General features: G+C 37.8%; 3 protein-coding genes across 4 annotated transcripts in view; 1 reads left to right on the top strand and 2 right to left on the bottom strand.

Moving 5' to 3' along the window:
- tdrd6b (tudor domain containing 6b) overlaps nt 1-4,004 on the bottom strand; it is a gene marked incomplete at both ends in the record, with an annotated part of 6,283 nt that extends 2,279 nt beyond the window's left edge. Inside the window, one exon of the mRNA XM_079832771.1 lies at nt 1-4,004. This exon is cut by the window's left edge and continues 1,445 nt beyond it. Within this exon, the coding sequence (XP_079688897.1) occupies nt 1-4,004 (4,004 nt within the window).
- A 13,895-nt stretch (nt 4,005-17,899) lies between these two features.
- smc6 (structural maintenance of chromosomes 6) lies at nt 17,900-39,243 on the top strand. The gene is made up of 27 exons (XM_079832342.1): nt 17,900-17,996; nt 18,399-18,557; nt 19,582-19,699; nt 21,634-21,739; nt 21,827-21,963; nt 22,051-22,112; nt 22,268-22,348; nt 22,443-22,544; nt 22,658-22,777; nt 22,867-22,962; nt 23,623-23,769; nt 24,953-25,041; nt 26,585-26,752; nt 27,482-27,660; nt 27,760-27,961; nt 28,060-28,174; nt 29,220-29,383; nt 29,687-29,822; nt 29,945-30,025; nt 30,497-30,667; nt 30,815-30,952; nt 31,085-31,230; nt 31,983-32,108; nt 32,231-32,336; nt 34,092-34,244; nt 34,341-34,438; nt 38,109-39,243. The coding sequence occupies exons 1-27, from the start codon at nt 17,982-17,984 to the stop codon at nt 38,179-38,181; spliced, it is 3,288 nt and encodes a 1,095-aa protein (XP_079688468.1). The 5' UTR covers nt 17,900-17,981; the 3' UTR covers nt 38,182-39,243.
- Nucleotides 38,569-54,452, bottom strand: vsnl1b (visinin-like 1b). Of its 2 annotated transcripts, none has more exons than XM_079832384.1 (4): nt 54,016-54,428; nt 50,913-51,079; nt 44,083-44,298; nt 38,569-40,323 (listed from the first exon to the last, which is right to left on the bottom strand). In XM_079832384.1, exons 2-4 carry the CDS (start codon nt 51,072-51,074, stop codon nt 40,126-40,128), a joined length of 576 nt encoding a protein of 191 aa, XP_079688510.1. In that variant the 5' UTR covers nt 51,075-51,079; nt 54,016-54,428; the 3' UTR covers nt 38,569-40,125. The 2 variants fall into 2 exon arrangements, with proteins under 2 accessions (XP_079688510.1, XP_079688511.1); XM_079832385.1 differs by having other exon boundaries at nt 38,861-40,323; nt 54,370-54,452.
- Nucleotides 54,453-72,089: the final 17,637 nt, after the last annotated feature.

Here is a 72,089-nt window from a genome sequence, read left to right as displayed (position 1 = left end):
GGGGAATTCAATAGCTCGCTGATGGAGAATAATGTATTCTCATCCATTGCCAATTGCACAAAAAAACTTGTCAGGCTTTTGATGTGCGAAACATACACTTCAGACACTGTACCTGGTTCTATCCCACGAGGAGGAAGATCTCCAACTTGAGGTAAACACTGCGCTGATAGTACAGGAACCACAGTGTGTCCATCTTCAGTAGACATTGGGTTTGTGATGCTTTGATCTTGGGTCATGGCTGCAACACATTCTAACTGACATCCACCATTGTGCTGTAATCTTTCTTCTTGATTGGATTCATTTTTAGAAAGCTGTGACACAAAGCTGTTATGGTCAGGGTTAACATTATCACTTGATGGTCTGGTACTAGAATTAAGCTTGGGAGTTTTGTCTTTCTGAACAGTTTCAGAGCTTGTTAATCCAAAATTGTCCTTACCGGCAGAGGGTTTTGTTTTAGTGGCCTCTCTCACTTTGCTACAGACTTGAGGTTTGGGGTCACACCAGTAATCTTTCAGAAGATCATTAACAACAAGCCCCTTGCATTCAACAAGGACGCTATACCGAGGACACTTTGGAAGGCCAGAGGACATTACAGTGTTCTGAATAGTCACTTTTAAAGGTTCATCCGCCAGAAGCTCAAAAAATTTATCAGTTGCAGCATCACTCCAAGTGCCATCTACGGACCCCAAAGCTTCTAATTGACAAAGAAATGCTTGTGGTGGGCTTTCCAGGAGCGTGGTGGGCATGGACTTAATGAAGTTCAGATCAATTTCAGACTCATTTCCATAATCTATAAAAAGAACAGAGATAGTTTTATCATGTGTATTGATAACCTGTGCACGGTACCACAGCTGGTCAGAAAAGCGTGCAATGCACGGTCCTCCTTTGCGCAACTGATCTGGCTGAATTGGTTTTGTTAGACTACAGTTTCCAACTTCTTGTGCAAGCAGGGATACTTTGTCAAGTTCCTCTGAGTTTTTGAACTGGCACCAGAAGTAATTTGGTCCGTCAATAGATGAAGCATATGCTTCTACAATTTGTCCTCGAGTTAAAGCTGGTTCCTTGAATGTTAACAGCTGGATTTCTTCATTGCAGCGCATTTGTGATTCAGTTTGAGCACCTGATTTGAGAGCAGCATTAAACAAAGGCCCTTCCATTACAAGACCCTGGTGTTCTAAACTGACAAGCCAAGCAGATACATCGTCTCGGATAAACTTGCATTGAATTCTTCTCTCACCATTTTCACCAGCTGCCTTTTTGAAATTCAAAATCTCTTCCTGGGTCCAATCTTTTTTTCTTCTCCTACCATCAAGCGTGCAATGAATACTGAGCCTGGGGGTGCAAAGGAACTGCTTGGCAAGTTGCCTTATTTTAAGGGGCAGAAGTGTTGCCTCATTCCCAAAATCAATAAACTGCACTTGAACCATGCCATCTCTCTTCTTTTGAACAACAGCACGATACCAGGCTCCATCAGCAGGATATTCAGCTCTCACCAGGTCACCTGAATGCAACAAGTTTAGTTCAACTTGTGCATCACTTAACTGAGCAGAATTAAGTTTGTCAAGAACAGAAAATATTTCATCTTCATCACTTGTCAATTGCACAAAGAAACTTGACGGACTATTACAGTGTGAAACATAGATGTCAGAAACATATCCTGCGTCGAAGGCTCTCGAGGGAAGATCAGTAAGCTTTGGATAAGTCACTTGTTGCTGTAAACCATTAGGCCTAGCTCTACTGTGTCCAGTTGTTTGACTAGTAACAGACTGGAAATTTTGTTCCAATGTACCTTGAAAAAGTGGTTTCATGACTTTCTTAGAAGTTTTCTCATGTGCTTGTGATGCAGTGCTTAAATGAGGTTTCACCCCTCTAGACTCCACTCCTTCTGAAGACTCCTTGAAAGTACGAGTCTTATCAGTTCCTTTGCAGATGTTTCTTTTGGTCTTGTTCCACAGCTCTTTAATTTTTAAGTTGAGGTTTGTTTTCTCATCATGCATCTCCACTGATAGCTTGCCTGTGGGATTTTGTTTCACGATTACAGTGAACATGCAGTCTGTAGCGTAGTTTTTAAACCACTCATTAATCTCACATGGCTCAGGTAATGTTACATTAAAAAGTTCAAACTGAACAGCCTGAATGGGAGTGGATGCAATCACACTTGCCTTTGGAGGAAATGGTAGAATATCAGATTTATCCAAAGCCACCAAGTCACCATAGTCTACAAACTGGACAAGTATTTTTGGATGCGTTGATTCAATTTGTCCTCTGTGCCACTGCCCATCTTCATACTTGGCAAGACACATCATCTTAGGGGAAATTGAAAACTTTGCTTGTGGTCGCTTGAGGCACAGTTGTTGAATATCTTTGGTCATTTTCCTAACCGTTTCAGTATTTTGTGCAAAATGGCCATAGAACTGGTTTACACTTTGGACACAGGTTATTTGTACCTTCTCCTTTGCGCCGACTTCAATTTTAGGTGGTGAATCAACATATGCGTCACTCTGAATGGGTGGAGCTGCAGCAATATTCGGGAAGTGCCCTCCCTCTACAAGGTGTAGGTTTTCTTCAGTTTTGGAAGGTCTCACTACTGTGACATCTTCAAGAGAATTGAAGCATCTGGTTAAATTGGGCGGATGGAAAGAATGTACAGACACATTTCTGTCAAGCATGTATTTGCATGTCACTTTGTTTATGATCTCAAGAGTTGGGTCACCACAAATCCTCTCCGTCACTGACAAACAACCCTCTCTGCGGCCAAATGTGTTGTTCACATTTACATTGTCATTTCCATAAAGAATTATATCATAGACACCCTCATCCTCACTGTGATGCTCAAATCTTCCAACAAGGATTTGATTGAGTACAACAGACTTCAGATAATCTATTTGCTCAGTCCTCCATCCAACGCCTTTGTCAATGACACCATGTAGAGAGCATGCATAGGTGACAACTGGCAATTGGAAGAACCTCGCAGATAAGGGTCTGATATTGCAGAGTTTAACAAAATCTCCAATTCCATAATCGACATGAAAGACCTTGACAACATCGGAGATGTTGTTCTGCTGAAGTACAGATCGATACCAATTGCCATCACTTCCTTTGGTTGCACATGGAGACCCATCAGACAGCGGCATGGGCATCTGAGCAGAGAATGAATCTTCATAGTATTCGTGGAGCTGCTCACTTAATTTCTCGAGCTCATGTGAAAAGACATGCAGTTTGCAAAAGATTTTCAATGGATGGACAACTTGTGTTACAGTTATAATCTCAATTGTTCCAGGCAACAACTCTGGACACAAGTATTGATGCAACTTGTCAGGATCATTGGCATGCTCCTGCTGACCATTTGTAGGTGCAACGTTTGTCTGTATGGAAGGATTTCTTGGCAAATACAGTGAATGCATTACAAGGCTTTTAAAGTCTTCATTAGGCATCTTTCTAGCAAATCCAAGTTCATACATTTGTTTGGATATCCTTGGAATGTCAAGGAGAACAATTCTGGAAGGCATTATCACATCCTGAACACACCCAGAGATGCTTTTCCCACACAAAGATCTGATGAACTCTGAAGCGGCCCGAGACCATGCACTCTCAAGACATAGAGGTGATACACTGGCCAGTATACAAAGCTCTACTTTGGGAGGTAGACTGCAAAGGTTGCGTGGACATTTTGTCAAAGCGTTGCTTGAGGCCCAAAGTAATTTACCATCATCAATAAGGAACACCTTGTATTCATGTTTAGATTTTGAAAGTATCCTTGCTCTGTGCCAAGCTCTGTCTTCATTTACTAAGCATACTTCTCCAAGTTTGCCTTCAAAAGTTTGCTGCGGTTTCCTAAGGGCTTCAATTTCTTTTTTTAGTTGTTGATATACATCAATGGCCTCTTGTCCATGATTTAAATTCCCTCCAAATTCCACTAAGATAGTGTGTGGGTTTAAAGTGACTCTTGAGATATGAACAGTTGCATTGGATCCAACTTCTGGCAAACCAGGAATTGAACACATCTTGGTTGAGAATCTTGTCTTTCCAAATGGTTAAAGAGTATAAATGGGGAGAATCTAAAGAAAAAAACAACAACTCATTATTAAAAGAATAGTTCACCCACAATAGCTTTTTTTTTTTTTAAACACAAAACTCCATTTGCAGTTTTTAGTTTTTAAATGGAACAACACTTTAAAAGGGTAACTCAACCCCAGCTCAAAGCCTAACTCCACTAACTGGCAATATTTGAAAAGTGCTGGAAAAGGAACCGAGGGCGGGGCTGAGTGGGGGGCGTGCACCTGAGACATGCAGTGACGGATTGATAGCTGTCTGACTTGCAAAGAAGGCGAATGACTGGAGTCATTAGCTTTGCAACAGAGCAGTCATTCGAAGTAGAGGACTTTCTCCCCCACCTTCACCTGAAGTGGAGGAGGGTGAATTGTCTGCAGTCACAGGGCCAGAACCTTATCAATTCGAGCCGCTGGCTCAAACTGCGTTAACTCCCGATACTATCGAAGCCGCAGCGCAAGAGAGAATGAACAGTCAAATCCTTATTCTGAATGCCACTAAAAATAGATCAGATACATGCAATTAGGGCTGGGCGAGATGGCTGAAAACTGTATCACGATATAAGGGTTTCATATCGGTCGATATCGATAATTATTTATGTTTTATGACCTATTTAAAATAAGGACCAGGAGAAAAATATTTTAATTTAAACATTTTTATTTTAAACTTAACCTTCCTCTGATTATAATCCCCTCAGTGATAAAGGCAGAAATGTCAACACAACCATGGAAAACATTCAAATAATTAAAACATAAACAAGTCTAAAATTTCAAATTTCAATTATCTCTTAACATTAAGGTGCAGTGCCTCCATTATTTATTTGTAACTGTTACCGTTTAGATGCTTTGTCATAAGGCACTGATTCAGAGTACCTCTCCATGTAGTTTCAAAGGCTGAATCCGAAATCACCCCTTCACCCTACATAGGGCACTATTTGAGGGGACAGCCATTTGTAGTGGTGTCCTAAACCATAGTGGACGTTATTGAGTGCACTCATTCTATCCCACTTTGCACCGCAATAACGAGTGTACAGCCGATGTACACACAGCAGCTGTCGGAATTCGCTCACTCGTTTTCATTCACTCCTTCAAGTGAACTGTATCAGTGGACTAAAGTAAGGAATAGTGACTGAGGGTTTAGGGGGCGATTTCGGATTCAACCAAAGTCGAATCCGATAGCACAACGGCGAAGAATAGCACAACGGCGAACGTGTCGGGTATAAACACGTCCCCAAACGAGGCGCGCGCGCGCGGTGTCAGCAGAGGCTCGCGCTGTGGAGCCAGACGAAAGATTAACAAGGCTGGTAAAACAAGTTTGTGGTATTATCAGTCTTGATGGGGACAACAGTCTTGCAGACGACATTGGTCTGACTACAGTCAGACTTATACAACCCAAAAAACTGCCATACTGGTGAGCTGACTTGTTTTCCTGTTTTAGTAACAATTTCCTTGCTTGCGGCGGCACTCATTTTCCACTTATAACTCCACGCCAGTTTTGTTTACTAAAGAATGAATCTAACACGAGACAACGATATGGCGCAACCAGACTTGATACAGTTACATGATTGGCTGCTAGCCTGTCACTCCCTACGTTGCTTGGTTACCAGAGAGTGAGTGCCTTTGTTCATGCAACCAAACTTGCTTCGCAGCCTCTGGTTTCTTCCGACAAAGAAAAAAAAAAAATGAACAAACGTTTTATCGAACGCATTTTTTATTGATATCGATTACGTGTCTATCGCGATACATATCGTTATCGTTTTATCGCCCAGCCCTACATGCAATGTATTTTTATTCAAATTAACTGAACCAATAAGCAGCGCAGGACCAATAAGTTCAAACCTAATAGCTTATTATAAACAGATTTCCTCAAAAAATGGTTAAGACTATAGGCGTTTCTCAATGTCAAGGAAGGATCCTCGGAAGCCAGAATTTCGAGGATGCTACGTCATCGACATCCGTCGAAGGACTGTTCCAATGTCGAGGATCCTCGGAATTTCAACCAAAGTCTGAGTCCTTCGTTCGAAAAATATGCCATATACAGGAAAGGATGCATACGTGTAGACTTCGCGCTCTCAAAATCACCCACAATCCTATGTGCGCAGCTTTAACGGGGCAATATGCTTTCAAGTGTAAGTATATTTACTAGGGTCGGGACTCGATTAAAAAAATTAATCTAATTAATTAGAGGCTTTGTAATTAATTAATCGGAATTAATCGCATTTTAATTGCATATAAATATTTGACCTGAGAACAGTGAGAAGTAATTTTTTTCACATGGATTTTTAGTATACCATTGAATAATGACTTTACATAAGCTTAATCAACAAAATATTGTTTATTTATTTCAGTCCAGCAGACCAGTGCAATGTTTGCCATTAAGTGTAGCAATAGCATATTTAGAAATACAGTACATTTCAGAAATTCAGGTAGCCTATAGATAGGTAGACCTTCTGTAAGCTATGTTTTTTTTAAGTAAAACACAATACTTTCAAGTACATTCAGAACATTGGACCTTGTAACTTTACTCGGAGTCGGGCTAACGTCCACGATAACTCCTATGTGTTTTGCGTTGAGGTGATATTTGAGGCTCGATGTGCTACGGTGATACGCAAATTCCTTGTTGCATAGCTTGCACACAACCATGCTCTTGTCAACGTTTCCATCATTTAGTTTTTTTAAACAAAATTTCCCATCCACGGGGCCAAGCAAAGCGGTCTCGTCAGCTTCTTCGTTCATGTTCACTGTGGTTTGTTGTTGTCGGAAGTCAAGAACGCTAGTAGGTGCTCCAGTATAATCGGTCCGTCGAAACTCATTCATTGAAAAACGTTCCGCGGTGCAAAAATAAGTGTGGTTTAAAATGATGTTATTTATTTTTTGCGTAATTAATCTTAATTAACGCGTTAAAGTCCCGTGATTAATTAATCTTAATTAACGCGTTAAAGTCCCGGCCCTAATATTTACGTTACCAAACATTTGTTATAACCGTAGTAAATATAAGTAAAGTTTAACGTTTAAATGCCAGTACAAATTATTACCGTATTGATATAAATTATACCAATATCTACAAATTACATTATTGATGGCTAACGGACCTTTTCACTGACGTAATGACGCAATGACGTGCACTTGCTAGCCTGTTCCATTTACCTGTTCTCCGAATGCTAAAGAGGAGCCTCACCTAGCCTCTGAAGGAAGTGACTTGGAAGGACCAGTCCTGCCAAGGAAGTATCCTTGACATTGAGAAACACCTATTATATGCCAGCACGTTACGGTATTGTTGTTCGCTACCATGGCAACCACTTGCGTGCCAGCGTTTGAAAGCGCGTCTCATGTATGAAAATTATATGTTCACAATACGGGCAGCAAAAATATTGCAAGAAAAGCCTGACGTGTACTGACAACTGCATTATTTAACCACATTTTCTTCATTAGAATGTTGATAGCAAGTATCAAGTAAGTTTCATTCATAATGTTTCTACTTCATGTAACATGAGAGTTAATTCTGGAGTGAAGCCGTTCTCATGTGATCAATGCGGGAAAACATTTCTTAGGGCGTGGTGAGCTCATGCCAGGGCCGTGGGTAGTGAGCCGTTGGAAGAATGTCATCATACATCACGATGACTAAAAACATCCAATAGGAAAATTTAACTACTGTTCAACCTTAAGGCTGTGTTCACACTTGACGAAAAGTTGACAAGAGTGCTCTTTTAAAAAAAAAAAAAAGCTGGCAGCGCTTGGTTCCAAATAGCAGCCGAGGGCATTTTTGTTGCTATATCAACAGCCGCAACAAGAGTGCTGTGCGGTGCAGAGATACAAAATGTCTTGATGAGAAACCCTGTGAATGTGTCACGAAATGTAGTTAAGACTTTTTCAGGCGATAATGTACTTGTTTAAAGCTCAAATCTGTGGTTTATTTATAAAGAGAGCACCTATTTGAATATTTTATCTGCCGTTTTCAGAGTTGAGAGATCCAGTCGATCAGCGTGCGCTCAGCGCTCGTTAACCCCGGCGAGAGCAGCCTTTCCTTGGCTAGTCGTTCTGACGTTTGCCGCTGGCTCTCATGTCTCTGTAGTGGTTAAACATGATACAATTTGTCTTGTGTAGATCTAACGGGCGACTAACTAGGTTTAGGCTGAGGGCAAAGTGAAGTTTCATTACTATATTTTTTAGGCTATTTAACTTTACCGTTGTAGCCTACTAGCGCTGACTTTGTATGTTTGACTGAATTGTTTCTTCTTATACCTTTTACTTATACCTTTTATAATGGCTATTATTGATCATGCATAAACTTACATTTAACAAAAAGAGACTGGGTTGTGTTGTCATATTTAATTTTATTACAGTGATAATCATATATGCACACTTGTCTGAACCACATATTAATATGTTTAATATTGTTTTAAATGTAAACAAAAAGAGGCAGGGTTGTGTTGTATAATAAATACACAGAGATAACCGGCACCTTCTCCACTTTCAGGTCTTGCTACCCGCTTGTCATTGGTCAGCTGTCCAAAAGGCGCTTGACGTAGGGCGTCCTTTTTATCAGAAAAGTTTAACTTTTTTTAACTTTAAAAGCTGAACTGCAGAAAAAGATGTTGGCATTTAAAAAAGCGCTCATGACTTTTTTGAAAACACGGTTTACTCCATAGGATTATAATGTAAAACAGACGCTGGCAGCTTCAAAAAACACGTCAAGTGAACCGGACGTGAATGACGCGAATAATTTGCGCTATTCGCTCGAAGTTGGACGCTTGAACATTTGAGTTTACTCGCTTCATTCGCACGTGACATTCACTTCACAACAGACGTGAATTTGCATCATGGGAGGGGCTTCTGCCAGGCGGTTCGTCTCGTTGAGAAATGGCTGACATGGGCTGTGTTTTCACGTCTTTTTTTTTAAAAATACTACCGTTAATGTGTGACAAAACCTAGTTTTAAGACTTTTTCAGGCGATAATGTAGTTGTTTAAAGCTCGAATCTGTGGTTCATTTATAAAAAGAGTGCCTATTTGAACATTTTATCTGGTGTTTTCGGAGTTGTGAGCTCCAGGCGATCAGCGGCGCCCCGCACTCGTTAAAAGCAGCCTTTCCTCGGCCAGTCCTTCAGACATCTGCCGCTGACTCTGATGTCTCTGTGGTGTCTCGAGCTATAATTCGTCTTGTGTATATGTAATGGGCGATCTTTGGTCTCATGAATCTATAATTTGTTCCCTGGCAAATCGTTTAGACTGAGGGCAAAGTGAAGTTTCATTACTTTTTTATTTTTAGACTATTTAACTTTACGTTACAGTTGTAGCCGACTAGCACTGACTTTGAATGTTTGACTGAATTGTTTGCTTTATTTCATGTATAGCTTATTATACCTTTTACTTATACTTTTGCATTATTGATCATACATAAACTTGCATTAGGGATGGCCCGATACCACAATTTTGTCTTCGGTACGATACCACAATCTAATACCGAAGTACCGATATTAAATCAATACCATACAGGGTCTGAATTTTGATGCGGGTATTGCGCATAATTTTACTCACTCTCGCAAGTTTTGGGTTTATGAAGCGGGAAATTACCGCAAATGTTTATTATTAAATTAATCAACAAAGATTGTCACATCAAGCAGTCATTTGGAAACTTTCTTGTAAGTAATTTCATTACTTCATCAGCATTACTGCGCGTCTCCATTGCTTCTGGCTTCAAAAGACAGACATCGCACCTGCACTATAAAAGCATCTGCGCGCTCAGATTTAACGCTTTCGCTTCCGTTGCGGGACAGCTGACGGAAATCACTGCCCACGTCTTTTTAAACCTCGCCAATTTGAACATGCAAGCGATTTTATAGCATTTCGTTATACATATGGGATGAGAGCTCTTTGAGAGAGTTTTCTTTGCGCTCATGCCAACAACAAACAAACACACACACACACAAGCCTAAGGAGCTCGCGCATTCCAAATTAAGTTGTTTTTCCTCAGTCAAATACACAAAATTATATCAAAAATGTCAATCTTTAGTGAGTAGTCACATAAACACAGTTGGGTATGTCTTTCGCGGATGTAAATAGTGCAATGCGTGCAAATATTATGAGATCTAAACGTCACTGGTTGAAACGAACGCTGGAGTTTTCTTTATATTTAAACGATACGATCTTATGTATGTGCGTTAATCAGTGTTAAAAGAAAAAATGCCTAAATTAGATTGTTAGAATTATGCACTCACCTGTCGATCTCTTAATGTCTTACAAGTCAGGAATGAAGTGACGATGCTTGGCAAGGTTTGATGGTTCTTCAGCAGTTTTATAAGCAAAGTAATTCCACATTTCACGTCTACTCCTGTCTTTATTAATGAGTTTTGTGCGTGTTGAGTGAGATTCAACTGCTGTATTCATTTTGTTCTGTTGCCACATTTGCCGGTTTCGCGTCAGTTTGGGTAGCGCGCTGCCACCTAGCGGTGAACTTCGGAACAGCAGTATATACCCAAATGAGCAAAATCATGATATCGTACCGTTTTAAATAAAATATATACCGGTATTTTTCCAGTACCGGTATACCGCGCATCCCTAACTTGCATTTAACAAAAAGAGACTGGGTTGTGTTTTATGTAATTTAATGTTATCGCAGTGATAATCATATGCACACTTGTCTGAACCAGATATTAATATATGATTAATATAAACCAGATTTTCTCCTCATTGTTGTCACTACTAGAGCAAGCTCCTGATTGGTTAACGCGGCGCGAAAATCTACCAAAGTTCAGATTTTTCAAATCACGCGTCAAACGCTCAATTCGTGCCGTGTCATTCCCGCCGCCTCATTCGCTCGAATCGCGCCTGCAGAATGTCTATTCGCGTCTTTGCATTGACTTAACATGTAAATCACTCGCGCGAAACGCTTCATTCACGTCCGGTGTGAACGGACCATAAGAGGGCAGCACTCAGACATTTTTACACCATATATTGTATAATTAAAACACTTTATACCCAAATGTCAAAACATTTACTTGAATCAATGAACAGCACCAATAAAGCCAAAGTCTTGCAGATCATTAACTAAAAAAAAAGTTGGTTTAGGGTTTAGTTACCTTTTAAAGGCCCTTTCACACTGGACGCGTAACGAAAAAGCAAAGTGGAAAAACTTATATTTTGTGTGCAAATAGTTCGCGTCAAATCCATTCACATTAGCCGCAACGCGAGTTTGCGACGTCTGATGTTTCAGAGCTCCAACATGAGTCACAATGTAAACATTTAAGTGCCACAGTCGTACTGACGGAAACACATTCACTTTCTATAGTCGCGGACACAATTAGGTTAGAAAAAAAAATGGGTTTTAACTCAAAAGGTTATGTTATCATTGTCTGTAGCCTACAGTGGGCAAACACAGCTCATGAGAAATGTGATACCTAGAAAAGGTTAATGTTGATTGAATAGCTAATGACATCAACTGGACATTTCGTCACCTTTGTTTCCTTGTATGTGATTGGTTTAAGCCTTTTCTGTCGCTGCAAGTGTAAAAAAAAAAAAAAAACACATTGCAATTAAAAAAAATAAACATCGTTTTTTTTCACCGCAGCACATTCGCGTTCGGTGTGGAGGCACTCATTACAAAAACAGCTGATCAAAAAAATAAAACCATTGCGCAAATTATTTGCGCGTCAAAATCATGTCCAGTGTGAAATTACCTTAACTTGGGTTTCTTTCCCGTACAATGTAGGGCTGCAAGTAACGATTACTTTGATAAATGGCTTTTCAAATAATAATCAACATTCAATCTAATCAGAAAAGCCTTATTTTGTGTATTTTATTTAATAAGAATGTTATTCCACATAATGTTTCAGGATGACCTCCAAAAAATGTGCTAACTGAAGGCTATGAAAACAAATATAGTAAATGTATCCATTTAGGTAAAAAGCGCCTGTCAACAGAATAAATGTAAATGATAAATGTAATGGTTAGTGTTATATTTGCAATAAAGGTTTAAACTATAAATGTTACCTCATAAATTAAGTGATTAAGAAAAACAAAAGCACGTTACTGTGATTTCTTTATCTGTAAGAGACAAAATCCGGCACAAAATATATATATTTTTTAAAGATAATTGCGATAATTATCTCACAATTCTGACTTCTGACTTTTTCCTCAGAATTGCGAGATATAAACTAATAATTGCAAGAAATAAAAACCAGAATTGCAAGAGAAAGTCCAATTTTGAAGGAAAAAATATCTTAGAATTTATTTATACATTTATTTTGGTCAAGTCAAGTCACCTTCATTTATATAGCGCTTTTTACAACACAGATTGCTTCAAAGCAGCTTTACAGTGATAATAGGAAATTAATTTAGCTTTAGAAGAAAAGCTTAAGTAAGTTTTTGATTGATTAATTTCTGTTGTAACAATTAGTTATTTAATTTGGCCACTTAAACAACACCATCCCCAACCAAAACAGAAAACCCCTAATGTGTTCCGGACGCCCATCCGCACAGCAACAGCACCTGGTGGCAGGAGAACGCAAACCTTGAAAGAGGTTTTGAAACTATACCACCATAATTCCCGTGCAAACCCCAAAAAAGGTGAATCTGCGAAAACGCAGACGTGATAGCACTATAATATATTATGTGGTTAACAACTGTCACTTCAGTTCTACTTTCTGAGTATGAATTATCATTAGTGATGGGCGCTAGGGCTGTGCGATATTGAAGAAAAATGCGATATGCAATACCTTGTTAAATAATGCGATATTCGATATTGCTTTTAAGTTTGTAAAATCAAATTAAATTATATTTTTAAAATTATTTTAAAACAGAGAATGATACCATTTATGTGTTTCACATTCTTTCTGGGAAAAGAAAGCATCGCTACAACTTGAATAGCTTCACTGAAAGTGACCAGCAGTTTTAGCAAAAATTAATGTCACAAATCTGACAATATAATTTTAACATTGTAAACAAACAAAAATTGAATGCCAATTTTTAAATACCAAAAACTCTTTGCTTGACTTGGTAATAGTTGTATATCAACCTAAAACTTAACATCAAGAACATCCAGATAAACAAAGACACTTGAACGGGGGTGGACGATTATTTTTGTCATTTTAATTAATCTTTGTTATTAAAAATAAGAACTAAAAACAGTAGTCTTCACAAGAATTAAATATACAATAATTCATAATAAAGCTACAAAGTTTATTTAGCCAAGAGCACTGAGTGATTTTCTCTTTTTCTTTTGTTGTTTAACAGACAGTGGCAGGTTTACTGTATTAGCAAGGCTGTCACTTTAAGACCTAATGCACGGATCCTATTGACACACATTTCAGTGTTTCCCCTACCATTGTTTTGGGGGTGCGCCCCGCCCTCCCAAAACGACCCCCCGCCCCCCCTGAATGAATGACAAAAAATATTTGTCATTACGGTCGACAATAAGAATTGCCTGATGGTTCAGTGCCAGCGTGAAAGACACTCGGGCCAAAGCTGCATCTTCACGGAAACTGATCATTTGCGCATTTTTAAGCCTTGCCAATTTAAATATTCAAGCGCTCATAGACGAGAAAGTGTCTCTCAGTTTGATACTCGCGAAGGACAGCAACAACACACACACGCACGGCCACGCCTCTCACAGCACGCGAATAATCACACAAAATTATATCAAAATGACTGTCTTGTTGAGTATCATCGTAAACATAGTCAGTTAGGTCTTTTAAATGAACGTAAACATGAAATTTGCCAGTCACCGCCAGCATTTATGGTCATTTTCACAAGTTTTAAAGGTCCCGTTCTTCGTGTTTTTTTGAAGCTTTGATTGTGTTTACAGTGTGCAATATAACATGTGTTCATGTTTCGCGTGTAAAAAAACACAGTATTTTTCACACAATGTACTTATCTGTGTACCGCTGTTTTCACTGTCCTAAAAACGGCTGGTGATTTCCTTGTGCTATGAAGTCCCTCCTTCAGAAACACGTAACGAGTTCTGATTGTGCAAGCGCTTACCGTGTTGTAATTCGACCGCAGCTTAGCGCACGTGCCAGCAGTTCCTGTGTTGTGATTCGACAGCAGCTTAGCGCATGTTGGAAAGGTCACGCCTCTTAACGGAGAGATGTGTGCGTTCAATAATCTCTACAGCGTCCCTGGGAAAGCCAAACAAAGGTGATTTGACTCCTGGATGAAAATAACAGCGTCTCGATGACATGGCGATAAACACACTCAACGCAACAGTTCCTTTTCTCCACGCGACACGTCCGCTTCTCCACGTGGGACAGCAACAAGACCGCGCCCCCTTTTTCGCGTTTCTTTGTGGGCGGAGGTTAGTCTGTTCTACTGCTCTACTGACGTAATTAAAGAAGGAAGTACCAGGATGTAGTCCAAGCCAGCCGTTCGCTGTAGGCTTTGAAAGGGAACTTCTGTTAAATAAAATATCTCGCTTGGCATTGAACTTTGAGCTTTATAATTTTACAGGTATTATTTATGCTCTAACAGCAACATTACACACTAACTAAAGTTTGAACAATGGGATCATGCGGAATGGGACCTTTAATGGCCCACAGAATATCTAAACATGCAATATATCAAAAGAAAGAACAGACCCACTGTTTTATTCCAGCTTCATACATAATTTTTTTAATCAACACTTGAATGTTGCAAGTTTCATGAAAAAACAACATTTTGAGCATAAAGCTGAAAAAAATCACGTTTTTGTAAAAGACTAACGTTACGTCCGAACAATGAACAAAACACAGATGTTGTAGATGGAGTTCATCAACACCCCAAAGCCTCACAGTCCTATAACTCGTCCTGGGTTGGCATTTCATTCAATAACATTAGACAGTTGTGATTTATATGCTGTTTAATGGTGATGATCGCGTTATTTTACATATGCATCTGCTTATGATAACGTACGTTCCTGCTTCTTCGGCTGTGTTTTGATCAGGAGATTCTGTTCTCGTGCAGGAAATGCGCTACAGCGCCCCCTACCGTATAACAGTGAACACACATGGAAAGCCGGAAAATATCGTCATTGGCTATATAAATATTGAGATAACAAAAGACAAAAAAAAAACTACTCACTGCCCTTGACTGAATAACTTTTAATAAGGGTTAATCTGTATTTATATGCAGTGGCATATACTTTTATGCAGACTATGCAGTGATATTTTACATTTGATTACTATTTTTGTACCTGACAATCTAGTTTAGACCTACATGAAAATAACTGTATTTCATTTGTATATGTTTGTTCTGCTGTATTTATTTGTGCTTTTGCTCATAATTTGATTATTTGTTCTTATTTTATTACTGACGGGTTATAAAAGGGTTTTTTGGGTTTTTTTTCTTAAAAGCAACAAAATCCAGAGCAACAACTCAAGCAAAGCCAACCTCTGTTGTGTTGTAAATAGTTGTGTGATGTATAAATAAATGTTGTTTATATTTATTTACCAAATTAATTAATTGTCTATGGCAACACCACATATCCGTAACACTCCTGCTCCGCAACACTAGTAGTTTCGGGAGCCAAAGTCATATGATTTCAGTAAACGAGGCTTCATTACATCAAAACGGTTTCAAAACATTTCTAAATTTCAATTGCTGTGATCCAAATCGCCCGCCTATGCGCTCAGTCACTATTCCCTACATTTCTCCACTTATATAGTCCACTTGAAGGAGTGAATGAAAATGAGTGAGTGAATTTGGACACCGAGTGCGGTGGAAGGGCTGCCGCTTTTGCATAGTTTCTGCTTGCAGTTTCAAATTTATTTGAAACGTAGCAAACTGGCAGCTCCAGTAGTAATGAAAAGATCGATCTTGAACTCTGCCATGTAAACTAGCATGTATAAACCGTAATTAAACAATTCAATAAGCAATTAAAAAGGAATTTATTTCTGTATGATATTACGCTGGACCAGCACGGTTTGGAAAATGGATGGATGATTGATTCAGCTGCGGGCTGCATCTTCTGGCAAGACGTAGGAATTCATTCAGCGCAACCGTCACAGTGCATCATGGGTATTCTCTAGCCTGGCTGAGCGTACATCAGTTGTACATTCATTATTGCGGTGCATTGTGGGATTGTATGAGTGCACTCAATAACGTCCACTATGGTTCCGGACACCAAATGGCTGTCTCCTCAAATAGTGCCCTATTTAAGAGTATAGGGGGGCAAGAAGTACGTAGGAGGGCGGAGCCAGGCTGGCAATTTTGGACACAGCCAATGATCTCTATGAACCCATGAATCATGTGGATTCACTGAGATCGCCCCCCCTGTGAACCATTGAACAAGGGTCTAGTTTTTACCTGATCTCAGTTTTATACATTTGTAGACATTTTATATGAGGCATTTGTATAATTAAACGGAATAATAGTAGTTAATGGTCTTTTATTGGCCTGTTTAGCTGATCTATGAACAAACAAAACAAGCTCTGGAAATTTATAACATTTTACAGACACTTAATATTTAATGCTACTAGAGGATTAGTGAATTGCATTTGATATATTAGAGCCTACTTTCAATAAAACATTTGCTATGGGTTTTGTAAAAAGCTTTTTTTGTGCATGTTTGGCCTGTGATTGTTGCATTTACACTGTTCTGACCAGCAGAGGTCACCAGCGTGTGGCTTTCAAACGCTTCGAAACAGTGGTCACTGGTCAGTGGATCATTTTGCAAATCAATTGGTTCATTTGATTCGAAGGTTTTGTTTTCTCCCATCACTAATTATCTTACACATTAAAAGACAGAACAATATAATCCGAGCGCTGTAGAGGTTTTCAATTTATGCTGATATCACGAGAGCTTTTCACCTCGATGAGAAATATCGTCACGTTTTAATATCGCGAGTTCTTGTGTGTCAAATTCTTTAAATATTATAATAAATGGACTGCAGTACATTTTGTAATTTGTCAAACACAAAAATAAATCAAACGTTAGTCATCCTGATGATGACAAAATAAATGCGTGGGCCTGGCTAGATTGAAAAACACACAAAAAATAATAAAATAAATTCTGAACTGTGCAGGGTCTTAAAAGTACAACAGAGGGAAGCCAAAAAGTTTAGACCTGTCATAACAATCACGACTAAAATAAGCTAATGCTAAAATTATTAATTTAGCTGATACCTTTATCCAAAGCTAGAGATGGCTCATGAATCCATGGTTAATTCGACCGCGTACTTGTAACAAACGAGGAATTTGTTTATGAAAACTTACCAAACGTGAATTTCTCCCCATCATGGATGCCATGACTGGTTGATTTTACAGCGATTATAAAGTCAACTGGGAACAAATGTGATAAAAACGCCACTGGAAGTTTTAACGAATCAATCACGTCTACGTCACATGTGAGCGCGCGAAAAACGTCACTAAAACGCGTGATTTAAAAAAAACGCAGGAGAACAACCGCCATCTTTGGTTTGGTTTTTTGTTTGTTATTTTACTGCCTCTCTGTCTACTGTTTATAATTCTATTTTTGTTGTTAAATTCTGTTTTGAGTTGTAATTGTGTAAGTTATTTGCTTTTTGATATGTTCAATTAAAAAAATATGATGATTAAAAAACAACACAAAAAACCTGTCATCTAATCTAAACTTTTTTTTAACATGATCTGGTTTAAAGCAGCCTCAAAATTAACTAGTTAAAATATACCTGTACAAAAATTACCATTGTGACTGTCTTTTCCGCAAAAATACCTGTTACTACAGTTAAAAACAACAACTGTACAATAGCCACAGTCATTATAGAAAATACTATTAACTCTGTTTGTAGGAAATACATAATTTACAGTAGTAAAAAAAATGCTATCAGGAGGATATTCAACAAAATAAGTTCATGGACATATTTATTTTGCATTAAGCGCTCGTGGGCTGAAGTTTGCAGCCATTTTCAGAGGGTGGAGTTTGTTGTCGCTGCGCGCTGTCTATCAAACCAGGAAGTCCTCAATAAGACATATTCACTTTCCAAATGCAGAGGAATGGTGTAAGTACAATCATATTCATCATTAATTTAAAACCATTTATACGTTATTAAATTGCGTATCTTTGTGCGAAAGCGATTCTGACGCGCTTTTGAATTGGATGTTTACCTGTTCATCCATGTCAGTTGAACTATGTCACGGTATGTGTTTGCATGTTCCCAAGTGCATAATTCTTCCTCCTCGTGTTTCAGCATCTGTTGCTGATCTTCAGTGACATTTTAAAATCGTTTCTAACATCAAATATGAACTTCCTTGCGTTTAATATCATGTTGCATTAATGGAAAGGTTAAGTGGAAAAACTATATTTGACTGCACGTTAGGATTGCTTCCAGATGCATGTTGATATCTGTGATGTGTTTCTGCGAAATAGCACATGATACTATGTCCTTTCTGCTTTCTTCTAGGTTGGGCATCTTTCTGCCATGAATAAGAGGAAATCTTGTGCTCACAATGTTGTAAAACCCTCTAAGACTCCTAGGACAGACGGTAAAGCGCATGTACAGGATGAGGAGGAGGTTGATGAGGAAGACGGAGTCCAGCAAGATCACTTACTCTCTGCTTCGGTTAGTTTAATGATTTCCTGAGCGGAACATATACAATTGTGCTTTCATAATGAACATTACTTTGACAATGCTAGTCCAAATAACATTTATCCAGAGGTGTAAAGAGTACCTGAAAACCATACTTGAGTAAAAGTACAGATACCTTACAGCGAAAATGACTCCATCAAGTCACTTTTACTTGTACTGAATGTAGGCTCAGAGATGCAATATTTCTAATGCCAGTGAAAAACAAGAAACAGTTGTTTTGTGAGGAGAGCGATCACGTTTATTTTCTAAGATCAAAATAAAACTGAACACTTTAAAATGGAAATAAATCAAGGTTGACACAACAGCCTCTTTAAAGGGATAGTTCACCCAAAAATAAAAATGATCCCATAATTTACTCACCCTCAAGCCACCCTAGGTGTATATGATATTCTTCTTTCTGACAAATACAATTAGAGTTATATTAAAAAAATGTCCTGGCTAATGCAAGCTTTATAATGGCAGTCCAAAATTTGAAGATCAAAAAACTGCATCCAACCATTATAAAAGTGGTTACTCACTCTTCCCCAAGACGCATGCAGTTTTGTTTATTAACTGCTAAAGTGCCAAAAGTTACATAGTGTTGCTTTAAATATGGATCTTTTTCGTTTCCTTATCTCATATATGAAACACCTGCGATTCACCAACTACCTGCTAATAATGCACTCACATTCGCTTAAAGTTGCCTTGTTGACAAGTTTGAGTGAACAAGGGAAAAACGCACAAGATAGAGTACCTTCAATGCCCTGTAGATGATGATATCACTTCTTTTGTAGCAGAAATAAACAAAAATTAGGTGCTTTGCAAAATGTAACGAGTATTACTCATCACAAATGTATTGGAGTAAAGAGTGCATATACTTACATATATATACATACATAAAAATGTAGTCAAGTAGAGTGTAAAAGTTGGTAATATCTTTGATACTCAGTAACTCAGCCAAAAAGTACAGTAACTGATTACATTTACTCAAATACTTTACACCACTGTATTTTTCCAGAGTGCCGGAGACATCGGCGTGATAGAAAGTATCACTTTAAGGAACTTTATGAGCCACAATTTGCTTGGACCTTTCAAATTTGGACCAAATGTCAACTTCATTGTTGGAAACAATGGGAGTAAGAATTTTTTTTATTCAAATTTATAATGTATTCATGATGTGAATGTACACTACCAGTCAAACTTAAAAGCATTTAAAATAAATTGTGCCTATATATGAGATGCCTAACTTTTTTAATGGGTGTTATTGGAGCAGATAGTGAAAGAAAAGCTTCCATTTGTGTTATTTCATCAAAGTTTTGATGACTTGGCTTTACTGTTGATGAGTAGATGAGTCCAGACTTTTGACTGACAGTGTATAAGTGGTTCTCAAACTTTTTGACTCCAAGACTCCACTTTGTCCAAGACAATATTCAAAGACTGATATGTACCTCAGTTTAATGTTTTGAATATTTATCAATGAATTGTCATTAAGTACTCACCCTCATGTTGTTCCAAACCCAATATTCAGAGCTCTCTGACCCCTCCATAGACAGCAATTTAATTAACACTTTCAAGCTCCAGAAAGGCATTAAAAACATTGTTAAAATAGTCCATGTGACCACAGTGGTTCAACCTTAATTTTATGAAGCGCCGAGAATATTTTTCTGCTCAAAAAACAAACAAAAATAACAACTTCATTCAATAATTTCTGCCCGTCTGTGTCAGTCTTCTATGCAGTTTACGTTGTTACAGCAGTGTAGAACTTCCTAGTTCTACATCAGTCGCCGGCTTACCATTGGCCGATGCTGTTCACGTGAGCACCACGAGGCATGCGTGTGATACTGACGCAGGAGCTGACCAACGTAAACTGCATAGAAGACTGACACAGATGAGAAGAAACTGTTGAATAAAGTCTTTTTTTTTTCAGTTTTTTGAGCAGAAAAAGTATTCTCATCGCTTCATAAAATTAAGGTTGAACCACTGGAGTCACATGGACTACTTTAACGATGTTTTACTACCTTTCTGGGCCTTGAAAGTGTCTATGGAGGGGTCAGAGAGCTCTCGGATCTCATCAAAAATATCTTAATTTGTGTTCTGAAGATGAACAAAGGTCTTATGGGTTTGGAACGACATGAGGTTGAGGAATTAATGACAGAACTTTCATTTTTGGGTTAAAGGGTTAGTTCACCCAAAAATGAAAATAATGTAATTTATTACTCGCCCTCATGCCGTTCCACACCTGTAAGACCTCCGTTCATCTTCGGAACACAAATGAAGATATTTTTGTTGAAATCCGATGGCTCAGTGAGGCCTGCATAGCCAGCAATGACATTTCCTCTCTCAAGATCCATTTAAATCAGTTCATGCGACTACAGTGGTTCAATATTAATATTATAAAGCAACGAGAATATTTTTGGTGCGCCAAAAAAAACGAAATAACGACTTATATAGTGATGGCCGATTTCAAAACATTGCTCCGAAGCTTCATGAAGCAGTGTTTTTATTTTCCTGTTTAATTATTTTCCTGTTTAACACTGTGAAGCTGCTTTGAAACAATCTGCATTGCAAAAAGGGCTATATAAATAAAGTTGACTTGACTTGACTTTTGAAATCTGCCATAAAGTCGTTATTTCGTTTTTTTGGCGCACCAAAAATATTCTTGTCGCTTTATAATATTAATATTTAACCACTGTACTCGCATGAACTGATTTAAATATGTTTTTAGTACATTAATGGATCTTGAGAGAGGAAATGTCATTGCTGGCTATGCAGGCCTCACTGAGCCTTCGGATTTCAACAAAAATATCTTAATTTGTGTTCCGAAGATGAACGGAGGTCTTACAGGTGTGGAACGGCATGAGGGTGAGTAATAAATTACATTATTTTCATTTTTGGGTGAACTAACCCTTTAAGATTGTTATATATCTAAATTTAAATAATTTTAAGACTATTCTTTAAGAGTGTTGAGAACCACTGGTATAAAATTCTCAAAAACATGAAAGTATTAATTATGTTGTTCCTCAAAAAACACTATTTGCTCAATGTATGTATGTTGTGATGCTACTCTAAGCTGGGAAAAGTGCCATTCTGACAGCACTTATAGTGGGTCTTGGTGGAAAAGCAACCACAACCAATAGAGGAACATCTTTGAAGGGCTTTGTGAAATATGGCGAGAGGTTAGTATATTTTAGAAGGAAAAGTGCGATTAATATATCTTCATAAGATAATGTATTTTGTAAGCACTCTGATCCTTTTGTTTCCAGTTCTTCAGACATCAAAGTGAAATTAAAAAACAGAGGAAACGACTCCTATAAAGGGGACATTTATGGAGACAGCATCTGCATTGAGCATCGGATCACAAGTGATGGTTGCAGGACTTGTAAAATCAAGAATAAAATGGGTAATTGCATGACTTCCGTCGACAGTAATATCAGAAACGGAGCTTCCTCTCTGTTCACACATATATTGAGATTTGCTCTATTTTCAGGGCATGTCATTTCCACAAAGAAGGAGGAGTTAACTTCTATACTGGACCATTTTGGCATCCAGGTACTTTTTGTACAAAAATCAGCTCACATATAGTGCAATGTTATAAAAGATTTCATGTTCTTTTACATATTTGGATTTGTAAGTGTAATAGTTTTGTATTTTTAAAACAAAGCGCACAAATCTGTAATCGTTTCTGGATTAATTTCATATTGCAGGTTGACAATCCTGTGTCAGTCCTTAATCAAGAAATGAGTAAACAGTTCCTGCATTCAAAAAGTGAAGCAGACAAGTACAAGGTGATTTATTTTACTTGTATTTCACCAGTAGTTGAAGCTACTTTCACACTTTGAATCTTTTTTACATCTCAGCATCTTTTTTTTTTTTCTTAAGTTTTTCATGAAAGCAACTCTTCTGGAGCAAATGAAAAGAGACTACATTCACATCAAGCAGACTAAAGCCTTGACACGTGACCAGGTGGAAAGACAAGAGGAGGTGAGGCTTTACTCATTAGTTGTTAATTCATTAGTCCACCCACAATGCATGATTTGCACTGACAATCATCACTGTGGTAACATCACACATAGGTCATGTCTCTATATTTTTAGTGTCTCAAAGATCTTCGGCAGTTGTTCTTGCAAAAGAAGGAAAGATATGAACGCTTGTCTTCGCTCGACGATATGAGAAAGACTCTGGAGGAGCTGAAAAAGAAGATGGCGTGGTGTTTGGTGTGTTATTTTAGTGTCTTAAAGAAGTGTGAAAAGTTGTTTGTGTTAGAGAGTCTCAGTTAAACAGTGTCTCTGTTTGTTGGTTATAGGTGAGAGAGAAGGAGAGTCAAGTTGAACAGCTGAAGGAACAAATTGAAAAAGAAGAGTTTGATTGTAAAATTGAAGAAAAACTGCAGCTCTGTCAGGTTTGTGTGTTTAGTTGTATTGATTTGTTTTGTATTGGTTTATTTTATAGCTTTTAGTACCAGTTAAACATCTTTGTCTAAGGTGGTGTATTAATTGATGTTACATCTTGTGCGTGCGTGTGTACGTACGTACGTACGTACGTACGTACACACACACACACACACACATATATACTATATACAGACATACTACCGTGAAAAAAATAAAAATAAATTAATACTTTTATTCAGCAAGGAACCATTAAAATGATCAAAAGTGACAGTAAAGATATTTATAATGTTACAAACTATTTCTGTTTAAAAAAAAAAAAATTATTCATCAAGAATCCTGGAAAAAAAATCACAGGATCGGTCACAGTTTCACAAAAATATAAGTCAACACAACTGTTTTCAACATTGATAATAATAAATGTTTCTTGAGCAGAAAATCATCATATTAGAATGATTTCTGAAGGATCATGTGAAGACTGGACTAATGATGCTGATTACATATTTACTTTAAATATAATAAAGTTATTATGTTTTTTTTATGTACGTTTGATCACATAAATGCAGTCTTGGTGAGCATAAAAGAAAAACATGAACCACTCTTACAAGCCCCAAACATTAGTAGTCATTTGAAAGAAGAATAAAAAAGATAAATGTCTTTTTGCTTTTCAGAGCAAAGTTTCCACCGCTGAGAAGAGATTGCAGGACATCCAGGTGAAGCTTTCCACACTTAGAGAAGAGCAGGAACGTTTGGCAGAGGAGAGCCATACAATGAAAGAGGACATTAAAGTCAAAACAAAAGCACAGAAAAATCAGGAGGTGAGATGTCTTAATATTTCTCTTTCTGTTAGTTATTGCTACTTCCAATAAAGTTAGAAATTGAGTTTTTGAAGACGCACGTTCACATGTATATTTTAATTTCTCAAGCTACATAATACCTGCATTTGTTTTAATGAAGACTTGTATCTCTCCACAGTTAAAATAAGCATTCAACATTAACAACTGAGCTACATTTGCCTGTTTGTAGTTTTTTGTTATTCTTAAAGAAATATTTCACCCAAAAATTGGCACTTGGGCTTTTCTTTCCCATGCGGTGAAAGCATAAAGTGACAAGGGGCTGTCAAGCTCCATAAAAGACAAAAAAATCTGAGGTCCATATGACTTTTCAGTGAATAATAACTTAAAGGGATCATGACATGAGAACTCAAACTTGCTTTGATCTTTTGACATATAAGAGGCCTTTGTACCATTAAAACATCCTCATTATAAACAAAGGATTTATTTAATCAAGCTCCGAAAACAGCTTGTTTTGATATTGTGGGATCTGTGATGTCACACAGGCAAATACATTAGCATATGACTGCCTCCAGAGCAAGACATGGCAAATAGTTATACATCATTGCACCGCCCACTGGCATTCAGTCCCCTAACGGCTGACATTGCCTACACTGGATTTGAGCGTTGCATTGCGTCAAAAGCAAATAGAACCCATATGGATAATGTTTTTGAAACATACTCGCGTGCAATAGCGAGTGGGCGTTGACTCTGTTTCCTGTGCAATGACTTTGGCCAATCATAACAGTGGCCGGAAGCCTTAAAGGAGCCACTCCTTAAAAACGGATCATTTCAGACAGAGGGTCAAAAGGTGTTGTTTTTTTTTGTGTAAGTATTGTAAATATACCTCAAGGAACATTAAAATAATTAAAAAAAATGAAATCCATGTCATGACCCCTTTAAATAATGGCAAAAGGCTATTTTTATGCAGTTTGTATGCGCCATTCATTCGCTTTCTTTCTGAATGGAAAGAGCAATGTGAACTATTTCATTTTGTGTTGCAAAAGAAGAAACTCTTAAGGGTTTGATAAGACCTGATGTAGAGTAAACGATTATATGGTTTCAATTTCTGGGTGAAATATAACTTTAAGTAAGCTGCTTGTTTTAAACAGGGTCCTTGTTGATTTCCAAAGAGTTTGTATAGTTTTTTAGAGTGCCAGTTTTTCAGGTGGTTTACTTCCGCGCTGAGAATAAATTGAAACAATTAGAAAAGGAGCAATGCCTTCTTCAGGAGAGAATTCACAAAATAAGTCATGGGTGAGTCCATTTGTTGAGGGAACACCTCGAATTTTAGGCTTTATGTTTTTTTATTTTTTATTTTATGACAGTATGTTTAATGTCATACTGTATGTTCTATTCTTAGGGCGTTTTCACACCTGGCTCGTTTGGAGCGTTTGTTTAAGAACCTGGTGCGTTTTCTCCCTTAGTTCGGTTCGTTTAGGCATATATCTTAATATTATTATTCTTCTGCTTCTTCCTCTATTGAAGTCTATGGCAGCCCATAGAACTGCTTGCGGGAAAGTTATGAAATTTGGCACACAGATAGAGTACAGTCTTAACGGCCACCATAGTAAATTTGGAGTCTCTAACTCAAACCCTCTAGTGCCACAAACTGTCCAAAGTTTCACACACGTTTATGAATTTAACGATATCCAATTTTCTGTCATAAAATGCTATATTTTTCATATAGCATTTTACGACAGCATTTAACGCATTGCTGTAACTTTACGAAACTCTGTAAGTGTCATCGGCACTATGGCCTGAAGGTATTTAAAAAGTTTCGAGACACCGCCACCTTGTGGTCAAGTTATAATTAAATTTCCAAAAATGCTAATAACTTTGATTAAATCATCCTATTGTAATGAAAACAAGAACATATATATATATATATATATATATATATATATATATATATATATATATATATATATATATATATATATATATATATATATATATATATATATATATATATATATATATATATATATATATATATATATATATATATATATATATATATATATATACCAATTTTGCCATAGTTGGTCGAACTTTGTATTTTCTTTACTTTCTTAATTCCTAGACCGTTAGGCTGATTTTCACCAAAATCAAATCGTATCATCTTCAGGCCATGCCTGCAAAAATGTATCTGTATCTCTGCGATACTTTGGCATATTGACACCAAACTTTGTATGTGTCATTGTCACCTTACTCTTACCGCACCACATCAATTTGGTCACAGCACAACCTATTAATTGAAAGTGATAAACCATTAAATCACATTACTGATTGTATTTATGATTTGTTTTTGGCCAAAAATATTTCAGCCTAAAATCCTCTTAATATGTCTTTAATTAATGGCATGATTTATCGTGCATTCCTTGTACTTGGCCCCTTAATGGCTGCTTGCAGCTATATTATTATATTATTGTTATTATTATCTATATAATTTTAGAGTGGTAAATGATGGCTACATTCGTAAAAGGGTTTGCGTGTGTTACGACAGCTACAGATAAGGCCACAAAAAGATTGTGGAGCGAATTTGTAGACAAACTCTGACCAATAAGAGGACAATTTTACTCACATGTAACTTGGTATGCTTGTGAAAGCGAACAGAACCAAGAAGAAAATGCTACATTGTAACAAATTAAGTCTCTGTTTCGGAACAAAGCAAGCGATCTACAGGTCTGAAAACGCCCTTAGTTAACATTTATTCTACAGTATCTACAGGATTCAAATGAGCCTGTAGTTAAAGTAATAAACTAATTTGACAACGCTGTCAATATCACGTTTTTAGCAGTGGCAGAAGAAGTCATGAGACTGAGCACGCACAGCACCTAAAAAAAATATCTGCCTTCAAAAAGCAACTGGAAAAGCTTGAGACAGAGTCCAGCGCTCTGAATCAAGAGATTAAGGACAAACAGCAAGCTCTGTTTAAAGGAAGAGAGGAATATGATAAACTGAGGTAAAGTTTGGCAACTTTATTATTTATGGGACTTGTGCCTTTAATTGACTGGAGAGTGAGGAGGAAGACAGGAAAGTGGTGGGACACAAGGCATATTCAAACCTGCTCTGCCGTAAACACAAGGCTTAAAAGGGATAGTTCACCTGAAAATGTTGTCATCATTTGCTCACCCTCAAGTTGTTCCAAACCTGTATGAGCTTCTTTCTTCTGCTGAACACAAAAGAAGATATTTTAAAAAATGTTGATAACCAAAAAGTTGACGACACCCATTGACTTCTATAGTATATTTATTTTCCTACTATTGAAGTCAAAGGATGACGTCAACTGTCTAATTGGCAACATTCTTTAAAATATCTTCTTTTGTGTTCAGCAAAAGAAAGAAACTTGTACAGGTTTGGAACAAGTTAAGGGAGAGTAATGACAATTTTCATGTTTGGGTGAACTGTCCTTTCGTCACGTGCACCGCTGTAGCACGGCTTGGACAAAGTCTTGAAATTTACTTAAAATGTGAAAAAACCCACCATCTTTTGTGATTTAAACAATATTTTGTATAAGTTGCAAAAACAACTTGTTCTAGTCTTCCAGGAAAAGTAATGATAAGAGTAAAATGTTGTGAAGTACATTTTGGCATTTGTTGTGTAAAAACCGGTGACCCCACACTTACTTGATCATTATTTCTAGCAGTATGTAGATATATTACAGTATTGGAGTTTTCTTAATTTTTTTTAGCATGGAGGAAAAAAACATCCAGGTCTCTCTGGAGTTCAAACTGAAGAGAAAAAAGCATCTAATGGCCAGCAGATCCAACAGACTGAGGCTGTTTGGTGAGCACATGCCAGAATTGTTGGAGCTAATCGACAAAGCCTTCGCTCAGGGGCGATTCATCAAGAAACCTGTGGGACCAATAGGTGAAAGGCACTCCATATCTTCAGATTATTCACACAAAACAATCATTATTCTCCTTTGTTGTTGAATTTACCATTATTTTTTATTTTTATTTTCGCTAGGTGCATGCATCAGCCTAAAGGATCCCAGTTTAGCCGTAGCTGTGGAGAGTTGCTTACGAGGTTTCATCAAAACCTTTTGCTGTGACAATTACAGGGACGAAAAAGTCCTGCAAGGACTGATGTCGTCATATTTTCCAAAAGGCAGTAGGCCTCAGATAATTGTGTGCCCATTCACAGACCGTGTTTATAACCTTCAAGGCCGGTAAGAAATATTTGTGTCCAGCAATGGAAGTTTCTGGAGACCGAGGTCTTATGCAAGTATGATAATTTCGGTATGACGTTTTTATGTTTTCTTGTCAGTGGAGTCCATCATCCTGAGTTTCCAACAGTACTGGACTGCCTCAATATCGAGAACCCAGTGATAACGAACTGTCTCATTGACATGAGGGGCATTGAGTGCATTCTTATTATCAAAGTAAGTTGACTCCAAACGTTTACAAGCAAGTATTTTATGCTCACCAAGGCTGCATTTATTTTAATTGAAAATACAGTAATATTGTGAAATATTATTACAATTTAAAATAACTGTTTTTCAATTTTAATATATTTAAAAATGTAATTTATTCCTGTGATCAAAGCTGAATTTTCAACATCATTACTCCAGTCTTCAGTGTCACATGATCCTTCAGAAATTATTCTAATATGAAGTGACCGTGGCGTGTAGCCAAGTATGGTGATCCATACTTGGAATTTGTGCTCTGAGTTAAAACTTTTGAATCCAAGTGCGCACACACAGTAGTGAACACACACCCAGAGTAGTGGGCAGCCATATTGCTGTGGCGCCCGGGGAGCAGTTGGGGGTTCGGTGCCTTGCTCAACGGTCTCACTTCAGTCGTGGTATTAAGGGTTGAAGAGGGTGCTGGTTATTCACTCTCCCCACCAACAATTTGGTGGAGGGAGGGAATGTACTGTAACAGACTTATTTTAAGCTGAGTAAGCTGAATAAAAGAAGATAGAATGACTGATTAAACATGAAGATAATACTTCTGCGACAATATATGGTGTATTTGAGTTCTTCAAGCCTTCTCGGGTATTTTCATAATAATAAAGTATGCAGTGCTGATTGACATTCTGTGATAAGAAGCCACATCAGCTCGACTGACTATATGAAGTGAGTTAAAACATGTTATTAAACGTATTTTGTTGGACAGGTTTATGAACACTTTGCATTACTAGTTTGTGAAGATGTTTGACGCATGTTGTTTTTTCAAACGCACGTTATAAGCATGATGATCACTTGAGCCGCTCTTCACTGACACGCTGCGCATTTATGTATTTAATTAAAATGGCAGCCTTTGCGCTTTCATAATCGCACATAAGCCAAATCGTGATTGTGGTTCGATGTCGATTAATCGTGCAGCACTAATATATATATATATATATATAAATATAAATACACACATTTTTTATAAAATGTTTATTTTTACTTGATTTGAGACCAATTGTTTTTTTCTAAACAGGACCATGCTCGTGCAAGGAAAGTAATGCAGGGTTCGATACCGCCAAGGAATTGCCGTGAAGCCTTCACTGCGGGTGGCGATCATGTGTACTACAATCGGTCTTACACCCCTGACAAGGATGTACTGGTCAAATATCTTGGTGGTGACCCAGAAGCAGAAATACGGCAAGTGTAATCTTGTCTTTCATCAAGTCGTTTGACTCTAATTGAACCTGTTTGTTGACATTTTATGCAAAATAACATATTTTTATGCATAATACAGTACACCTGTTACAAAGTCTGTTTCCCTGGAGTAAAATAGTTTTTTTGTTTTTGTTGCTAATGGCACAGTGTTGAAATTTCATGCAAACTCTTGTGGGGTTTGAAGCTGCATTTTTTTTTTTCCTTCGTTTACTTGCCCAAATCTGTAAGGCATGATCTGAGGCAAATGATGCTTGAATATATTTGTTCTTCTCTCTTGATTCACAGTCTAGTGGAGTCAGAGCTGGAGAACAATCAGGCTCAGCTTTTACGCTTCCAGCTTCACTTGAGCTCTGTGAAGGAGGACATTCAGTTAATGGAGGAGAAATCACGTAGTGTCATCAGGGCCTTCAAAAAAAACCAGGTACTCAACTGCACGGGCTACACAATTATGTCATCCATATTCACTCCTGTTGTTATTCCGTGTCCAAACATATCTGCATAATTGACTGATTTAACTGATTTAAACTTTATTTTTCTTTTTAGGAAAATATAAATAAGGTGAAAGCTTCTATAACAGAACTTGAGAACATTGAAGAGTCACAGGCTGAGGATATCAGCTCTCTGGTGAGATGTCTATGAATTTTACCAGGCTATGATAAAATTATGTTAATCATTTTATGACACAGAATAATATGTATGGAAGCTTGTTTCTGCCACAAAAAAAAAAAACATTTTAAAAGATAATTGTGTCTTTTTCCTCACAATTGAGAGTTTACATCTTTCAAAAAAAAAAAAAAAAAATTGTATGTATATATATATATAAGTCAGAATTGCAAGATATAAAGTCAGAATTGTGAGATTCTTTTTTCTCTCTTCTTTTCTCAGAATTGTGAGATTTAAACTAACAATTGCAAATTACAAAGTCCTATTCTGAGGGGAAAAAAGACTGAGTTTATATCACGCAATTTTGAGAAAAAAGAGTCAGAATTGCGAGATGTAAACTCAAAATTGTGAGACAAAAAGTCACAAAAGTTTTTTTTTTTATTCTGTGGCGAAAACAAGATTCCATAAATATGTGATTTGTTAAATATACAGGAAGAAGATGCTCAAGAGAATGAGCAGAAGATCGAATCAGAGAGGAAAAATGTGAAAGAGGCTCAAGACGAATTAAAGAATCATAAGAAAGTGCTCATGGATATTAATCAGAAATATAAAGATGTGAAAAACAAAATGGAGCAACTGTCAGATGAGACAGAACAACTGAAGGTGAGAGACAGCACTGGGTGATGAAAAACACAGTTTAGATTTTTGGATTTATTATTTCTGACTCTTTCATTAAAACCCCAAAGTGTCTTGTGCTAAAAAAAATAAAAAAATAAAGTGATTAATGGAAGATGCATTTGTCTTGAATAGGAGGAGCAAGTGAAGGCAGAGACTGTGTGCAGTAAACTCGATCAATCCATGAAGGTCTTGGAGAAGAAACTCGAGGATCATCAGGCGAATATTCAGGGCATGAGAGATGAGCTGTCACTCAGAGAGGAAGAAACACAGGTTTTCACTCATTTTGTTCTGCCGTATAATATAATATTTAAAATTCTCTGCCATAAGAAAATGTGAATATTGTTCATCCAGTACGGTGACATATTGGAGTTGTTTATTGTCTGGAAATTGTTTGTTGTGTAGGACTGTGAAGCCAAAGCCAAAGAGATCTGTCCTGTGCGACAGCAGGTAGATCAGAGTGCCAGAAGTATTGATGTTGAGATCACACGCCTGCGACAAAAAATCACTACGCAAGAGAGCAGCCATGGTGACAAGGAACAAGTTATCCGGTATGCAAGGCAGCAGTTGAAGGATTTTCCGGGATCAATATAAATTAAAGCGGATCCATTATTCCCTTTTACAAAGTCTTGATTTTGTTATGAGGTTCCACTAGAATAGATTTTCACGCTTTGCTGTTCAAAAAACACACATTTTGTTTTGCACCTCTCTTCCCAGTCTGTCAGTAACGCTCTGTTTAGTTCCTGTCTCTATGAAGCCCCGCCTTCTGAAAAGCACAATGTGCTCTGATTGGTCAGCTGGCTCAGTGTGCTGTGATTGGTCAACCGTTTAGAGCGTGTTTGGGAAATGTCCCGCCCCTTACCATAACCACGAGTTTCAACACACTACTAACTAACTCAACCAGGCCTCGCCTCTTTATTTTGTATATGCCTCGGGTGGGAATTATTTAAAAGAGGAATATTGTGACGTGTTCGTTCCCAAAAGAAAACACCAGACTGCAATCGAGGCGGACTTCAGGGAGTTCAGAAACAGTGCACAGTGCACTAATGTAGAGAATAACTCCCTTTTGGAGTGAAAAAGCATAATAGGACCCCTTTAAGACATTTTCGTCCCATTTCCACAGAAAATAATTTTGACTCATACCTCAGTTTTGTAATCTTTTTGTTATTTTATTTTAAAACTGTGGTTATGTCAGCATTTAAAAGAATGTACTGTATGTCAAGCCTGTATTTTTGTCAGTGTGGTTTCATTTTATTTTTTAAATCAGATCTGTACTAAATGGACAAAAATATTTTTTTTTCAGAGAGTACGCAGAAGCTCACAGTAATTACAAAAGCAAATCCAGCCAGCTGAGGGATCTCAGGAAGTTTATTGATCGTCTCGACAACATCATGATTGACCGTCAGGACCGATACAAATCACTCCGACGGTAACTTACTTAGGCTCCAACTGTGACTTAACAGGGTTATGTTTGGACTTCTGTCATTTATGTTTGCAGGTTTGAACACCATAGTAGTTCGTATCCGTTTTGAATTGTCTGTTGTTTTTCAGGTCACTTTCTGTGAGGTGCAAGCTGTACTTCAACAACTTCATGATGCAGCTGCACTGCTGTGGCTCTATGATGTTTGACCACATCAATGAAACTCTGGCCATTTCAGTAAGTTACATTTTGCCCTCTTGCCAAATGAATCTAATGAAATGTGTTAGGTCATGTTTAGAGGTTTTTTTCCTCTAAAGTCAGAAGTAAAAATTGTTTTTGTACCATTAAGATGTTTTGCATTGCAACATTATTTCCATAATTAGGTACATTTTACCCCTACACTCTTAATACTGTAATGCTTCCAGATGTTTTACTTGGGAGGATTTTTTTCTATTCTCAATTCTATATATTCTCATTACTGAAAAAAATTTTTTTTTTTATAAATTAAAGGGAGTTCAACAAATACTTAAAGGTGGAGTGTGTAAATTTTAGCGGCACCTAGTGGTGAGGTTGTGAATTTCAACCGCCCACCCCTCCCTTTCAAAGCACATAGAGAAGCTACAGTGGCCGACACAGGACAAAGATATCATCTGAGACAGCCATGCGTACCGCCGCACACGTACTGAAAAGTGAAGTCAAAACGTCTCGATCGCCCCCAGGTGGTTGGTCCCAGTACAGCTCATAAACCCCGCCCCTCTATGTATTCTAATGTCGCGAGACAAACTTAACAATCAAATTACACTTCAAATTTTTTTTATTTAAGTTTGTCATTTTAGGCAGTTTTTATCATGCTGATGTCATTTCAAGTGTTTCTTTTTTAAATAAGTTAAGTTTTAGTTAGTTATTTGATGCTATAAAAACGGGGGGTGTGACGTCATGATTGACAGCTGAGATTGAGAGCTTCTCTGAGGGAAGTTGTCACTGAGGCACCAACTGACTTTTTGGCAGGATTTTCGGTAGGTGATTGGAGTTTAGCTTTAATTTCTACATTCCCATAACTGTTTATTTCACACCAACATAATGAATTGTTCTGCATCCGTGAGAGTGCGGGCGGGCTTCTGCTTCCTGCTCTCTACTGTGCAGATTCCGGTCCCGAGGTCACTACTGCGCAGACTCTGTCCCAAATCTGCGCAAGATGTCATCGCCATATTCGGCCATTCAGTGAAAGGCAGTGAAGACACATCGTCCATATTTTTAACGGTCTATGGAGACAGCAGAGAGTAGCTAGCACTCTGTAGAGCAGTTTGTCCGTTTAGGGCTACTGTAGAAACATGACAGCGCAAATTGTCGATTTCACTGTAAGGAGACCCGTGGTGTATGTAGATAGAAACGGCTTATTCTTAGGTAATAAAAACATAACGGTTCATGTAAGGTCTTTATACACCACTGAAAACATAGTTATGTATATAATATTGCATTTCTGTCAATAGATCCTCATAAATATTACACACTGCACCTTTAAATGATGAGTATTTTCAATACAATATTTTCACAATACAGTAATGAGAATGCTTTTTCTGCACCACACATACACACTAAATGTTTTGGCATTCAAGAATTCTCTTATGCTTATCAAAGCTGCATTTATTTGATCAAAAATACAGTAAAAAAGCAGAATTTTCAGTATCATTACTCCAGTCTTCAGTGTCACATGACCCTTCAGAAATCATTCTATGCTAATTTGCTGCTCAAGAAACATTTCTTATTTTTATCAATTTTGAAAACCATTGTGCTTCATATTTTTATAGAAGATTGTGATGTACTTTGATGAATAGAAAGTTAAAGAAAAAAAATTACATTGCATGTCTTTACTGCCTTTGATAATTGTAATGCCTCCTTGCGCTTTCTTTAAAAAAATACTTACTGACCTCAATCTTTTGAATGGTAGTATCAGGGTTCTTTTGTCATGTATGTTAAACTGGTGTTGCTCAGGTGAAACCCCCAGGTCAGGAAAAAAACAACGTCAGTGACATGCGTTCCCTCTCGGGAGGAGAGCGCTCCTTCTCCACTGTCTGTTTCATTCTGGCACTCTGGGAAATCACAGAGTCGCCCTTCCGGTGCCTGGATGAGTTTGACGTCTACATGGTACGTGCCTAATGACTTTGAGGCCATGTGTCATGTGAAACATTAGTATTTCATAAATAAAAGAAGGTTTAATAAAGCTCTTTTGTGTTTTCACAGGACATGCACAATCGCTGCATTTCAATGAACATGCTTGTGGCGCTTTCAGAACGTCAACATCTGCGACAGTTCATCTTTATCACCCCTCAGTCCACCAGGTAGAAAAATAAAAGTTATTAAGTCTTCAGACTGTTATAAAGTTAATCTCACTGAGACATCTCTGATCGATATTTCACCCCAAAATAAAAACAAAGAATTAGAAGTTAAGATCTGATCAAAATTCTAATCTGGCCGAATTTTTTAAAAGTGAAAAACAGCATAAATAACGTTTTTAAATAATTCCCACCCAAGGCATAAGCAAAATAAAGAGCCAATGTCTGGGGTCGATTGTTTGTACGTTGCTAACTCAATTAGCTGGATTTAATTGTTGACGATATGGCATGATCTTGGATTGTTTGGTTCTTCGATGCTCATCCTGGATTTAGCAATAGGTCTGTAAACTTAATCCTGCTTGGGAGCTGCTTATTTCATGTAAACCGGATTAGATTGCATCTTTTTAAGCGGCCTTGATACTTAAAATCTGTCCCAGCCACTGCTACTTTATTACAAAAACAGTGGCATGATGAACAGTTAGTCTGAGCTGTACATTAATTTGAACAGTGACCGATATTATGGGAGTGGCTTGATGCTGCGCAGGAGATGCAGATAACTTGATCTTGACCCTTAAGAAACATTCATTAATGCTGTCACATATCTGCTTCAAATATGAAATTAAATAAATTGCTAAGTACAACATTGAAATAAACATGTAAAGGCTGTACAAACACTAGAAATCGTGAATATAAACAGGGTTTCAGCTGGGTTTTGAAAAAGTAAAAAAAAGTCTAACATTTCAAGATAAAAATGTAGGCCTTAAGTCTTAAATTTGCTGAAGCATTGAGTTCTAGGTCTTAAATAATTTTAAACGGGTTTTAATTTTCCTACGTCCATGTAACGCTACCTCTAATGCTCATTGAAATGCTCCCACAGCACTTTTGAATTAAATTTTTTTTTTATTCTGTGGTGTTGTAGTTCTTTTTTTCCTCAGTCCAAATATAATTCGCTGTATTCAGACTACAAATAAGAGTAACATGCTACTTACATTGCAGCCAATTAGCTTTTGTGTTATTGCCGCATGTCTATATATATATATATATATATATATATATATATATATATATATATATATATTTAAAGTAATGCATTATTTTTGCGAGGATACAGATGTTGTGCATGCACAGTATGTGATCTGTGTGAAAGCAAATCTTTCTCACCTGCGCCGAGTGCCAAGGACCGGGCAAAACGATTTAGCAAGATGGATTGACCAAATAAAAAGTACAGGTTAAAAAAAAAGTTCAAGTTTATTTTGTGACTGCATTTCATTTGTAAGTTTTTTTTTTTTTTTTTGCGTGATATAGGTCTTAAATTTAATTCATAATGGTCTTAAAAGGTCTTAAAGGGGTAATGAACTGGCTTTTTAAATGTTTTTATACTGTTGTCTGAGCTCAACTTACGAAGTTTGCGTGGTTTTTACATTCAAAAACCTCATAATGAATAAGTGATAAGCTATGTTCTGCCTTGGTTTTGAGGCTCTCAAGAAACGCTCAGTTTCTATGGGCATGCCGCACTGAAGACTTGGAAGTAAACGCCCACGGCTAGGATTGGATAAGATTTGCATATTTAATGAGCTTCAGCTCCCCTCAGTACATGTGGGAATTGTTTTGAAAGCGTCTGGAGAAACGCTCACAGGACTTGCAAAATATCTTTATCAAACAAACACAATGATTCCTCTCTCATCCACCCACGATTAATTGGAATGTTATTTTTTTTATTACTTGGCTGGCCCGATCAGGGAATATAACCATGAACCGTACACACACACACACAGGCGCGCGTGCACACACACGCACGCATGCGCCCCTCCCTAGGAATGCTATTTCACTATTTAAGATAGCCGGTGATACGTTTTGGTAGCCTGTCTGAAAAACACATAGCCCCGGGACGTTGGGCTTTGCGAGCCCAGGCCCATAATGTTACAAGTCCGAGTCTGATCACGAATGAATCAATAAGACCTCAAATAAACAATTCTCCAGTCTGACAGCGTGCTAAGGTATGTAATCAATAGATATCAAACGATCTGTAACAATGCAATACTACACATATAAAAAAAAACATGTTTTACTCACATAAGTGTGTTGCATCGTTCCTGTCGGATCCAATATAGAAGGCACAGCATCGTGTTTTAACCTCAATATGTCTGCAAATCCAGTCTCGACCTGTATTGTTTACATAGTGTGTGTGTGTGTGTGTGTGTGTGTATATATATATATATATATATATACAGGGAGTGCAGAATTATTAGGCACGTTGATTTTCTGATCATATTTTTTTTCCAGGCACATTTTACCAATTCCAAACCACAGTAATCCTAATAACTACTATTGATTTAGTATTTAATAATGTATAAGTGATATATAATTGTTCATGAAGGCTGGAAATGAAAATCACCTTATATTCAGGTGTGTAGAATTATTAGGCATGTTTTCTTTTACAGATAAATTGAGCCAAAAAAGAGATTTAACTCAGACTGAAAAGTCAAAAAGTATTAAATGCCCATGAGAAGGATGCAATACTAATGCAATACTAGACATTGCAGTTAAGGCATGATCATCCACCATTTTCCAAAGCTGCAACCTACCTGGAGATCCTGACACCTTGCACTTCTGGAGACTCCAGGTAGGTTGCAGCTCTGGAAAATGGTGGCGCTGGAGACTAAAGGGTTCCTGATGGTTTCACCCTTAATTCTTCACCTTAATTCTTAATTCTTTTGCAGTTAACAGGTGTCTTTTCTTCACCACCTGTTTTTGTCAGATCCTGCTGACCCAACGAGCATTTCACTGTCCAATGGTCATGCCTTAACTGCAATGTCTAGTATTGCATTAGTATTGCATCCTTCTCATGGGCATTTAATAATTTTTGACTTTTCAGTCTGAGTTAAATCTCTTTTTTGGCTCAATTTATCTGTAAAAGAAAACATGCCTAATAATTCTGCACACCTGAATATAAGGTGATTTTCATTTCCAGCCTTCATGAACAATTATATATCACTTATACATTATTAAATACTAAATTAATAGTAGTTATTAGGATTACTGTGGTTTGGAATTGGTCAAATGTGCCTGGAAAAAAAATATGATCAGAAAATCAACGTTCCTAATAATTCTGCACTCCCTGTAAATATACACACACACACACACACACGTGTGTGCATGTAATAAAAATTTTAAAAAATTATTCGTTATAATGAATTCAGTTTATCAATATGCGCTTATTTTGTTTTCAAATATGACTGGACTTTTTTTTAACTTTTCGTGTAATTCAACCATGCCAAATGTGTCTTAGAGTCACAGCGTTCATTTATGATCAGCGTCTCCATATTCATGTTTATTTAAGGAGGAAATGCAAATGGTTTATACAGCACAATCTTTGCCTGAAGCAGGTTTCTTGACTACTTGCTGAACTAGTGTTTTGTTAAATCATTTGCACACATTAGTTAATCAAATGCGTAATTGTAAACTGGGTAAATAACAAGCCAAAAGCATAATTTTCTCATTACAGGAATAATTTCTTTGAAATTCCGCCCAGGGTCTCATTTGTTAAGATGCTCCAAATGTGTTGCATTCAGTCAGAGATCCAAAACACTGCCTCCTCGGGCAGCACTGAATTATAAAGTTTATATAATGTTTTTATATATAAATATTAATGTTTTTGTTTTGCGTTATCTTTCAGCCATCTGCCTAAAAGTGCCCATATTACAATCCACCAGCTTCAGGATCCAGAGAAAGTAGCAGAGGGGGAATGAGATGTGCGATAGGTATGGACATTGCCTGGAGAGACTGTACTTAAAGTGTGTAAAGTTTATATGCCTGTACAGTTTATGCATTTGCTTTTATTTATTTTTAAAGAACATTTTATGGTTCTAATTCCTCTGCAGAGGGTTTTAAAATTGCAAAGTGTTCACCAAATATGTGTGATTGTGAACAGTCATTTCCTGTTCATCTGGTCATTTGGGGGGTAAAAAGGAGGTTCAGTTGTTTAACTGTTAGCACCTGTTCATGGTGGTTTGAGTATGTTTAGAGCTAGCATTTGTCGGTTTAAACCAGCATCCTCTGTAATAAACCACAATGCTGTTGCTAGTTATTGTTAATAATTTCATTTGTGGTCACACACGACTAAGCACCTGCGTCTTGAAAACAACCCATAGATAGTTTATTGATTTTAATCACAATGTCGTCAGTGCAACTGTTACATACCGAGTTGAAGACATGCCACAAATAAAACACAAACCTCATTACACAATTAAATGACTGCTTAAATTTGTTTTTACCGTATTAGGTACAAATATTTACAGGGCAAAGATATACACTATTTTTTGGGCAATTGCATTTTACAAAGATCCGTCTATTCTCCGTCAAATGTATTGACGCCATCCTGAGTGTCACAGGAGATGAAAGGGTTGTTTTTTTTTTTTTTTTTTTTTTTGGCTTGCAAAAAATCTGTGATGCCATTTATGTACTTCTTGGGAGAACACAAAATATGGAGGATACAAATTGTTGAGAGTAAATTAAAGAGGGTACTGGAAGGAGTAGAGCTAAAAAATCATGGGTTTTTGAGATGTCAAGAACGGGAGTAGAAATCGTGTTTTACAAAAAACGTTTCAATAAAAATGCAGCACACTAAGAGTAAACGTATACCAAACCCATCCTGGATAAGGTTTTGTTGTAATACTAGGGGAAATGGATCCATTACTAAACGCCTTCCAGGGAAAATACACTTAAAATGTTATATTGCCCACTCTGTATTATTACTGCTAACAAATTCACAGGCAACCATTCATGCATGTGACAAAGATACCAAGCAAAGTAAAAAAAAAAAAAAAGAGCATAACGCAATAAGAACAATGTTAGTGGTCATTTAACGTTAAAAAAGAAGCGTTTGTTTTAGACTGGTTATACTGGTTATTAGGTCCTTGTGTCAGTGCAAAATATGGTGAAACCAGCAGAAGCAAATGGCAGATGCAAATAATGCAAAATTTCAACAAAGATGGAGGTGGGGCTGGTACGTGTGTCTTACTGAAAGCTTTTACAACACAGATGGCAAGTCTTTTAGGAGGAAACATGCACCCAACGGTGGACATCTAATGGATAGATGAGTAACAAATGTAAATCTCACACATTAGTATTGTTATTGATACTATCGTTTATATAAGGCCTCCCTTGTATTATTTGTCAAGGTTGCCAAAATGAAGAGAGAGTAGGTTTTACACTTAGGACATGCATGCAAATAACTTTTACATTTATATTCTCAAGTACAAGCACGTTTTGAAGGAGGGCTGCATAAACCACTCCGCCCTCCTTAATTTCGAGTATTGAAGTTTCATCGTAACATTTAGTGTGACACATTTCGATTTCGGTAACCCAAACTACTGTGTGAAATACAGCAGTAAACATTAGTGCATGTGATTGGAAATATTGCAGCTAGAAATGAAATACGGCGGAGCACTTCACTGACGATGAATGCGTGAAAACAACTGGACTCTGTTTGATTTACACATCTCACATTGTTGCATGTTGGAAATTAAACGGATATACTCTAAACTCTTTAGCATTTAACATTCTCATGCATACTAGTTGTTCAATCACAAGAAGAAAGTTCATTTAAAAGTAGTCCAAACATGTTACTCTTGTGGAAATGAGAGTGGAAACGGATAGCTCGTTCAGTCCGGAGCATGCTAGCATGCGCAGCCTCACTTCTGCATGTCGCACTGCAAGAGCAGTACGATGGACGGGTCGCTCTTGGCGGCTTCTTTGAACTCGTCTAGTGAGATCTGGTCATCGTTGTTTTTATCCATCTTGCTAAAGATCCGATCCACTCTTTGCTCTGGTGTCAGACCGTCCTCGTTCATCTTCATCATTATCACGGTTCCCACCATTTTATAAATAGCCTTCACACAGAGGGGAGAAAAGACTCGGGTTTAATTACATGAGGAAGCTATAAGAATCCGATATACACATCAGAACGTCGTCCTTATTTTTTGTTCCGTTTTGCCACTGGCACTTTCCATGACTGATATATTTTACTTTGAAATAAAGTTGAAGTTTGGGATTTCTGTGCCACTAGCATAACCAAACATATTAGGCCTATTGGTGTATTCAAGTTTGTTTTTACGATGTCGTGCTTATGACGTCAGGTGTTTTCAAGTCACTTTCATACAGCAAGGTTCCCTTTCGAAGTGAAACTTCAACACTGTGTCTTGGATTGACGCTATGGGGAATGCCATCAGCGTGACCGGTGTCTGAAGCACCTTTGACAAACAAGGCAATTTTATTGGCCAACAACAGTCCATGACGATACTAACGGAGCGCCTGTGAATATAAAAGGGTGCCTGTAATACACGTCATCAGCTTTTTTGTCTTCAGGAGCTGCTTGTTTGTATGGGCATGTAAGATAAACACTGTTGGAGCGCATTCCTACTCCAGAGAAAGCTGGATGTGCCCATTATGATGCATTTGTGGTAAGAAGCTCTGTTCTTGTTTGATTCTCTGCCGAGGGATGGGAATCTAGCATTTACACGAGTGCTTTCGAACCCCAAGAGTGTTGGAGGCACTCATAGCAATGCATTCATGGTAAGAGGCTCTGTTCTCACTTGATTCTCGATAGAGTTATACGAATTTTGTGTTAGTGTTCGGCTTTGTGATGGAGCAGGATGTCCTCAGACATATATCCTCCACCCCTGCTTGACTCTCTCTTGGGGGATGAAAGTCGAGCATCTACAACTCGCGGTTTGGGTCCCATGACCGCCAAGGTGGCAGGGTGGAATTGATCACGGGGATTGTAGGCGGAGCTTGGGAGAAATATTTCCCTTTCTGGGCTTCTACTGCTGGCTCTGTTGCTTTAATGTCTGTTCAGGAAGCCTCTCTGTGGCTGCTTCTGACTTGAATGATTAATGTGGCATGTCCAATTCTGAGGAATCATATGCAGGACAGCGGAGGATAGCCTCAACTTTCTCTGCATCTAAGTTTGTGAGCATTTTTATTCCTTCTGCATCTCCATATTGAGGTGTCGAGATACTGGATCAATTTATATTCGGCTTATATAATCTCTTCCATGTAGTCAAATTATTTGCATGTGGAGAGATTGTATGTGCAATAATATGTGAGGATGCCCCGTTAGAGCTGTTTGCGAGCTAACTCTCCCCTGGTGCTGCATCCTCTTTGAAGGCTCCTGCCTTGCTAACGGAGCGAGTGTGTTCGGCTCTCAAGGAAGCTGAATGCGCTCACTGTGGAGAGCCGCAGTGAGGGCCCTGTTTCTGATAAAGCTGCGCGGTGTTCGTGGGGTCAATCACAGCGATTGTGGGGTTACAGGTAGGCAGAGTAGAAGCAGAAATTATCAAATGGGTCCATCTCTGCTTACCACCTTGCGGGGCTTGACAAGGCATATATGGAGACAAGACATGAATTCCATGCTGCCAGAAGGTTATGTACCCCCTCTCGCTTTTGCTGAGGCCGGGGTCTGTCTTCATGTTCGTTAAAAGCGTGAGTTGCAAAAAAGTTGCATTCCGCTATCTTTTCTGGTCTAGTGCACTGCTGGGGTTCAGCATGCTCCTCTGGGCCCTCAGTCCAGGGTCAGATTGATAGAGTTTAGAGGACCTCGCTTTACTGACTCTACATTATCATTACGGCTGGGCAAATTTTTTCGATTAATCGTTTTTTTTTTAAATGTGGTCGATTCAAAATCAATTCTCAAGGCCAAGAATCGATTTTTTTTTCCCCCGGGGGTTTCCAGTCGATCCTGCCTGGTATCGCATATATGCTTGTCGTTACGATAAAATCGAATGGCAATCGCATCTAAGGAAGTCACACAAATAACAGAGATAGTAACGAAATATAATGCATCATCCGGGGCACGATCAAAGCTCAGACGCCCCTGGAGGAAAAAGCCTCCATAAAAATGGACAGAGTCTGAATGACAGACGGCTAAAACGCAAGAAATGCTTGTCCTTTACTGAAAATTGCTGAAAATCATCCAATATCCTTTTTAAGTTTTAGAATAAGTGAATCAAAATATCCATAAAAACAAAATTGTATTGTATTTAACATAATTGTATGCATTTGAAATATAGAGATGGGTTCTGTTTTAATGTAGGCCTACCCAAGTGTACCTAAAATAAAAAGAGTTTAATATACAGGTTCTTTTTATTTACCCACTTGTAAACTCATGTTCACTGTTCTATTTTATAAACATAGTAGGCTATTTGAATTAAATCTATATTCATTGAGTTGAATCGAGAATCGAAATCGAATCGATTTGAGTGCTTGCGAATCGAAATCGAATCGAATCGGAACATCTGAATCGATACCCAGCCCTAATTATCATCCATGACCCCCCCCCCCATTTGATGAATCAGCACAGGAATGGAGACTCTTCATATTGTGCGCCGAGCAGTGCTTGATTGCTTATGCATGCTGGTGCATTTTTTGGCAAAGCTACTTCAGATTAGGTTGTAGGATGATTATATGTCCTAAGGAATGAGGCCTTGTTATAAGAGCATAGAAGCTTGGGTATCTTCTATTATTGGAAGATGGTGTCTTAGGAAGTGGTACCACTCGACGGTCTATATGAGTCTTTTTGGATGCACTCTTGATTGACGCTCTGAGTCCGGCTAAGTAATCCATAGAGTCAACTTTTGCTATCCCCATTATTCGTGTGCATATTCACAGCTTAATGAGGCATGGTGTTGTGGGTATTTGTTCCCCATAGCGTCAATCCAAGACGCACTGTTGAAGTTCCACTTTGAAAGGGGAAACTTCTCAGATTTCCACTGTAACCATGGTTCCCTGAGAAGGGGAATGAGACACTGCATCTCGTTGTCATGCCTTGGACCTGCCTGCGCATCTCCCTTAGACAAAAGAGTTGATGACATGTTTTACAGGTGCCCTCTTATACTCGAGGGCGCTTCACTTGTGACGTCATGTTTGCTCAACTCATAAATACAATCTCTCAGACATAACTTGAACGCACCAAAAGTCAAGTCCAGTGGGGTCACTCAAACAAACAGATTCCATAATTAACTAAAACTATTTAAAAAAAAATTTTTCATTTAAAATAAAACAAACTATAACAGAAATATATAAAAAATAAAACAAAACCTTGAAAATATTGATAACAAATATTATAGTATCTATAGTATCAAACAAATAAGGGATGAATCTGCAACCTTTTCTGAAATATTTGTATTTATTGTATTTATTATTTAAATTGTATCAAAACAAAAAAAATATTTAAAAATATTAAATAACTGGATTAAATCAGCTTTCTTTGTTTATGAGAACTGTTAGATATTATCAAACAAATTATTTTTCTTTAATTTATTGGAAATAAAGCCATAAATTAAGGATGCTTCTGCAACCTTGTTAATTCATTCTGACATGTTTTACTAATTGTATTTGTTTATTATTTCATATTTATAGGTCAAATATCAAAATCACAGTGTCTCTGTTTAGACATGTCCTACATTTTAGTTGCCTACATTAACTTGAAAACCTCATATAAAATAAATAAATCAGATCAAATAATATTTTGCCCTTTGTTTGTTTTTTAAAGACAGTCCTATTTTGTACAAAACAAATTGTGGAAAGTGCTTATTTAAACACAGGTTCATCCATTGGCATTCGTTTCATGCAAATAAACCAATTTGTGGTACCTCTATAATCTCTAGCATCTCCACTCGAGTGATCTTTCCATCTCCATCCAGGTCATACATGTTGAAGGCCCAGTTGAGCTTCTGCTCAAAGCTTCCCCGTGACGTGATGGACAGGGCGCAGATGAACTCTCTGAAGTCGATAGTGCCATCGCTATTCTTATCAAAGGTCCTGAATGCGTGCTGCGCAAACTTCGATGCGTCACCGTAGGGAAAGAACTGCAGGAAAAAAAACAAGATTTCAGTCCGTTAATTGGGTTGGCAATATTTCGCTTTAATTGGTAAAGATGGTCTTTGATTAAATTATGATTTTTTTTTATTAGATTTTAAAGTCTTAGCTGTCAAAAGTGACTGGACCCCTGAAATGTAACTTCTTATTTTTTCGGTAAAATTCTTCTAATACATTTTTGTTCAAATTTATTTAGAATTTTGAGAGGGTTTTGTGGTACTAATGAATATTTATGCAATAATTAATAACAATATATATATATATATATATATATATATTATATATTGTATATTTTAATTAAAAAAATAATTAAATTTAAGCAGTATTTCAGATTAAAATAGAGTCTACTCTAGACCTTTAAAATCCAATTTTTTGAAGGCAGATTAGCGGCATCTGTTGAGCGTATAGAAAGAAAACATGTAATACCCTGGTGTAACCACTAGTTGCCTGTATAGCTCTATATAGAGCAGCTTGTGAATTGCCTAGTTGTTTTTTAGACATAATTACATATTTAGGTGGAAGATTTAAATATATATGTAAACAATCTCAGAGACTATTTTTTGTCAAGTTTTAGATTTTTTTTGTTAGAAACAGTGATTTGAAGTGTGAACATTGTGTTAAAAAGAGAATGCAAGGAAACATTTTGTTAGCCATTTTTTGATCCAGAATTTAATTTAAAAAAATGCAATTCATTCAATCACCCTGTGGCACCACATCACAGCGGTGAGCTTTTTTCTGCATTATTACTGAATTATTGAATAGATTTCACATATACTCTCAAAACTTTGCTTTGTTACAGACACAGTGGTTCATATATATGTGTGTGTGTGTGTGTGTGTGTGTGTGTGTGTGTGTGTGTGTGTGTGTGTGTGTGTGTGTGTGTGTGTGTGTGTGTGTGTGTGTGTGTGTGTGTGTGTGTGTGTGTGTGTGTGTGTGTGTGTGTGTGTGTGTGTGTGTGTGTGTGTGTGTGTGTGTGTGTGTGTGTGTGTGTGACTGTATATGTCTATATCACATTCTTGATGTTTCATAGTGTCATCCCTTCACTGCTGTGAACTTTTTTTCAGTATTGTAGATTGTGCGCACAAAAATTCTCAATATTTTCATATTTTTGTCAATTTCCCATTCATTTCCTATGGTCGGTCATTTTTGACCGAAGACCATGAGTGTGACTATTTTTTTACGACCACTTGGCCTGTTCAAATCATGCCCTCAATTTTTTTTTTGTTCACATTCCAAGTGTCATAAGTCACCAAGTTTCATACCATTCCGATGAAGCTATGATTTTTAAAATTTCAAAACGTAAAACATATACATAATATAAACATAAACGTAAAACAAGTAACAATTACATTTGTCAAAATAATAGTTCACCCAAAAATGCATGCCTTTTTTTGAACATAAGAGAAATCTTCATGCAGTTATTTTTTTGACAGTAAATATCAACATTACACAGTGACCTTGGCAGTCAAGCTCCAAAAAGCACAAAATGTAGCACTATATTCCAAGTATTCTCAAGTCATATAATAGCTTTGTTTGCGTAAGAGTCAAATTTAGTTATTCACCAAAAATCTTCCTCTCTGTTACATTTTAGTCACAAAGCTCTCACGTGGCTTTAGATGGCTTGGGATACTGTATATCACATGTCATTCAGCTACTTTTATTGTGCTTTTCTGTTTTTTTGGAGCTTGACAGCCAAGGTCACTATGACTTGTCGTTGTATGAAAAGTACTGCTTAACGTCTGTCCACATACAGCTTTGGATTGACATGAACGCGAATAAATAATGACAGCGTTTTCATTTTTGAGTGAACTGTTCCTTCAAGAGGGATTTGTGAATGATCATTGATTTTCATGTCTGAATTTTCTATGGCAGCCACAGCAGGTTCTGTTCTTTGCTTCAGGTCCATTCCACAGCAGTTCATTAAAAAATAACTGGCCACTGCGCAACATGTAGAAGTACATCTAAGAGTGCCAGTCCTCACATCTCACAATGTCACAATTGTTCTATGAATAAAATTTTCATAGGCTGCAGCTTTGATGGTAGTTCATGCTTAACTCTACTATCTTAAGTTAAGTATACTTTTTTTGTTAGTTTTCTCTTTTTTCCTGACCTTTTTTTCTTAAAAATCAAGTTTATAATGTTGTTTATATGTCTGTGTGGTGTTTTTAATATGCTTTAAGACAAACCATGTGCCAATTCATCAGTCAGAAACACCATTGCTGAGTATTTTCTCCTTAAATCTGCAGTGAACCAAAGACGGTCTCAAAATGTCCGTTTAAAATCACATCTCAAACTACCTTGTAAGCACCAACATGTGGAGGCAAATCATTAACTATGCTCTGAAGCAGGGGAGTCTCAAGAGAAGCCAGGTTATCCCGCTATATTGTTCTGTTGATAAGAAAAATTGGTTACAATATAGGGGGTGAATTATGTATATGATGAATATTACGATGTTATGATCAGTGTTGGGGTAACGCATTACAAGTTACTTGAGTTACGTAATCAGATTACTTTTTCAAGTAGCTAGTAAATTAACGCATTACTTTTAAAATTTACAACAAAATATCGGAGTTACTTTTTCAAAAAAGTAACGCAAGTTACTTTTCACATTTATTTGACTGACAGCTCTCGTGTCCCCATTTTGAGAAAAATCGAGAGTAAGTGCACAGTGAGATTAAATGTGAGCATTTATTCATCTCATTTGAACAAAAAAAGATTCAGTACTCCTCAATAGGGGTGTAACGGTACACATATTTGTGTCGAACCGTTTCGGTACAGGGCTTTCGTTTCGGTGCATGCGTGTACCGAACGGTTCCGAATGCAATCTTTAACAGTAAACAGTCGACTTGTTTTAAGCGCAGAACACACTTCAATCCGACTTCCCACACGGACATATTAAGTATTCTGTCCATTTTATCATGACATTCAAACGATAAATGCCGTTTTGACGCTCTTTAATGCAGCGTGACTGGCGCTGTATAGACGCGTCAGTTCAACTTCAATCGACTGTACGGCGTGCGAGTGAACGCAATCATCTCTTCCTAAAGAATAAACATAAATTAATATCTCTTAAGGTATGTTGAGGATACATTACAACTTACTGAAATGTATCATAATGTCGTGTAATCGCTCAATCTGTGTTTCAACCGCGGAAAGACAATAAAACAGCTTGTAAACAATGTCACGTAGTATCACATTTACCTCAGAAGTCATTCAGTGTCCACAGCTGTTAGTTCACAAGAGAAATCACCTCTTTCACTAAATATGCACTATATTAGCATATATATTCATTATATAGTACTTAGATGTTAGTGATGTCTTGTTTATTTAATGTATGTTTAAATAATTCTGTCATGAAATGACAGTCACTGAGTATAAATGATTATATTTCAACAACAAATTGGAGAAAAAAAAAATTATAATTAGATTTAGAAGTCAAAAACTGCCTTATGTGAAGCTTATGAGTGTTGATTATTATATCTAAAAAATATATAGCAACTGAATTTAGACTAATAGTTTGGGCTCTGTTGTTAACCTTTAATAGTAATATGTAAGTAAGGGCTCCTTATATAGTTTACAGCAGTGGTTCTTAACCTTTTTTCAGTGATGTACCCCCTGTGAAATATTTTTTCAGCCAAGTACCCTCTAACCAGCGCAAAGCATTTTTGGTTGGAAAAAAAGACTTAAAACAGAGCACTGTGCTATCAGTGTCTGATTTATTAAACTTTGGAACAGATAAACACATACAAAATTCAAACATTTGAAAAAAATTAACTATTTCGAACATTTTAAATGATAATAATCCATGACTAAATGTATTGCAAATATTTCTCATCACTAAAATGTAGTGATTCAAACTAATGTAGTGAAAACAGTGACCATATTTCTGAAATGGAAAACGGGGAAATTTCCTATTTGAGTGGTCAAAATATCACTCAAATCTCATTTGTTATTATATTTTAATTAAAAAACAGGGACAATACATTTTTGAATGTTGTTGTTGTTGTGGAGTCCTATTATATTATTATTAACATTAAGTATTATGATTTAGTTTGATTATTATGATTTTTAGTCTGGATTTAATACAAAAAAAAAAAACACAAAAACCAAACAAACAATGGAAACAGTTAATGGTAAGCTATAACCATTGTAAATAAGCAGTTCAAAACAATATTATAACACAAATTAACAAAAACACATTACAAAAATAAAATAAATATGATAAATAAAACTATTCAACAAATATTGTAACATTTTATAATTGTATTTAAGTTTATACTATATAAATTACTTTTTTTACTTCAAAAGTTTTACGTTTATGCTTGAAAATGATTCTTACTATCCTTAATTGGTCTTGTTATTTAGCATTTTAGGATTATTTTAAGCAGAAAGTATATGTATTCTGCACATGTATTGGTTGCAAGTGTAATTGTTTGGGGTTAGGGTTTTTATATTTAAGTTATAGTTCAGATGTGTGGTAATCACTGCGTTGTGACTGCGGAACTTTTGGGGACAAAACAATCCCCCACCTTGTTGAGGCTCTGTTATAAAGCACATACAAACAATATTACTTTAAATTAAAAACGATTAGTTAGTATGTTACTACCTTGAAAGCGACCACGGGGTTTCTTTTGATATTTGACGATAATGGCGCTCTGTCTGCTCTCGACTACGTTCTTCATGAAGTAGTAGCGGCGCGCGCGCGCGTGTGCGCGACCAAGTAGAGTCAGCGTAGCAGCTGTATGTTGGTTGGGCGCTTTTTTCCAAAATATCTGCGGGTTGTTTGGAATGAGCTGTAAAACGGGGACATTTTCGGGGACAACTCCAGTCGGCGACAGAACATTAAAAACCGGGACTGTCCCCGGGAAACAGGGACGTCTTGTCACCCTATCGTTGATCCAAGTGATGCCAGGCGGCATATGAGAGGTTGGGTCAAACCATCCTGGTATGGGGGAGACTCTGGGTTTTTAGGATAATGAAATTGAATAGCCTACTGAATATAAAATTCATTTTATGAACTTATACTTATATTTTCCTGAAATATTTATTAAATTATTATTTTTAAAGGATTTTTGCATGGATGCTACTTTTTTAATATATGTAGGCTATTTTTTAAAATCTCACGTACCCCCTGGAGTGCCTTCACGTACCCCCATTTGAGAACCACTGGTTTACAGCATTATCTTTATGCAAAGCATTATGCAAAAGCAGAACACTGATGTATTGTTTCGCATTTGAGGTTAAAAATTATATAAATGTAAAAAAAATTTGAAAATGGCTGATGGTTTCGCTAGATAAGAACCTATTCCTCAGCTGGGATCATGCAGAGCCTCTGAAGCGCTTTGAAACTGCATTGATTTGGACCTTCAACCCGTTGGTTGCCATTGAAGACCATTATGTGGAGAAAAATCCTGGAATGTTTTCCTCAAAAAGCGTACTTTCTTTCCACTGAAGAAAGAGACATGAACATCTTGGATGAGATGGGGGGGGGGTGAGTAAAATACCAGGACATTTTCATTTCGACGCGAACTAATCGTTTAAACCAGTATTTCCATTTGCCATTGTGCAACTTTTACTACAGTAAAGTTGAGTAAGTGGATCTCTGAGCTGGCGTGAGTGAGTGGAGGTGGGGATAATTACATTCCAATGGTGTAGTGTTACATTCAAGCTATTTTAAGGCATGAAGACATTTGTCACATGAAAAAAAAGATGATCAAAGATGAGTTTTAAGGGATAAAATGATTAACTACATGAGGATTTTAAGAGGGATTTGTTAACGATCATTGATTTTCATGTCTGAATTTTCTATGGCAGCCACAGCAGGTTCTGTTCTTTGCTTCAGGTCCATTCCACAGCAGTTCATTAAAAAATAACTGGCCACTGCGCAACATGTACTACTACATCTAACAGTCACATCCTCACATCTCACAATGTCGCAGTTGTTCTATGAATACATTTTCGCAGACTGGAGATTTGATTGTAGTTTTTGCTTAACTCTACTGTCTTAAGTTAAACAGATGACATTTTGTTCTAGCTTTCTCCTTTAAAAAAAAAAAAATACAACTATATACATATAAAAAAAAAGTCACATCACCCTTTTGGGAAACGCAGCCATGAATGGTTGCTAGGTTGTTGTTTTTTACAGGCCCCAGTCAAAATGGGGGGGAATCAGTTAAAGGTACCAACCAGCACACGTCTCTTCAACATGACTCATGATTTGAGGAACCGTTCATGTCTAGAGCGCAAACACTGCTGGAAGTATTAACTGCCCAATTTCAAAGGGATAATTCACCCCAAAATAATAATTTTCATAATAATTACTCAACCACATGCTGTTCCAAACCTGCATGACTTTCTTTAATCTCCAGAACACTAATGGCAATAATTTGAAGAACGTTGGGAAAAAGGGAAAAATTGCAGCACATTTTATATGTGTTAAAAATCATTTTTGTTGAACAGAAGAACGAAATTCAATTCTAGTTTAGAACAACATGAGGGTGGGTTAATAATCACAGAATATCCCTTTAAGTCCCAAGTATGAGCACTAATAATAGTGATGTTTGACTTGTTGAAATGCTAAGAGTAAAAGCCCATATTCTCTTACCTTAACATAGAGCTGCTGGAACTCGTCCAGGTTTAGTCGACCACTGGGACAGTCTTTCAGGAAGCCCTTGTACCATTGCTTGAGCTCATGTTCATTAAACTCCGTGTTCTTCACAAGGTCCTCCATCACCTCAGGGGTCAGTTTGCTGTTCTGTTTTCCCATGATTACTGCATGAGAAATAAATAATATGGTGATAGAAAGTTCTCCAAAGTAGTTCTATAGTGGTGTTTTAATAAGCCGTAGATTGTAATTGTTAATGGATACCGCATCTCTGACAGCTGCTCGGTTCCTGAATAGTCTATCTATCTAGGCACTGATCCCAAAATGGAGCAAAAACATAAACTGTCACAAAATAATCTTTTTTGAGTTGGTCGCTGTGTTAAAGGCCAACGCTGATGATCATTTGGCAGTCAAAAACCTGTATTGGTAAATCTATTGCTGTCTATATAGACTTTCTAAATGTATTTATACATTTCACATTCTAAATGTAATGATAGAAAACATATACACTGTAGAAAATGATTTTCTGTTGGAGTATCCACAAAAATGAAATACTTTTACAATAAAATACTATTTCAGTCTTTGTATTTCACATTTAATTGAATGTGTTTCTTTGTAATTATTTCAGAAATTTACTAGCAATTTCTAAGTGAAATTTGTCTCCACCAATTTTTTTTTTGTTGGTGTGCACAAATTTGATGAAGTTAGCTCTTACTTTGCACAATATTTATTCAAAAATCACTCAAAATATTAGAAAATGTGTGCATTGACAAGGTTGTCTGAAGATTTTGAAAATGGCACTTCCAATATCTTGGCCACGACCACTTTATTCTCGACAATGTCAATTTTGAAAAATGTCTTAGCCAATAACAAGTCCACAACCTAATTACAAGAAACTCCTTTATTTCATTTATGTATATAATGACCCTGGACCACAAAACCAGTCATAATATGCACGGGTATATTTGTGGCAATAGCCAACAATACATTGTTTGGGTAAAAATTATACATTTTTCTTTGATGCCAAAAATGATTAGGATATTAAGTAAAGATCATGTTCAATGAAGATATTTTGTAAATGTCCTACCATAAATGTATCAAAAATTTATTATTAGTAGTAATACTATATGCATTAAGGACTTCATTTGGACAACTTTTAAAGGCGACTTTCTCAATATTTAGATTTTTTTGGTATCCTCAGATTCCAGATTTTCAATTAGTATCCCTAAATGTATCTAAATATTGTCCTATCCTAACAAACCATACATCAATGGAAATGTTGCTTGTCCAGCTTTCAATTGATGTATCAATTTCAATCAATCTAAAATGATTGACCTTTATGACTGGTTTTGTGGTCCAGGGTTATATGGCACTAAAAGTGGTTATTGGCTCGTAATCATATAGGGGAACCACTTTTGGTGCTATATAGCACCATATCTTTACAGGTTCTGTATATGGTAGCGGTGCTATATAGCACCTCAGTCATCCCAAAGAACCACTGAAGCACCAAGATTTGGTGCTATACAGCACTTAAAGTGGTTCCCCTATGATTACGAGCCAAATAATCACTTTTAGTGCTATATAGCACCATTGTGTTTCTTGCAACTAGCTGCAGGTCAAAAATTGGTTATTGAATTTTTTTTTTTGAAATGATTGCCAATAACTGGGCCAACCAACAGTAAACAGATTTGGTGATTTCACATTCTGTCAGTTCCAAAAACATTTTCGGTTTAATTTTGTTTCAATACTATAGTAAATAGTAGACCATATGTTTGAGCATCTCATGAACCGTCATTAAATTGTGTTATGATCGCATCTGAAATAATTTGGCCTGCTCTAGATATGGTTATCAGCATTGACGACCATTACTCAATATAGGCCTATAAAGGAAAGGAACACGATGGCATGCGTAAATGTAAATGATTTAGCATATGAATTCAAATGTTATGTATATTTTCAACTAGCATCACAAAATGACGGTAGCCTACACAATGTATAAAAAAATATGAACATGGTGTCAAATGTGATCCGATCGTTGCAATCAGCCTGGCTGTGTTGTGTTTCTCTAAATAGATCAAAGTCACAAGAGTTTATGTGTAAATGGAGATCAGGTAAAATAGGCTACAAACGGGGAGGGGTTGGAGAGCAGCGTTTTATTTCCATGTGGAGCGTCTGTCTGTATTTGCAGCCTCTTCTGCATCAAATGTGCGTGAAAAACTGAGCAGCCTCGAACACATTGTCTAAGAATGCGGCTTTAATTAAAGAGAGCCAGGAATTATTACCCACGACCCAATCGTCATTCTTATGTAATGGTACTGGGGCTTTTTCAAGCACCAATGGCTGAACGAATGACCTTGAGAAGGGAAACCACTGGGAAGCGAAGCAGAATAACGATCCATCATCTTAAACGGAGGAATTAAAGCTCTTAATGACGAAGATCTGTTGAAGTGTCACAGTGTCACCATCTGTGCGTTTGCTTTAGATGCCATTTAAGCTATACATCCCGTCCGCACGAGCCTTTTGATGTGACACAATATGAGTAGAACATGATTTGTATATACATAAAACCAACTCTACTAACACATAGAATTCCATTTTCAATCATTGAGATGTGTTTTAATGTTGCACCAGTGTGAATGTGGACCATCCCGGCAGAGTCCGCAGAGAAAAGACGCAGTCCCTTTTGCACTGCGCTCAAATCGCATCAAAAACCTCTCTCAAGTGAGGCTGAGAAACATCAGTGCATCTTAAATTCATTACACAACACCAAAGGTTTGCCTCTGAACAGATGGGGAGTAACAAGTAACCGCTAAGATTTTGTGATATTGGCCGTCAGGGCTCCGAATGCATCAAATATACAGTTTTAATTCAAGCCTAATACATCCTTAACCTGCGCATAGTGTTCTAATCAGGCCGTGCAATGCATGCGAGAGAACCTTTACATTCAGTCACATGCATGCGTTCATTCATTCACCCATTCATCCCTTGCGCCTGTTAGATCGTTTCGATGCATGAAATGGCAAAAGCAGAAAATCCAACCAAAACGACTGCGACGCACATAAATATCTCACAGCTGCATATGCACGCATGCATCGCCTCTTACCTTCAAGTAACGTGTAAAGAGGCTATCGGAAATGTGCTGGTGCTCGCAACCCGTCCGCTGTTGCGTGTGTCGAACCCAAATTCCTCGGATTCGTCGCGTTTACTGGACGCCAAATAACGCGTAAAGGTGATTCCAGCTGACACGAGCCCGCTTCCGTCTGTGTGTGTGCGCTATGCGACGCAAGACATGCGGCATGCAGCGAGCATCACCACCACACTACTGCTGCTCCTCGCGTGCGTTTGCGCAAATTGTATGCTTGCAACCCTGCTCTTAGGGGGCTCGTGTCAGTAAACACTCTATTAACCGATGTAGGCTATGCATGCGCATCTATTGGTCAAGGGTCTTCTTTATTACCTATTGTTAAAGGATCCGTGTTCTGTATGTGTTCTCTTTGTCTGGGCTCCCAGAGACTCAAGTCTGTAGGGATAATTTTGAAACCAACCTTTTTACTTCCATATTCTTTAAATATGCTCATCTGACCTAGTTAAAATCCAGAAGAGACTAGAGGGATAGTATTCCTGCTTTGTTACATAGGCGCACACTTACAGAAATGTGATCTATCCAATAGGGTTGGGAAAATTCAGTAAAAAAAAAAATTGGTAACGCTTTACAATAAGGTTGTATTAGTTAACATGAACTAACCATGAACAGCACCTCTGTTCAGCATTAGTTCATCTTTGGTAACCTTAGTTAATTAAAATACAGCTGTTCATGGTTTATTCATGTTAGTTCACAGTGCATTAACTAATGTTAGCAAGATTTGAATAATGCATTAGTAAATGTTGAAATTAACATTAACAAAGATAAGTAAATGGTTTTTAAGTGCAGTTCATTATTAGTTCATGTGTATTAATGTAGTTAACTGTAAAGTGTTACCAAAAAATGAAAAGAAAACAGCTGGCAGATGCATAAAGTCCAATCGGAGAATCTCAGCATGTGTAAATGCATTTATTTATTTGAGAATCAGAGACCCCAAACATGTACTGGATTCGGATCGCAGGGTCTTTGAAACATACCTTTATCAGTTGCATTGAGAAATAAAGAACATAAGGGTTTTTGAAAACCTACACGGAGTGATTAATTTATGTGTTTTTAAAAGGCATCCAGTTAAATCTCTTGGTTAATCACTTGCAAACATGGTCTGTTACCTTTTTGAGTCTTGGCCAATTAAGCAATTGGCAAACTGTTGTATATATAATTTTGCTCACATTCATCTTAATTGGCTTCAACAAAGATGTTGATCCAGGAACATGTTGCACTTGGTGAAATCATTGGCTGCGTGCGAAACCTGGAAAATGCTGCCTTCGGAGGACACATTTCAAGGTAGGAAGGCATCAAGGCACGTCCGAATCCAATGTTAGCATCACTTCCTGATAGACCTTCATCTGATGTATTTTGGAAGGCAGCATAGATATGTCCTTCGGTGACAGTTGAGCTAGAAAAATTAAAATGGCATGTGAAAGTTGCGGTTGCTGTTCAGTTTGTGTGTAAATGGACTGCATTTATATAGCGCTTTCAACAGACCTATGGCCATCCAAAGCGCTTTACATATTGCCACACATTCACCCATTCTTACACCGACGGCGGTGTCAGCCATGCAAGGTGCCATCCAGCCCGTCGGGAGCAGCTGGGGTTAGGTGTCTTGCTCATGGACACCTCGACACTTGGTCAGGTGGAACCGGGGATCGAACCACCAACCTTCCAGTTTGTAGACAACCTACATGACCTGGCTTGTGGCCTCGCTGCCTTATCAAACAATGGCTGAATCCGAAATCGCCCCCCTAAACCCTCAATCACTATTCCCTACATTAGTCCACAAATACAGTTCACTTGAAGGAGTGAATGAAAACAAGTGAGTGAATTCGCTGTTATTGTGGTGCAATGTGGGATAGAATGATTGCACTCAATAACGTCCACTATGGTCACGGACACCACTACAAATGGCTGTCCCCTCAAATAGTGCCCTATTTAAGGCTACGCTCTAAAAAAAAGGTTCTATATGGCACCAAAAATGGTTCTTGGCTCGTAATCATAGGGGGGAACCATTTTAAGTGCTGTATAGCACCAATTTTGGTGCTTCAGTGGTTCTTCACCGGTTCTTTGACTAAGGTGCTATATAGCACCGCTACCATATACAGAACATGTTAAGATATGGTGCACCAAAAGTGGTTCCCCTATGATTACGACAAAGAACCATTTTTGGTGCCATATAGAACCTTTTTTTTTTTAGAGTGTAAAGGGGGTGATGTCGGATTCAGCCAATGACTTGTAAGGCAGCGTTTGTGCATGAAGGCACCTCACAAAACTAATTCCGGACAGACTTCTTAGGCAGTGTAACCGTTTAATGATCTACAGCAAAATAGAGAGAGCTTTGGTGAGAACTAAACAAATATTTAATTACTACATTAGTAATTTCTAGCAAGAAATGACATCAGAAGTGGAAAATGTTCTTAAAAAAAACATACATTTACACACAAACTGACCAGCAAACGCAACTTTCGGATGCCATCTTTTTTTCCAGTTCAACTGTCACAGAATGGAAAGCACAGGATTGTGGGATATCAAAGGCAGCGAAGTATACATATATGCTGCCTTTAAAAATCGACCAGATGAAGGTCTCTCAGGAGACAGGAAGTGAAGCTAACATTAGATTCGGACGTGCCTTGAAATGTATCCTCCGAAGGCTGCATTTTCCAGGTTTCTAACGCAGCCTTAGTTTAAAGTTTCTAATATAAGAACTTGATTAGCTGGTTCAGGTGTGTTTAATTGGAGTTGGAGCTAAACAGGACAGTGGCCCTCCAGGAGCAGGATTGGACACCTCTGTTTTATATCTTCATTAGTCGCATTTATTAGAGCTGGATGATAATATAGTTACATTTTGTGACGATATAAACAATCAAGCAGTTGAGATTTGCTTCATAGTATTTACTGCTTTACATGAGTATATGTATGCAGGTAAAGTATGTCTCTCTCATCATATACTCACCCTCATATCATTCCAAACCTGTACAACATTCATCCTTGTGTGAAAATAAGTTTTCTAGCAGAGCGTGCACGCTGCTATTTTCCATAAGTCTATTTTGGTAAGTTGTTATATTTTAGACCAGCTGGGATGGTTTTTGCGAGGAAATTCATCACTCGCCCGTACTTGTCTCGTCATATCTGTAAATAGAGAAAAGTTGCTCCGGCAACTTTGACGTGTGTATGCTGTGGAAGTGGCAGAGATTAGTTGAGCAATGAGTGAGAAAGGCTGACATGGACCCGCTAAGTCTCCAACCTCCGCAGAATCACCCGTGTTAAACAAACGCCGAACAGAGGAGACTGCTGGAAAAAAGAGAACGCGACAGAGCTCGTAATAAAATCAGAATTTCAGAGATGAAAAGAACTGAGGGATTTTAACTGTTTTAAAAGCGACACGGAGATGCCTTTTCATTACTCAGCAGGTGAGTATAGGTTTATTGAACAGATCAATTGCCGTATTAGCTCTTTAACAGAGTTCATTGTAAAACCTTATCGGTAACACTTTACATTCAGGTTCCCTTTGTAAAGTGTTTATAAAGGTGTGTGTCAATGACTAATAACTCATTTACAAATGAATTATAAATCGTTGATAAGCAGTTATAACTGCATGAATAAAAAGAGTGACTTTAACGCAATGCTTGCCAAATAGTGAGCCATTTTTAACTGTTATAAATGCATAATAAATGTATTTATTCACACTTATTTAACTCAAAACCAGATTCCTGATCATGATGCAGAAAAAATAGACTATCAGTGAGACTGAAGGGTGTTGTGTTTGTGGTTTTCTCATTAATAGCTCATGACTGCCACTTTTCTTAAAATGTTCCTTACCAGAGGTTACTGTTTACCCATGATATTCCACAAAAAGCTCATTATGCCTATCCACAGCAGTGTATAAAAACTGTTTATCAAGATTAAATTTTCAAACTGTATTTTGAAAAAAAAAAAAACAAGAGCACTACGATAACTTGATGAGATATTAATAATCAATAATTTAATTCCAATATTAATTAATTATGAACCTTAATGGATAGGGTGGACACTTGCGAACCATCTATTAATGAGTTACAAACATTTAAAACCTGTGAAAGGGAACCTTAATGTAAAGTGGAAACCTTCACTTCAGTATTTAGGAATCTGGTATTGAAGTATTTATAACGTGAGTTAAAAATGGCTCACTATTTGGCAGGCATTGCGTTAAAGTCACCCTTTTTATTCATGCAGTTATAACTGCTTATTAACTATTTACAATCCATTTGTAAATGGGTTAGTAGGGGTGTAACGGTACACAAAACTGACGGTTCGGTACGTACCTCGGTTTTGAAGTCATATACAGCAGTTTTACAAAATTGCTTTTTATTTATTTGTATTCAGCAGTGGTTTACTGAAAAAATTGTGTCTGTCCTTATATTAATTCAATTATAATACAGTTTCTTAAAGATAATGCTGTAAACTATTAAGGGAGCCCTTACACATTACTATTAAAGGTTAACAACAGAGCCCAAACTATTAGCCTAAATTCAGTTGCTATTTATGTTTAGATATAATAATCAACACTCATAAGCTTCACAAGGCAGTTTTTGCATTAAAGGGTTAGTTCACCCAAAAATGAAAATTCTGTCATTAATTACTTACCCTCATGTTGTTCGACACCCGTAAGACCTCCGTTCATCTTCGGAACACAAATTAAGATATTTTAGTTGAAATCCGATGGGTCAGAAAGCCCTCCATTGTAATTTACACTCTCAAGACCCATAAAAGGTAAAGACGTCGTTACAAAGTCCATCTCACTACAGTGGTTCTACAATAACTTTATAAAGCGGCGAGAATAGTTTTTGTGCGCAAAAAAACCCCTAAATAACGACTTATATAGTGATGACCGATTTCAAAACACAGCATCATGAAGCTTCGAAGCGTTATGAATCAGCAATCGAATCATGATTCGGATCGCATGTCAAACCGCCAAACTGCTGAAATCACGTGACTTTGGCGATCCAAACCGCTGAATCGACTCACTGATTCATAACGCTTCGAAGCTTCATGATGCAGTGTTTTGAAATCGGTCATCAGTGTGCATTGTGCCAATGAAGGCCTTTCTGAGCCATCGGATTTCAACTAAAATATCTTAATTTGTGTTCCGAAGATGAACGGAGGTCTTACGGGTGTCGAATGACATGATGGAAAGTAATTAATGACAGAATTTTCATTTTTGGGTGAACTAACCCTTTAACTTCTAAATCTAATTGTAATTTTTTTTCTTCTCCAATTCGTTGTTGAAATATAATCATTTATACACAGTGGCTGTCATTTTCATGACAGATTTATTTAAACATACATTAAATAAACAAGACATCACCAACAGGCTAAGTAGAATATAATGAATATATATGCTAATATAGTGCATATATTTAGTGAAAGAGGTGATTTCTCTAGTGAAGTAACAGCTGTGGACACTGAATGACTTCTGAGGTAAATGTGATTCTATGACATGACATTGTTTACAAGCTGTTTTATTGTCTGTCCATGGTTGAAACACCGATTGAGCGATTACACGACATATGATACATTTCAGTAAGTTGTAATGTATCATCAACATACCTTAAGAGATATTAATTTATGTTTATTCTTTAGGAAGAGATGATCGCTTTCACTTGCGCGCTGCCGCTTGAAGGTGAACTGACGCGTCTATACAGTCATGCCGCATTAAAGAGCATCAAAACGGCATTTATCATTTGAATTTCGTGATAAAATGGACTGAATACTTAATATGTTCGTGTGGGAAGTCGGCTTGAAGTGTGTTCCGCGCTTAAAACAAGCCGACTGTTAACTATTAAAGATTGGCTTTCCTGTAGCTCAAACAGTAGAGCATGGCGCTAGTAACACCAAGGTCATGGGTTCAATTCCCAGGGAAAGCAAGAACTGACAAAATGTAAAATGTGTACCTTTAATGCAATGTAAGTCGCTTTGGATAATAGCGTCTGCCAAATGCGTAAATGTAATGTATAGGCCTATGTAAATTGCATTCGGAACCGTTCGGTACACGTGCACTGAACTGAAAGCCCTGTACAGAAACGGTTTGATAAGAATACGTGTACTGTTACACACATAGTTATTAGTCATTGACAAACACCTTTATAAACGCTTTACAAAGTGAACTTTAATGTAAAGTGTTACCGCATTATCTTTTGTGAAGGGTCATCATCACCCACACAGTCACGCAGAGCTGAAGCACAACCAACAATGTTCTTCCGCAAAATACATGCAATTTAGTTTTTTAACCACTAAAGGGCCAAAAGTCACATAGTGTACCTTTAAACATGACTGTAATGCATTTTAAAGTAATAACCATCGGTGGCTCAAATGTTTACAAATGCGACTATGAATGTTTTCTTTTATCAAGGTTATTAATGTTGTGCCTACAATGAGAGAGCATCATATAAATCTCTATCTTGTTTCGGTTTTATCATTTAGTGAATTAATTACACAAAAAAATACTGTGAACAGGCAGAACGTTTAGCGTTGTGTATCTTTCCATTTTTTTTATTTTTATCATTGATTGATGCTTTGTTGTTTGTTGGTTTGTGCTGTTTTTAAATGTGCTTTAAAAATAAATGTATTTAATTTAATTAAACCCTGATTAAAATTTTCTGTTTTTGTCTATAATTATTATTATTATCATGATTAATTCTTTTTGAGACGTGATTTAAACAGCAATGAATAATTCACTCAGTAGCCCCTCATAGAAATTATTGACTTGACGAATTTAGATAAAATGTGCTTTATGTCTTTTAATCTTTAAATGTGGAAGCAGGGCAGATCCCAGTTTTCAGTCCTTTATGTTATCACTGCTCAAATGCAATGCATTGCCATCAGTCTCCTGTGAGAAAAACTAAATCATTCACAAGAGAAGAGTTATTTTTTAATGCTTTAAAAGCTTTCACGCTTCCAGCACTTGCATTTGAGCTCAGCTTGTGAAATGATCCTCCTTGATGAACCGGACAACATCATCCAGCGACCATGTGGACTGATCCTGTTCTGGGGTGATCTGATGTCCTGAGGATGACAAAAATTGGAGAAAAAAGGAAAAGTCTGCTTCCCCTCTGATGTAACCCAGCCTGTATTCTGTCTATTTATGTTTGCATTCTCATCACTGATAAAGCAGGGCTTCCCTTCTTACCTGCTCTGATGTTTTCTGAGCAGTGATGCGGATTGAGGGACTGGTCTGCGCTCGCTGCAGGTGTGTCTGCATGAGTGAAACCCACAGGACGTGAGTGAATCACTGGGGTTCGCCGCATCTGACGGCTGTGCTGAATAATCCCCGGGATCCGGTGACTCAGCTGGGTTTAGTGAAGTCAAGAGGAATGAAGTTTGGTGAAGAAAACAGTGAAGTCAGGAAAAACCACAGTGCTTTTGTAACGGGCGTAGGCCAGTAAGAGCTGTGTGTGTAAACCTCACTCCTCTGTCCTCAAGAGGCCTGACACTAGCAGCTGCTGTCTTTAGCGTCCTTGTTAGCGCGACCCTGGTTCGAATCCAACTCGGAGCAGATTTAGTAGGACCTGTTGCATTTAGTGCCGTGACCCAGATGGGAGTGAGGTTTAGTGGGGTGAGTGTTACGTAGGCCAGTAAGAGCTGTGTTTGTTAACCTCACTCCTCTGTCCTCAAAAGGCCTGACACTAGAAGCTGTGGTCTTTTGCGTCCTTTTTAGCGTGACCCCGGTTCGAATCCAACTTGGAGCAGGTTGAGTTGGACCTGTTACATTTGGTGCCGTGACCCAGATTGGAGTGAGGTTTAGTGGGGTGAGTGTAACTTAGGCCAGTAAGAGCTGTGCGTGTAAACCTCACTCCTCTGGCCTCAAGAGGCGCGCTAGCGATTGATGCTAGTGCCAGAGACCACGATTCGAATCCCGGTCGGAGCGGGTCAAGCAAGACTTGGTAAATTTGGGGACGTGACCCATATGGCAGTGAGGTTTAGGGGGCAGAGTGTAACTTAGGCCAGTAAGAGGTTGTGTGTGTAAACCTCACTCCCTTGTTCTCAAGAGGCGCTCTAGCAATTGATGTTAGTGCCAGAGACCATGATTCGAATCCCGCTCGGAGCGGGTCAAGTAAGACTTGTTAAATTTGGTGCCGTGACCCAGATGGCAGTGAGGTTTAGGGGGCAGAGTGTAACTTAGGCCAGTAAGAGGTTGTGCGTGTAAACCTCACTCCCCTGTTCTCAAGAGGCGCTCTAGCAATTTGATGTTAGTGCCAGAGACCACGATTCAAATCCCGCTCGGAGCGGGTCAAGTAAGACTTGTTAAATTTGGTGCCGTGACCCAGATGGCAGTGAGGTTTAGGGGGCAGAGTGTAACTTAGGCCAGTAAGAGGTTGTGTGTGTAAACCTCACTCCCTTGTTCTCAAGAGGCGCTCTAGCAATTGATGTTAGTGCCAGAGACCACGATTCGAATCCCGCTCGGAGCGGGTCAAGTAAGACTGGTTAAATTTGGTGACGTGACCCATATGGCAGTGAGGTTTAGGGGGCAGAGTGTAACTTAGGCCAGGAAGAGCTGTGCGTGTAAACCTCACTCCCCTGTTCTCAAGAGGTGCACTAGCTACTGATGCTAAAGGCAGTGGTCTTTAGCGTCCTGGTTAGTGTGCTAGCCTCCCACACAGGTGTCATGACAAATCAGGTCCTCCCTTGAAATCTCTTGAAGTTGTTCTGGAACAACATGATGGCGAGTAATTCAATTTTTAGCTAAACTACCTATACCACGTGAGAAAGCAGCTCTTCACTAAATACGTTATTGACACTTGAGAGACACTGTACCAGACAAGGCAAGCCTGCAAGGTTAGCAAAAAAAAAGTGAACACTTACTACCAATGTGGTATGCGGGGAAGGAGACCAGTCAATTTTTTTAATGGATGTCAATGGAGGAAAGGCTTCACTACTCTGAAAAAATGCTTTTGAAGGAAAGCGGCTTATCATTTAATGAATCGACAGCCCATTGGCTAATCTTAAACATGTTTGCTTTTAAACATTCATTTTGTATTGATCTATTTTTAGAGTTTACACAGACAAAAAAATGCGTTTTATTAGAGAAGTTACAGATAATTGCACGGCAGGTATGATTCCGTTAACGGCACTTCTCATTCATTTCTATGGTATCCCCACAACAGTGAATTTCCTTCGTTGTGCGACAGTCAATCAATGACCTCAAGGCTGTAACATGATTGGTTATCAAGACACGTGGTCCAAGTTAGCCGTTATAATTTTTCCAATGGTAGAGCCACAGACCCTCGTATCTCCCAATAATAAGACCATCTCTGCTGTAGCTGCTTCCCATGGCAATGAGCCGAATGATGCACAGAAGCACAGAAATGGTACATAGTGGGAAATAGCCATGCTGACATCACCATTCTTGCCTTCAGATGCCAATGGGAGAATCAAGCTTTCAGTATACAGCCATAATGTCTAATTATAACTAAAGAAGACACTCAGTCGGGTCAACTGACTTTTAATCAATAGCAGACGTGATGGATGAATGCGGCAGCTGCTTTAAAGAGCAGTGTGGACAAATAGAAACTGTGTGATGAATAGATGATGTTGTCAGGGTGTTGCTATGTTGATTTTTATGTGTTGCTATGCATTTTCTATGGTGTTCTGGTTGCTAGGTGGTGTCTTACTGGCCGGAAAGTGTCCTCAATATTAAGTCTAATATACTGGTCTGAATATGTCTTAGGTCTTTTCATTTAATTTTCATTTATTTATTTATTTAAACAGGGTCAGTGTAAAATATACATTAAACCTTAAAAAGGAGAGATGCGTTTTACCAGGTTGTAGCACTTGTGCTAATTTACACCTGCAGTCCCTGGACAGGCTGGTGTAAACAAATCAAGTTAATAAAACATTTATCCCAGAACAACATTAAAATAATCAAACCCTACATTCATTCTACAACATACATTTTCAAATACACTCTCACCTACACATCAACTACTAAACATTATGTGAACATGTTTGTTGTGAAAGAAGCCATTTTTTGACCCGATGTGAAAAAGTGTTAAAATTCACACGTGATTAACTCTGTTGGCAACTTATTCCACTGTCTGACGGCTACGCTTGAAAAAGCTGAGCTACCAAGTGCTGTTTTTCGTAGTGGAATCCTACACTCGCCCCGAACAGCCGACCGAGTGGCTTGAAAGGGATTTTCTGAGCTCAGTAAGATAAACTTTTTTAAGGGAGGAGCTGCAGTACCATTTATTATCTTAAATAAAAGACAGAGATGTGAATATATGATTATATTTTCAAAACTTAGTAAGCTACGTTTTTTGAGAATATGACAATGGTGAAATAACCGAGATTTCTTATCAAGAACCTTAAGAGAACTTTTGTACAATGATTCCAGAGGCCTCAATGTTGTTTTACAGGCCTGTGACCAACTCGTCATGCAGTAACGAAGGTGCGAGAATATAAAAGCATTTAGATATAAATTAGATGCATCTATGGTCAAAGAGTTCCTAATATATCTAAACTGTGCAATGTTAATTTTCAACTTATTAGTTATCTTTTTAATGTTTTTTAAAACTTTTCTTAGTGCACATCAATCTGAAAGTTTCAAGCAGACATTGCAGAAATAACAAGCACCCTCAAACGCAAGCAAAAGCACCCTCAGTTGATACTGTAATATTATACTGGCAAAACAGATTTGGCAGATTTGTGTCTGAGCTCTGGAGAGCGTCAAATGCATCTATTTACAGCGTGTTTTTGCAGCGGTGAGTAATGTAGCCAATCACAGTTGATCTCTTGAACATGATCACCGCACAAAACGGCAGTTTTTATTCAGTGCTGAGTTAATGCAGGCTCGTGAAACCTCTCATTAACAAATTCAAGACACGATGTAATTTATTGTTGACATTTTTATAACAGAACTTTTATAACAGAACTACAGTCTATAACATTCATTGAATAAAACTATTGTTGCTAAGAGGACAGACGGCCAGTTGCATGCTGCAAAGTTTCGGAAGTGACATCTAAATATAAATGCCACTCAGCACGAGACACAAATATCCTCCTGACCCAGATTAGAGGTTTTGCCTCTGTAGAGGACATTACTTAGCGAATTTCTCTGGCAACATACAGTCTGGATATTCTTATGAAATATGAGATATTTTTATGAAAAATATTATTACACGTCTTTTTACATGACATATTGTCCCAAAACACATTAATATGCAAAGTAGATACAGTGTATGGGAATGGCCATGTTTACACACATGTTGCATAAAGTAAAACTGTATATCAAATTATTCTGTATCTTTCATAACATTAAGAATCGTCTTTATACATAGTTTGGATTAAAAAAAAAAAGCTTGGAGCATGAAAATGAATGGTGAATGAAAAAAAAAAGAGCAGAGGATATAGCATATAACAGCATTTTTTATTTTTATTTATCCATTTGTTTTTTATGCTCCAAACAATGTAATGACCTAAAAAAAATCGCATTAAATAATGCCTTAAAGCAACGTAAAGGTAGCAAAATATTTTTGAAATTCCAATTATTGGTAAAAGTGACTTTTTTCACTGTACACTGCTATGGTGGAGCTGTTGCTTAGCCAGCACTTTACTAGAGCACCCTCAGTAATTTCAGAAGCACCCTCAGGGATTTGATTCTGGAACCGGGCCTGCCTCTTCTCAACAAGCTGCTTGGCATAGTAAATCATGATGACTAGGAATTAGGAATAACCTTAAATGCTTTTCTCCATTTTTCTTCACAACCTTCATTGTCTGGAGAGACTCAGGATGATGTAGTGTGGTTCTGCCGCACTTGTGGCTCAGGATCATTCCTGTCTGGCTGGGCACGAATGAGCCGGTCAATGAAGCTGATTGCATTTCATTCCTGTTGTTTGGCCTTTGTGCTGAATCCACAAGAACACACATTAGATCTATAGACAACAAGCAGAGAATATTGACATGACTTGTTACTGGCCATTAGACTTCACACTGTCAAAATGTGCTACTAACTACATTTTTATTTGAGTAGTAGGACATTCAGATTTCTGATTACCAGTAATGAACATTTCTACAGTGAATACTTGTGCTTCAAATATTCATAAGCTCTAAAAATCTTTATGAGTGCAATCTGCATGAAATGAGTTTTAAACATCAACAGTAAGCCCAAGCATTTGGAAAAGCAAATGGAAATGAATTGGTTCAAGGGAATCGTAAACATCAAATTGTCAGTAACTACTTGGAAAGATACTTGTGGGTGAATCTCATAAAATAAAAGTAATAAAAGGAAATAAAATGAAGGGTTTTGAAGGTTATTTTCTACTGTACAGACATTACTGAAAGTGTTTAATGAAAATACATTCCAATTTTTCTCAATCTCTTTTTGTAATCACTTGTGCACATCATAAAAGCAATTTCTCACTCTTTTGAATCAAATAGCAATTGATTATGTAGGCTAGCTGACTGCTGTTTTCTACATGTGTCAATTGCTAATGTCATGTTGCTCAAAATGTATGTTGGTTCTCTGTTGAATAGTCTTACTCCTCAAAACATCTGCATTAGTTCTTTGCATAAGTCATTAAATGCAAAATGGTTGAACTAGTTGTCATAATGCGTCAAGTATATTTTCTGTGGATTTCTATTAGGGCTGCACTTTTTGTTTGTAAATGTGTTCTGAATTATTGGATTGCACAGGTGAATTTTGAATTCTACGTCAGACCTATCCGCTGCATATTCTGAGCTCCCTTTGCAGTAACATGCGTGATTTGACACTTTCACCAATGCATCAGCATCTGACGCGATGTCGAGAGACAGATATTGAAAGGGAATGTCTCCGGGTACTGACATAACCTCGGTTCCCTGAAATGAGGAAACGAGACCTTGCAATCATGCCGTTACACGTATGCTCAGGATTTTTCGCCACTTGCTTATTCAGTCGAAAGTTTCCGATGTAATGGCGCCAAGCGACCCATTATATAGGGAGGGGCAGTGCCCTCATTCGCGAGCTTGAACGCCATTGGCTATTGCAATGCAATAGCGTTATTCATTCAGGCTCCAGTATAGACTTGGTCGGCGTCATAGCTGGGGGCGGAGTCGGCGTGGGGGAAAACAGTCCATTCCCCCACAATGGAAATGAATGGGGTTAACCCAAGGGGGTAATCCAGCACCCGGAAAGCGTACCTTCCATAGGGGCAGCCATTGCTAACCAAGCCATCACCTGCTGTTAGCATTCCATTGACTCTTTTTGTGTCACTTTGACAGCGAATAACTTTGCATCTTAAGGCCTGTACACACCGGGACGAATATCGCGCGCGCTTATCGCCAGCGTTTTTCGTGCCGTTTTTCGGCGCGTCTTGAGTGTTCACACCCAAGCGATTTTCACTGGCGCTGCGCCGAGTGAACGTGCACATTCAGTAGATGCGCTCCCGGTACACAAGATGGTGCTGCGCCACTTTAAGCCTCTGACACTCGCTTGTCACACAGAAGGAGAAGAGAGACAGTATTTACGTGCTTGCCAAAACCATAGACATATTATGTATATGGACAAAACCATTCACACACTTTTTGCTAACTGGCAAGCAGCATTAGCAGTTCATCTTCTTCTTTGTCTACTTACTACTTCTTCGTCTTATCAATGTGTGCTCGGCAAGAGCGTTTTGTGCTTGAGCGCCACCAAGTCGTGTTTTACTGTCACTTCAGCAGCTCCAGGCACGTGAACAAAAGCGCTGATCTCATTGGTCGGACAGTTTTTTACGCGCCGCGTCAAAATAAAAAAACGAACCCGAGGCGTTTTTTAAAAAATGACGCTTTTACGCCTGGCGTTTTGCGCGTCGGTGTGAACACTCACATTGGCGCCCATTGTTTAGTCCCGAGGCGTTAAACGTCGGCGATAAACGCGTGCGAAAATCGTCCAGGTGTGAACAGGCCTTTAGGCGTTTAAAGACTCCATTTGTCCATTGTTTATTTCTAAAGAAACACGACAATGTATAAAAGGCTCCATTACCTTGTATCTTACACTATCGCCCTGTAGAAGCCGTTTTTGTAAAAAATAGGCTAACGATTGCGTCATAACCACGCGACTCTCGGCGCACAGTAGAGAAATTACCGTACAGACCCAAGGAGAAGCTCGGAGGCAATCTTTTACTGTCTATGAGGCAATCGGGGGACGTGGAGGCATAAAGTCTGATAAAGTTAAGGGAGAAGCATGTGGAGAAGCCCATAGACAGCCAAAAGCAACAGGACAAAATATTTCAACAATGTGATTCAGATTTAACTTTGCACAACTACTAGAAGACTTGCCACTCTCAGACAGGTTGCTCACGTCACATCAACGTGGTCAAGCTCAGTCTGAGTCTGCGCAGTACGCTCAGCCATCAGGAAGTGACTGCTTCTACTTGACTTCACTTTTTCTCTGTGAAGTCTATGGGGTCGCTGTGTCCATTTCTTTTACTGTCTATGGGTTAACCCAGTATAGCCTGTGTAGAATCACTTTTGTCGCTAGACGGAGCAATATATATAGAAAAAGTGAGCCGTAGGGTGAGATTGTCTGTACAGTATCTGTGACTGATAAACGACCCAACGGAATCAATGGCCAGAGGTGTCCTTTTCTCGTCAAAATACATGCTGCTCCGCCGACCCCCATATTGGTATGACATGCCTACTTCATAAATCACCCAGTCTTTCCATGAAGACATTAATTTAGTGTTCCTGAATTTAATGGATTAAAAGTATGTATTACCCTTTCATGCATGAATTATGGAAAACATTATTTAGATTTTTTTGAAGATTCTTTTTATTACTTTAATATGATGCTAAAATGGAAATCCATTTTCATTTTTTACAAAATTCAGTTTTATTTAAAAATTATTTAACTGTCCACGTATGTGGACACCATGCAACAAAGGCATAAAATGGGACAAAAAGCCATAGATGACAATATGGACCTTTGTGTTTTTATTATGTCATGTTATGCAATGGATATCAGCTCAGTTATTAAAAACATTAATATTGCAATATAACAATAAAACACATATTGTAGGAACTATAATGGTAGTTATATGCGGAAACCTATATGGACTGGGCTTTGCTGGCACATACTCTTCATCACTGCTTTCACTGTCACTTCCACTGTCCTGTATATTATTCTGTACTGAGTGATTGACCTGTGCCGTCCCTATTTGGACGACAAAATGCAATTTGTTCTCGGTATGTATGTGTAAAGTTGCCATTTAATGCCGTAATATGTAATTTTGAATGGTTATTTATGTTGATATATTTGAATTGTCTTATTTTGTAATAAAACAGACATTTAACAAAGCATATTTGCAAAAATAGAACAGATATAGCAGGTTACGGAAATCAGACTTTATGCAATCCACTGTTGCATGACGTCCTCATACGTGGACAGATAGTTTTTGCCTTTTTGGTGAATAAAAACCAAATTTTACTTTAAATTAATCATTATACTTGACTGTACATAATAATATTTTTTTAGCTCAATTGACCTCCTTGTATAAAAGTTTTTCACAGATATGCCCTAGGGCATTTGGCACATGGCTATCACTGTCAGCCATCTTGGATTAATGATGTCATCAAGCAATGAATATTTGGAATACAAGACAGTAGCCACTGTTACAATATTACTGTCAATCTACTGACACTGCCCTCAAGTGGTTTGGAGAAAATAACCAAGATAAATTAACCCTAAATGGAGTTAAATGAACTGCCCCCAAATGTGGACACCATGCATGAAAGGGTTAACGTTTTAAAACGATCATAAAACGTGTCTTGTGCTATGAAATTGATATTTGGAGTTGACATGTCAGTGTCACAATATATTAGAAATACTGACAATAGTCAAGTTTTTTATTTACTTTTTTTATAGCAACCGTCTTCATCAAAAGACTGGGTGATTTATGAAGTAGCCAAGCTATTATGTCGCGTAATATTTGTGGGAGCAGCTGCATTTTGACGAGAAAATGTACAAGTGTCGTACATTTTTATGACTATCAGCTTGAAGCAAAAGCATGAGCCCAGCCCTTCCCATCATGAAATGAAGACTTTTGAATGTTTTGTAATAACCTCACGCATTATGTTGGTATGTGAACGCTCATTGTGGAAAAATGCTTTAACGAGTCCCGTGACAAGTATGACTTCATTGGCGTTTTGTTCAACAAACTTTTGCATTGCAATTAATGAAATCTCTTTTTTAAACTTTACAATAATACCGGCATCATGTAGTGCAAATGTTTAATTGTAATGGACGTATTGCAGGCTTTCGGAATTGACGAACAGCTCCGTCTGTTCATTTGGCAGTATAAAACTTCAGATCAGGGTTTTTTATTATTGGCCAACGCTGTTCATATGAGCACGCATGCGTGTAATGCTGACGTAGGATCTGGCCAATACTGAGCCGGCTCTCTGACATAAAACCCGGAAGCGTGGCACTGTGTTTTAAGAAAAGATATTGTTGCATAAAGTAGTTATTTTTATAAGTTGGTTTTTTTTGGCGCACAAAAAGTATTCTCGTCGCTTCATAACATTAAGTTTGAACCACTGGAGTGACATGGACTATATCATGGACAGACAGACAGACAGACAGACAGACAGACAGACAGACAGACAGACCGATCGATCGATCGACAGACAGACAGACAGAATGATAGATAGATAGATAGATAGATAGATAGATAGATAGATAGATAGATAGATAGATAGATAGATAGATAGACAGACAGACAGACAGACAGACAGACAGACAGACAGACAGACAGACAGACAGACAGACAGACAGACAGACAGACAGACAGACAGACAGACAGACAGACAGACAGACAGACAGACAGAGAAAGAGAACGATAGATAGATAGATAATAGATAGACAGACAGACAGAACTATAGATCGATAGATCGATAGATCGACAGATAGATCAAACGAACAAGCAGTGAGATAATTATGCAATATGTGAATTTTTATTTACAAACTTTTCTTACAGTTGTATTTTTAGACTCTCATTAACATGGCAGTTATAGCTGCCTATAGTTGTGACGCCGTTGTTTGTTTTGTGTGCATTATTCTTCAGTAAACCTCCCCTCAAAATGCATTGATCTATAGAACAGTCTTAACACAGGCGTCAGTCGTCTCATTAGACTAAACTTAAAGCATTGAGTGGAGGTGAAGACAAGTGGTTTTGCCATGGATACAAACACATAAACATCCATCTCCCTCACGGCTTCCAGCATGCTCCTGCGTTAAGTAGCTATGGACACTGGCTCTTTGAGATTGAAAGCACAGCTAAAACAACCTTCTCACCTTTAATACCTTATCCTCCAGTCATTTGCAATGTAGGTGCACATATGTCACAAAAGGATGAAGATGCATGCAAAAGGTGAAGGAGACCTTCAGTAGAGTTACTCCTGAATGAACTCAGCTCATCATCTACTCTAAGCAAAGCGAATGGCACAGCATGTCATGAATCCAGAGCGTGTGTTACAGTGTGGAGGATGCTGCACCGTCACCGAGCCTTCGGGCCCTAGGAGCTCTGCCGTTGTCATGGCAACAGGCATCCAGATCCTGGGCTGCTTCCCATCACATGTTCATTAAACATTATTCCTTAAAGCTAATATAATGTCAGAGGTGGATGGGGAGGATGGGATTATAGGCAGCTGGCTGTCATTATGTATATACGTCAACATTAACTGTATTATTCAATGAGAGCATCTCATTATGTAATCCTTCCACACATGGAAAGAATTTACATGGACACACACACACACACACACACATCATACAAATATGGCTATTGTTTTATCAAAATAAGAAGAAACAGCACTGCATTGAAAACATAAAATCAAAAAGTACATAGTAGATAGATAGAACGATAGATAGATAAAACGACAAAACATAGTGCTTAAGAAATGTGTTACTTATTTGTGGGTTTTGAAAAAGATATGTAGGCCTAACTTTTTTGTTGTTTTATTAGAAATGCAGTAGGCCTTCAGGGAGTAGCCTAATTATGTTTTTGTTTTCAGCGAATTCTGTCAAAACATGTTTCGGAAAAATTTACGCC

Source organism: Gobio gobio (assembly GCF_949357685.1).
Source record: "Gobio gobio genome assembly, chromosome: 13".
NCBI classification, from domain to species: domain Eukaryota; kingdom Metazoa; phylum Chordata; class Actinopteri; order Cypriniformes; family Gobionidae; genus Gobio; species Gobio gobio.
Note: the sequence above shows the minus strand (reverse complement) of the source record. Positions and strands in the feature narration are given on the sequence as shown.

Coding starts and splice junctions, on each gene's coding strand:
- smc6 (XM_079832342.1), top strand. Junction 22,778..22,866: donor AGAAGATGGCGTGGTGTTTG/GTGTGTTATTTT, acceptor TGTTGGTTATAG/GTGAGAGAGAAGGAGAGTCA. Junction 23,770..24,952: donor AAGCACAGAAAAATCAGGAG/GTGAGATGTCTT, acceptor CCAGTTTTTCAG/GTGGTTTACTTCCGCGCTGA.
- vsnl1b (XM_079832385.1), bottom strand. CDS start 51,074: ATGGGAAAACAGAACAGCAAACTGACCCCTGAGGTGATGGAGGACCTT. Junction 44,299..50,912: donor TCCAGCAGCTCTATGTTAAG/GTAAGAGAATAT, acceptor TTTTTCCTGCAG/TTCTTTCCCTACGGTGACGC. Junction 40,324..44,082: donor AGATGCTAGAGATTATAGAG/GTACCACAAATT, acceptor CTCTGTGTGAAG/GCTATTTATAAAATGGTGGG.